General features: G+C 40.0%; 1 protein-coding gene across 1 annotated transcript; it reads right to left on the reverse strand.

Annotated features, from left to right (window-relative positions):
- Nucleotides 1–25,484: 25,484 nt before the first annotated feature.
- ZNF131 (zinc finger protein 131) lies at nucleotides 25,485–37,019 on the reverse strand. The gene is made up of 7 exons (XM_053448085.1): nucleotides 36,842–37,019; nucleotides 34,658–34,796; nucleotides 34,129–34,230; nucleotides 33,509–33,653; nucleotides 31,746–32,461; nucleotides 27,187–27,317; nucleotides 25,485–26,363 (listed from the first exon to the last, which is right to left on the reverse strand). The coding sequence occupies exons 2-7, from the start codon at nucleotides 34,779–34,781 to the stop codon at nucleotides 25,707–25,709; spliced, it is 1,875 nt and encodes a 624-aa protein (XP_053304060.1). The 5' UTR covers nucleotides 34,782–34,796; nucleotides 36,842–37,019; the 3' UTR covers nucleotides 25,485–25,706.
- Between the last annotated feature and the right edge of the window lie 35,070 nt (nucleotides 37,020–72,089).

A 72,089-nucleotide genomic window follows, 5' to 3' on the forward strand; every position in this document is an offset into this window, starting at 1 on the left:
AGTAATTTGCTGTCTTGGTCACATGGCATGACAGGATTAAACAGCAGCAATGTCACTTTAGCCTCCTTAACCAGTCTGCTTTAAGCCTTCTCAAAAGTTATCCAGACGTCTGGCTCTTCCTAAGGAGAGATATGAAGAGGATGTCCTGAACAATTATGCAAGCGCATTTCTATATAAGTGCAGTTAAAAGATGTTTGTATGGTAACACAATATATATATATATACATATACACTACCAGTCAAAGGTTTGGGGTCAGTTAGCTGTTTTCACGGAAAATATTTCTAGCTGTAACATAATTGTAAAAAGGTTTCCTAACGATCAGTTAGCCTTTTAAACATAAACTCGGATGTGGAACACAGGAGTGATGGGAGTGATAAAGGGCCTCTGTGCGCCTATAAAGATATTCTTTTAAAAATCCTCTGTTTCCAGCTACAGTCATTTATAACGCTTTATTTCTGGTCCATTTCATGTTATTTTAATGGAGAAAATGTTCTTTTCTTTCTAAAACAGGGACATTTCTAAGTGACCCCAAACTTTTAAACGGTAGTGCGTGTGTGTGTGTGTGTGTATGTATATATATATGTGTGTACAAACATGCCTAGGTCATCTGCTTAATTGGGATAGGTAAATAACCATTTATCACTTTCTGGACACCGGAAGTAATGGCTGTTTATAGTTTCACTTAATATTTTATATCTATATATATATTTTTTTTTTCATCAACTGAATTAAATGAATGCTTTGCATGAATGTTGCATGAAGCAATATATTCAGCATTATGCAGGAAATTAGAGGTTCCTTGGTGTTCCACGTTTAAAAGAAAGCTGTCACAAAAAAAGGTAAAGCTATGTTTAAGGGACTGTATCCTAAGCAGATCATACAAAGCATGCAATCTAATTACAGCCCGTGATAGAAATGGGTTTTTTAGGATAATTAGAGTGTCTGTAAATATTAACTTTAATAATGTGTAATAAATGCACATTATGTTTTAGAAAATGCTATAAAAAAAAACGCTATTATTTATTTATTTACTTTTAATGATTCTCACACTATGGATATATTCAGAGTATAAACCAAGGGTATCCGCAAGGATGCTTAGGAGAAGCTGTACATAAAAATATACTAATTAAAACATTACACACTGCTTATTGTGTTTTGTACTTGGTACTTTTTCTTTAACCCGAGAGATGCATGGCTCGTTATAACGCTCGATAACATGTACTGTCAATAAAATAGTACGATAATCAGCAATTGTCACTAAATCAAAGAGGGTAAATAATCTAAGTGAAGAGAAGGCCGTAGAAAATCAGTAATGTAGGAAAAGTGTTGAGTAAATGGGGTTAACAGAGAGAGGGGGCCACCAGATGCATTTTAATGAGACCGGCTCCTTGAATTCCTTATGTCTTCATGAAGTTGCCATAGAGAGAATAATAGCTGGACATGAGTTGGTGCCAAAGACGTGTGGGTAGATCGCTCCTTTAATAACACTGGCTTTTAATGGCAGGTCTGATGGAGAGCATTCATGTTCATACTAGAAAAATAAAACCAAGTGATCATAAAAAAAAAAAATCACTTCTTATGACTCAGAGGGTCAACGTGAGCTTTTAGTCTATGATTCAGCATGCTTACGTTCAGTGGTGGACTAACTGGGATAAATGTGGTATTTGCCCCTATTGGCAAGGGCACTCGCTGCTTAACGATTGCAGTGTAATTTATTTATTTGCCTGCATTACACAGCAGGAATAAAGTTCTTGTGCTGGGCTATATGGAAGTCCAGATGGGTGCCTACTTAGCGTATGGGGTCTCTCTTCTGCTCCCATTATGGGAGTATGATTAGTGATGGCAGAATGAGACCAGGACCAGCCAGTAAGGATCTCTTTCTGTAGTCACATGTTGCCATTAGTAAGAGTGGGAGCAGAAGGGCTCTTGGCTCATAAGGAAAATGCAGGGGTGAGAGTTACTGTGGCTTGACCCAAAGCCAGCAGCCTGCAGCTACAGGAAAAGAGATACCCTGCTGGTAGGAGCTTGGAACGGGTTTTATGGGTTATGGGTAATGGCCACACTTACTTGGTACAATCTATCTTTTTTGATAAACAAGAAACTTTGTTTCCTGAATCATGAAGCTATTACCATGTTCATCATCTTCAGAATAACAATGTGATATATTATGTGTCACTGTAAACACTATATATATGCACAAGTTATTCTTTGGAGTATGGCCACACCTGACCTTGATCAACCCCTACTTATGGTGAGCAAAACAAGACAAAAGCCTCCACTATAGAGCGCACATCCATGACATAACACTCCGCTTCCCGGCTCCTCTACAGGACAAGAGCTGCAGAGAACAGGTCTCAAGTAACATCTCGAAAACATAGTATGTGTCAGAAGTGGTCACCCTATTTCAGCTTGGAGGTACCATGAAGCCACAGCGTGCTACGCGCAGTTGTCACCCCTTGCGATCATGTACTCTGCAAGCTTTGAGATGTGTCACTTGCTCTTTCCTTGAATATTGGTATATTTCTAAATACTAATATATAAATTGATATATAAATTAACTATATACTTCTCACATTGCTTGTTACACCTCACAGAAATTATCATACTCATTGGTGGTCAGCAGAAGATGCTCTTTTATGCGTAACACTGGATTAAATTTATGAAGAATTCTAGGGTAACAATCGCTATGGAAACCCGTGGAATAGTCCTGCGATTCCTCTACACTCACTGTTTGACATTTAAATTGCACCTTATGAATATGGTACATTAGGGACTATGTATTAACAGCCAAAGCCAACTGTTTGAGCTTTCCTTTGGTTACTATGGTGATTACACACCATGGCACAAAAACAGCTCTTGGTACATAAGCCCAATAGTTCCTTGCTGCATATTTCACCTCTTTTTTTAATGCAAACAAATTAAAGCTTGCAATAAACCGTATATATATATATATATATATATATATATATATATATATATATATATATATATATTTCTTTATTTAACAGAATTGTAAAAGGTTTGATTGAATTGACAAAACCCTTAAATGCCCAAGAATGAATTATTAAGTATATAATTAGAACATACAGAATCAGGGCCTGGGTCTGCAAGGTGCAACAGCATAAATAGCTTGCATGTTATGGAGCCCTTGTATATGGCCTCGTGCTATTCACTACATCTAGATTGTAAGCTCCTTTGAGCAGGGTCCTCCTCACCTGTTGTTTCTGTATGTCATCTTGTTATGTTATATAGTAATTGTTATGTGCCGATTACCCATTGTACAGCGCTGAGAAATCTGATAAGACTATATAAAACAATAAATAATAAATATTAACCAGGCTCTTATCAGGTTTGTGTGCAGTGGCAGTTTTTAATATCAATGTTTTTTATATAAGATTCTGTAAATGTTATCCTGCATTACGTTGGATGTATGGACAATTACACATATTATTCAAGCACTTATACAGCCCACATACTCAGGGAGATGCTGGGCATGCGCCGGTCAACAATATGTGAAATGTATACTAGACTTGTTGATTTGGATTCATCCAATTGGATAGCAAGGAGAAACAGATGAAGAAAGAAGAACAAGAAGAAGCAGAGCTGCGGGAAAAGGGACAGGCACACAGAATCAGAATCAGAGAAGGTAGGAAGACATTGAGAGAGCGCGTGAATGAGAATGTGAGAGAACATGAATGAGAGTGTGAGAGAGATTGAATGTGTGTGAGAGAGAGTGAATGTGTGTGAGAGAATGTGAATAAGGGTGTAAGAGAGAGTGAATGTGTGTGAGAGAATATGAATGAGGGTGTTAGAGAGAGTGAATGAGAGAGCGTGAAAGACAACAAATTCTGTTTCTAAATGGAAAAAAGCCCACCAAATTTTGTCAGAACTGAAAGGGCAGGAATTTGTGGTTGGAAAATAAATGAACCAAAAAATTAAAACAAAATCTGTATCTGAATCGTTTTTGGTCCATGTGCACAAGTCTAATGTATACAAGTGTTTATATATATATATATATATATATATATATAGTGATAAATGGACAAATGACCAGAAAGACAACAAATCGGTCAAGAGATGTGAAAATCAACAACAGGTCCAAGGAAGTGGCCCCCCTGGTGGGCAACATCCATAATAAATACACCTCTGGAGAGAATGCATGTGACAGGCTCTGCAGTAAAATAAATGTAGTATGAAATGATTGTAAGCTTGTTTGAAAAGAGCCCTCCTTACCTTTTGTCCAAACTGTTACGTGATGCACTACTTCTTACATCCTGCTCACCCACTGTACAATTATTAATAATAAAAAATAAATAATAATAATAATAATAATACCGAAACAACAAACCCCAGCTGCACATGACCAAAAGAAGCTTTAGAGTTAAAGCATGATAATCCTTAACATTTCTGAACAGAGTTATCTTTATCTAAATGGGTAAGTTGACTTAAATCTATGTAGTGTGCATAAGCCAGTGTACTAGAACAAACACTAAGGAGTTATGTAACACATCGGAGATGATTATCTTCACCAACGCATCCCCTGAAGCTGCTGCTCCCCCACAAGTTATACAGCTTGGTTTATATCAAAGCAAGAAACATTACATTTGTAAAACAAATATATATTCCGAACATCCCCCCACTCTTACAAAAGCAATTTAACAATGAGGGAGAGAAAACATGACGGGCAGGAATAATTATACATTATAATCATTGGAAAAAGATGTTGGCTCCATGCTACATTCTAAACGTGTGGCGTGTAGTGGTTATACATACCAAAATGTCGTCCTGCTCATTTATTCAGAGGAATTGCTGTTGGACAGTTTTAAGGGTTAAGAGGAAAGTGCTCAAAGTTTTCAGATTTTCTATGGGAGCCTATGTATTATCAAGGCACCAAGGCTATGAAAGTTCCCACAAATCGTCCCCCCACCACACACAAACACACCATGCCAGCAGTGAGGAGAACTCCTATTCCCCTTGAAGGCCCCATGTTGGAAGTGGGGGGCAACACTGTAGATAGTTGGATAGTACGATTTTTTCATGTTTGAGAAGCATACTTGGGGTCTCCCTGGGTTTGACGTGGAGTCTCTAGGTGAAGCCCTGCTTCCCCGGGACTCTGTCCAGTTTCTTGTTTCTCTGGGAAGGGGAGCAGCATTTGGTCAAAAGCCACTTCCCTCCTACTACAAGTTGCTTTGGGATAGTCTCACCTCTATACAAGACTAGTCCTGCTGTTAACAAAGCTGCCCCCCCCCAGAAGAGGGAGAGATCTCCAGTTAGCCAACCCTCTGAAGTCCCCAGGTATGTTGAAAGGGCTTTGTATACAGATAGAATATTTGGAAACTAAGTAGGTATCTAATTCTTAGCTCATGTGTAAACACTTCATAAACATCAATTGGACCATACTGGTCATGTAACTATTATAAATATTTGTAATTATTCATTTATGAATTAATTAGGAGGGAGGTAATTTAATTAATAATTGTTTATAAAGTGGTTTATTAGTAGGCATTTATAAATTAGTTTTGATGATTTTATATCTTGAATATTTTGTAACTTTTAAACATTTATATAACAATTGGACACTATGATTGATATAAAGGTGCTTATTTAATTGTTTGCAGCTGGTCCAGCTTTCTATAGGCGAGGTTGGAGCCTTGGAGCAATTATGTTGTACATGCATTAGGCCATGTTAGATTCCCATATGGTGCCCACACTATATTCTGATGCCTTCTAAATATATATATATATATATTGCATAACACAATTTTAGATGGGTACATAAAATGTACTAAAATGTAAAACGTAATATTTAGGAAAAGTAACATGGCAGCTTAAAAGGCAATTCGAGAATATAATTTTACCTAAATCTAAGTTTATTGTCTAGTTTACCCATACCCTCTTCAATATATACATTACAAATTATATAACATTAGAATCCCTATTAGGAAGAAATGGACAAAATTGGTAAACTAGAATGTATTACCCATATAATGGTGCAGCACCCACTACCGTATGCACATTTGCGGATACCATATTTTCATAAACATAGAGGTTGTCATGGGTGCAAGAAGGACAATGTGACAAAGCAAACTTGAATTTGTATGTAAACTTGTATTTCATTCTTATTCTGTTTTGGAATACTTGTCCCAGTTGTTCTTTAATCCGTTCGCTTGCTCCCAATACATAACATTACAGTATTCATTTTTATCTTTACACTGTAACAATGGTCATTATCTTAAGAGAATCAGTAGTCCAGGACAGAACATCAGATCTCATGGGCTAGACAGGATTAGGCATAAAACCCTTAATGACCCACAGGTGAGACACCTAAAGGATTATGCAAATCCAGCCGGTGAACTAGTTTAACATTAGAAGGGCTGGCAGGAACATAAGCCGGCACACGTTGTTCCAGACGGTAAGACAAAGCCTAATGCTGACATAGAAACACTGTGTTGCTGTATCAGCCCTGAACAAAAAAGTTGTTACCAACTGCTGGATGGGATTGGGCATTCATCGGTCATGGGGAAAACAGCCTGGAAAAAAGCGTCCTCTCTATGGTGAATGGTCTAGCATGGACCCTTTAGAAAATACCTCTCTCTGGCCTTTTCAGTGCTATGATACCACATGGTGGACACGTTTTGCCAAAATTTAGTCCCAACCTGGTTATATGAGAGGATGCAAATATATGGGACCCTGTAGCAGGTGAGAAAATTACAATATATAATTAGTGACTTCAGTGAGTTCACATGAACCCTAAAGATTACTTAGTCTTAATACCAAACTTGCAAGGAATATTGCAGATATTATCTGCTTTATTCACTTTAAATGTCCTCTAACTTAATCTAAAAATACTTGAGTCCAACAGCCCTATTGCAACTATTATTCATCTTTAATATACCTCACTACATGATGTGAAACAAAAGGTCCATCATCATTATAAAAACAATTACCCCTACGGCTAATTAAGTATGGCATAAGGTAACATCCCAACAGGGTAACCAACTGTAACTAAAACAAATTACCAAGCCGCACAGAACCCTGACTTCAACCTCATCAAACACCTTTGGGATGAACTGGAACGGAGATTGCGAGCCAGGTCTTCTCATCCAACATCAGAGTCTGACCTCAGAAATACTCTACTGGATGAATGGAAACACTCCAAAAATCTTGTGGAAAGCCTTCCCAGAAGAGGGAAAGCTGTTATTGCTGAAAAGGGGGACCAACTACATGTTAATGTCTATGTATTTAGAATGCAATGTCATAAAAGTCCTTGTTGGTGTAATGGACAGGTGTCCCAATACTTTTGTCCATATAGTGTATGAGCAAAATGAAGCAGGGACATCAAAGAAACCTTTCCTTTTCTTCATTATTATGTTATTACAAATCATAAGCATATTCAGGTTTTACCTTTGGTGTCATATCTTTCTATAATTTGTGATCATCGTCACCTTCAGGAGAGCTTTGAACCTGGTTAGTAGACATCAAAAGCGTCAGCTGCAATGGCAGCCAGCCACTGATATATGCGGGATCTGTTAGCAGGCACATGTTTACTCATTGTAATGGTAATGAAGAGGAAACAAGCGCCTGTAATCCAAAATTGTTACAGAATATCTATCATGAAAATACTGTTGATATACAGCAAACCGAATGAGTTGTCCTGTTAACTCTTGAGTTCCCTAGTGAGATAAATGTGTGATATAAAAATGCATTAAAACTAAATGACCAGGGTGTTTGTTTGTTTTTGGAAGCCCCTGCCATAGGTGAGATCTTCGTGGTCCACTACAAGGCAGAAACTTAGAAGCAGAATGTGTTGGCAGATAAAAAAAAACATTCAGCCCATCTAGTCTGCCCGAATTCTGAATACTTTCTTAAAATCGTTATATAGATTTTATAGAATTATGGATTGACACTGAAGCTTGAATGCACATCTCATAACTCTCAGCCATCCATTTAGTTGGCTGAACATCATGACAAATACAATAACCGCACTATGAGTACCAAACGTTACCATGACTGCTTAAAAACTACTAAGTGTCCTATTTTGGTTCCAAGCCTTTATGTCCCTTTTTTACTCCCCTCTAACCACCCTAATTTTATAATACCTCAGATTGCCACACTACAAAACACAGCATTCATTTTCTTGACTCTCATGATGTTGAGCCAGCAATAGTATGACTAGTAGCTGGTAAATGTAGATTGGGCTTTGGGGGCTACCATAAGTCTTCAGGACAAAACACTAACTTTTGTTGACTGCATCTATAAAAATATTCAGCAGCTATATTTCTGTCTGAACCTCATGGGAATTCTAGTTATAGACTGGGGTTGTGGTGGTCGACACACTGACTGCAGATTACACAGCGATGTTACAGAGTCAGTATAATTTCAAATCACAAACAGTAACAAACTGGTACAACAGGAGGAGATGGAGCTTACAATCTAGACTGGGGTAGTTGTGGTTAATCTTTACCACCCCAGCTATTGTAAATAGATGTTGTCATATTGTGCCGGTTCATGATGCTCTAACGCGGACATTTCATTTTTCTTATTAATCTGTAATTAACATTTTACTCTCACCAGTAAACCCCACTCATGAGCCAACAAAAGTAGGCAATGGGGATGAGGTATGAAAATCTACAGAGGATATTTTGCCCACCACCTCAAAGAAATCCTGCAGACTCCCATGGGTATGAGCACTTCTCTCTGTCTACTGCTAATACCTCTCCCTATACAGCCAAGCATTCTGCTAGCATCTCCTGCTGCTCTACTGCATTGCCTGCCTACCTTTAAATCCTCAGAAATAATCACCCCTAAATCCCTTTCCTCGCACGTTGAGGTTAGGACAGTATCAAATATTCTATACTCTTTTGCCCTAGATGCATTACTTTGCATTTATCCACATTAAATGTCAGTTGCCACAGCTCTGACCATTTTTCCAGTTTACCTAAATCATTTGCTATTTGGCTTCTTCCTCCAGGAACTTCAATCCTGTTGCAAATTTCTGTGTCATCAGCAAAAGGACATACCTTTCCATCAAGACCATCTGCAATATCACTAATAAAAATATTAAAGAGAATCGGTCCAATTACAGATCCCTGAGGTACCCGACTGGTAACTGAATATACTCCATTCACTACAACCCTCGGTCGTCTGTCACTCAGCCGCTGCATAATCCATTCAACAACATTGGTATCTAAACTCAGAGATTGCAATTTATTTATAAGTCTTCTATGTGGCACAGCGTCAAAAGCATTACGGAAATCTAGACTTGGACACCCAATCAAAAAATCAATAAGGTAAGACTGGCTGATCTCCCTGTTTCTGATCTTGAAATCCATGTGATTTTAGTTGTTGAGCAATGGTATCTTCACCCATACAATGTGTGCTATCCATTCTGTCCTACACGTAATGTCCAGGAGAGACTACATGCCATAAACAGATCACAGAAAGCTTCCAGTTAGGGGGTTATAATGAGAAAAAAGGAAAAAAAGATTTTATTGCAACCAAGCTAGGCCACCAGGAACAGGTGCCAAAGAAGATGAGAAGAGGCCAGTCACCCTTGTATATGTGATGTTGGTGAAGGCTAATGAGAAAGCGATTGACTCAGCATAAGAAAGATTTATTGTATCCACTTATGTTTCCATAAAACCCCAAAGCACAAGGATAGGAAATGGATGCAAAGACAAAATAACTTTTTTTAGTAACTTAAAGGATTCTCCAGTATGCTGAATAAGTTTAAAAATATGAATTCAACATTTTAGATGGTGTCTTTTAGCTCTCTGTATGATAAAGAGAATTTGCTTTTAAGAGACAGGTCCTCGTAATACTACACAGTAAATCAGATTTCCATGGTCTAATTCATTACGGTTTTGGATGCGCGGACAAGAATAATCCTGATCTTAAGGTTTTCTGCAGCCTGAGAAACATTATTCGAAAAGCACGGACAGTGAAGAATAATGTACTCACCTTATGATGCATCATGTAAATAGTAGACAAGACTTTTAAATTCAGATGCTGATATAAAATGTGAATGTGGCTCTTCTGACGGCCGGCAGAGCAGAGGTCTGGTGCTGATCTGTAGCCTCCTGTCAGATATGATCTATTCTTGGTCATGAGTCCTGGGTTTGCTGGGATTTAAGTATTTCCTAATGAGCCAGCCTGTTAGCACTAAATCTTCCTGTCCTGTCCCTGTGCCTTTTACAGACTACTCTGATGTGCTACATAATTGACACAGAGAATTCAGAGTACGAAAAATCTCTTATAAGTGCATGGAGACAGAACTTAAGAAGAACAGACTGTCTGTAGGAAGTCTCTGCAGCGTCGAAAGCAAATGGAAGGAAGGCATTACTAAAATGTAAGATGACATCCTAAACAGCCATACACTCATGACATCCTAAACAGGGCCATCTTTAATGTGGGGCAAAAGTTGCAGCTGCACCGGGCTCACGCTAACCTTAATGGTCCAACTTAACCATCCTTGGGTCCCCTCAACATCTACCAGAGCACATTAAAGCTGTGCAGTGCGCTGCATGGTACGATGGAGTTGGCCTTTTAAACCTCTTTTTTTGGCTATGACATCATATCCCAGAGCCTGGCATCATTATGTACTGGATACAAACTGCAGTATCATGTAGTTCAACTCCTTCCTCTTTGCTTATGCCCATTATTGTTCATTAGAAATAGTAGGAAAGCCAAATGGAGGAGATGTGGGAGGTTTTATTCCAAGTAGAAATCTCAAACACATGGCCTACTCCCCTAGAATCCATGAGTATTATATGTAAAAAATGATCCTGGTGCAAAGATCAAAAAGTGGGCTTTTCACCATAACAATTTCATCTGAAGAAGAGACCTCTGAGGTTGCGAAAGCTTATGTAACTTTACATCTTCTCTAGGTCATCCCAATTAAGTATCAACTTTAAATAAAGGCTCCATTTTCTCTTGGGGTAATACAGCTATGTTAATTCTTTTCATCATAGCAACAAATACACTGTTTCTCCTGACTTTCCATAGGTTGCTATAGTGACACAATTTTTTCAAACTTTGCACCATAATTATGTTGTTTCTGACAGCCAAAGTTCACCATCATGTCCCGTGGAGCATACGTTCACCAAAAGGAGAACCTTACCTGGAAAACAAATCTCGTTTCACTAGATACCCCAGTGACTGTCAAAAATGTTCAAACCAGATCTGTCTATCAAACTAAAGGTGCGCAAATAGACCAAGTTCTATGAAGACTCTTGTTCTGGCCTAGTAACAATCTGGGGTTTTCCCCCAACATCATTCAACTAACGATTACAATGATGGTGGTTAAAAATTAACCACGACAAATGTTTTTTTTTTAAATCACTAGGGAATACCCATAAGTGAATGAGAAGTCTCTCCAGTGAGGGACACTTCTCAGGATATGATGTTCCTCTAAGATGACAATTGTCCAAGATAAGTGTTTTTGGAGTCATCTCTATGCAGTAATGCACATATCAACTTTCAATCAAGCTGGTGTTTAGCATTGGTGCCAATGCTTGCTTTATGGAATCAATAACATGGTATCTATTGTTTGTGCTCAGAAGGTGTCATCCACGTCTACAGGATGGTAGCTCTGGAATATGTGTGCTTTGAATGCTAATCCCTTCTTGTTTCATCCATTCGTCCCTCCGCAGTCCACTCTCTGTGGTGCATTCATAAATATCCTATGTGCCCATAGGATAAGCCTACCCAGCGAAAGTCTCAGATAGGATTCTGGCTTGTTTGAGAGCCTTGGTTAGGAAGCACCCCAAAGCTTGGGTATCACTGAGTGAAAGTGAATGTCACCTCAGAAATGTTTAATTCTCCTTTTTTCTTTGAAATGGTACAGATTAGCTTGAGTAGACAACCCTAAATAGTTCTGCATTGTCATCTTACAGTCATAGAAACCAGTCCCTGTGTGCGATTAAACGACAAAACAGTCCTGGCACCCGATCTCCTGAGTAATCCAGATAGGATTTCCTCGGTTCTGTTGCTCCTCTTAGTGATCCGCCAACACACATAAACACAGCTGTTCGTCAAAAACCCTAAACTCAAACAGTGCATGGAAATAAAACAAGGCTTCCGGAACAAACAAATGATGATTCAAACAACACAGGGGCCTACAGTGTGGCAAAAAGCTCACCTGCCAACAGAAAAGGGACTTCAAGAAGATACCTTAAGGCCCAGAGCCATACGATAACAGCCTAAGGAAAAACCAATGGGGTGGCTCTTCATAATGAATAAGGCAAGGGGAATCCTAACATAATGTTTTTTGTTGTATTAATACATATGGGTGACCATTTCGGCATCTCCAAAAAAGCTATGCACATGATCGCATTGTTCCTGGACAGTAAGTAGCCCTATTGGGCACATTCAAGGTGAGAATTTGTAGGCAGGCATGAGAAGCCTGAGATACCCCACTAATCCTTTTAAGTAATTCTAGCCCTAAAGGCTTAATTATAGAAGATAACGTGATAAGGCACACACAGGACATTACACAGCTGTGAAAAAGGCCTACAAAATCTCATCATATGAACATCTCCACCTAATCTAAACAGAAGATTCCTAGCACATGTACAAAGCTTGCCTATTGGGAAGGGACTGCGACATTCATGCCGACTGCCCTCCCCGGGGCCGCTAACCATAGGGCTTCTCCTAAACGCCCAGGCTTTTGCACTGTTCCTACGTCCTCGTTAAAAAGCGATGCAGCTCCAGTATCTACTTGGTGCTCTAGCCATACATCGTAGTCACTGTGTGCGTTAAGAAAACACAGGAGTAAACCTATGTTCCTGTCTTTGTTGGCTTTGTGATGCTAACGTCTTAATGAATCGAGGAATGCCATTTTCACAAAGAACTGTTACTTCTTATCCATGAGCTGCAACACTTGGTTTGCGAGATCCAGCACTAGTATGCCCAATAAGCTTTATCTATGGACGATGTTCAAGGGCAGAACAAACAAAACCTGTATAGCACCAACAATGATGAATGGCAGGAGGTAGTAGATACATTGACAGTTGACAAGGTTACTGTGTCATGTATGGCAACATTCATGGTTTTCTACCTTGTCTGTGCCATAAACTACGGCCTCTCGATGCATCTTTGATTCAGTTCACAAGCAACCAAACACATTCTCATGGCGGAGGCGTTTCCACGTAATCCTATAAATGGCAGCAAAAGGCAATATCTTTACCATGGATGTCAGAAATGGTTAAGAAAGGGTTATCGTGATACGTGCCTTTAATAATTCTTAAAACAGGAGGTTTATTCTACAGATAATTATTTTTTCTCTCTCCTGTGCCATGCCTTATGGCCTCTTAGGACATGAATTAGTATGATGCACGTATGTAGTCTGTCCCCAATGCCTTATTAGTAGCATATTAGCCTACGTTCATCTTCTATGGGTGTTAGAGTCCTAGTCACAGTAATCACACATAGGAGGCATACGAACCTCTGAAAAATGAATTGTAATGTTTTACACTATGTATTTCTGAATTATAATAATCCACTAATGTTTATTGAGAAAGATTGATTGTGAATAGACAGACGGTAAATCTGTAAATTTAGAAACACTAACCTTCCTGATTTCTCATGACAGCCCTGCTGTAAAAAAGAAAATAAAACAGTCTATAAAGGGTCATTGTACATGTGTGGATGATTAAAACAGTAAAATTATACAACATAAGAGCTTTGGAGACATCTGACGTGTGCCAGTTTAATGTGTTTGGGCAGCTGCATTTTAATTCTTTAAAAATATCAAAAAATAATTACCTTAAGGAGACGCGGCAGCTCTTAGCAGCTTGAGGCAGAAACGAATGGGGGCACTTTCTGTGCATGCTTTTGGTGGGGGGTTCTTGTTAGACTGTCCTTTTAAGAAGGCATCATAATTCTCCGGGTAGTCACTAGTTCTGTGTATAAAATTTGGTTTACAGCACAACTCTATAGTATTACAAATAACGTCTCATCTGTCAGAATATTAATTATATATATATATATATATATATATATATATATTGGAAAAATAACTTTCCGCTGAAAAATGGCATTGCCGCACTGTGCATTTCGTTGTTATTCCACTTCTCCTGGAATACAGGCAATCCCTAATGTACAATTAATTGCACCGTTGAAGGCAGTGCTGACAATTCCAGCCTAATGAACCAAAAATGTGCCGATTCAGGAGGGAATATAACCACGCTAGATTAAAATGAAAAGTAACAAATAGAATACAATTCTGCATGCACCCAACAAACAGGATTAAAAAAGAAAATATATCTTTATTTGACCATAAAATACAGTTCTGTACACAGTAATAAAATTAGCATTGGTAAAAAAATATGGTTCATTCCATTTTGTTCCAATAAACACCCTTTTTCTGTTGATCTGGAGGCTCCCATTATTGCCAGCCATGTGATATTTGGTATGGCTTTCCATGGCCAAACATTGAGCTGATTCATCAAGGCCATTCATCCATTGAGTTTCATTAGTCATAGCATTAGTCTGGCACTGATTTTTACCCTTTACGAGATGTGGCTTCAATTACCAATAATCTCAGGTTATTGGTGTATTAAGGTTTTGATTACGTAGAGAAATAATTAGCCACAAACCTATTCACCAATCTGCTCTGAATCCATTCCATAAGATCCAATATAAACAGTAGAGAGTAACCTGGGAGAGAAGTCTCAATCAAGACTATCTCTTGATCATAGACACAAATGATCACCACCCTACTAGAGGGAAGCAGGGAAACCTCCAATGACAGAGCTCTATTGTCCTCCATGGCAAGACACCCTGTCACTGTGACATTCTTCTTGTGGGCACTGATGAGATCAGAGATATGTGTTATCGGTAGAGGTGGTTGAGATGGCCTCACTGAAGTTTGATCAGAGAAAGGCCTTGGCCTGACTGCCCTCAAGATATAAAGGACACCCAATGATCCAGTGGAGGAATGTGCCATCCGCGTAGGTCTTCCAGACACCTTGTGGCACTAGAGCATCACAGGGTGGCCAGACCTCCATTGATTTAATGTTCAATTGGCTGGTCAATCTATCTAAGGATCCCCAACTGGCTGATGTTCCCTACTGCCAGTAAAGCCTTATAGCAGGGAGCATCATTGAAGTGCAGTGACTGGAAATTGGGTCTCACTAGGTCTAGTTACTATCATTATGAGTTTCAAATATTATCACAAACAACATTTATTTTGAATTTTCTAGAACAGATTAGAAATTGCTTATTTTCAGACACTTGACTTTGTCTACTATTTGCTGACCCTGTGGAATTCCTGGATCATCATATATTGTTTATTCAGTTGCGTTGTGTTGCTTTGCTTTACTCTCCCTCACACGCTTCTGATCAAAACTGTCTCGGCTGCATTCTGTTTATATTGGCTGCTCAGCTATGATCCGGAATGAACAGATTGCTCAACAAGCTGTTTTTACAAGAAGAGCCTTACAAATGCAACAGGAAAAAATAATGCGTCTGAAGCTACTCCTACTACACTTATAAAAATGAGATCAGTCGTATTAAGAAGAAGTGAAGAAACCCCAAACTGTTTTAAGGGAGTTACGTCACCTGTTTCATAAAAGAACATTGCTAGTTAAAAATATATTCACTTAAGGGACACTCAAGCCATCACATGCGCTTTAACGCATACGATGTCTAAGAGGTCCCTTTAAAAAGGCTCTTTTGGCAAAGAGCCAACAGTTCCCACCATTGCCCGGTACTGGGGTATTTAATAAGGTACACCAAACATGCGCAAGTGCATCTTGGATGAACAAGAACAATAAAAGAGAAGACTGGGCTCAAAATGGCAAAGGCCAATGTGGAGCCATCACCAGATCAATCAGTGGAATGTTATTGCTGATTTTACCCTTTTGCGCCAAAATTTCCCTTAAATCATAACCCCCCCCAGTCAGTGCCGAGACCGCTCAGAAAACATCAACTGTAAGAAGGATTCGTCTTGCTGCAGCTGATGAACTAATCATTTTAGAGCATTGAATTGTACAGATTAACATGGTGCTTGATAGCAGCACAAAGTCACGGCGATCCCGACGACGAAGCAGCAGTTGGTGTAATCCCCTGACAGAAGCAGAATGATCATAAGATCAGACACATGCGCGTGGCAGGCCCTGTTATGTAACTGCACAGTGATGATTTGGGTTTCCTTAGTCCTGCGGATCTAAGACAGATGAGCAGGGAAAGCAGCGGATACTAACAGAGACAAATTATCAGGCTCTAGGAATGAAAAGGTCATAATAATTATTTTGGCAAGTAGATGCAAAAACTATTTTGGTAGCGGCCGTACCAGCTGTCCCTATGGTTACCACATCAGCTTTATTTTCCACGACACAGAATTTTTACACATTTCTAACTAGGACAGATAAAGTGCTGCCCTACAGTGTGTAGCGGAATCCCATTTATGATTTTTTACATCATTCATACTGCAGGGGGCACCGCTAACTATGCTGGTCATCATTATGTGAAAACATGGCCATCGTGGCCCAGCTGTCCCTTGAGTTTCCTTAAGAACTCCCAGGGCTGTGCTAAGGCAGCTTTGGAGGTGGAGGTCTGTGCAGTCACCGACACACGTCTCTCCAAGAGTGCTCCTCCACAGTCTGCGCAACATCTGATGTTGTGGGGCCCCACCATCTGACATAAGAGGTCCCAAGTCTCCCTGAAATGCAGTTGTTTCTCCTGCCTCCCTGACGCATGCAAGAATATCCCTGGTGCACACCCTCTCCCAATATGTCCCTACCTTCTCTGCCGACCGCTTCCGTGTCCCTGTCTCAATTCATAAAGCTCTGCTTCTTCTCTTGCATCTCTTGTTCTCCTGTCTTCTTTCTTCGGCCGCTTTTCCACATTTTCAGCTCCATTAATCAGGTCTCCCAAAGCACTTCCTCAAAAGAGTGGAGCATCTACGCCCTATTACAGAAGTACTCCATGAAGCCAAAAAACTGCACACAGATCTTTGGAGAAGGAGAAGAGTATCTGCACCTCTCTTTCTTCGCAGATTCATCTGCTTTATTCTTTATTACATTTATGAAATCTTTCTCGCTTCAGCTGTTCGCCCCTCCCAAACCCTATTGCAATCTCCTCATATTCCATCGTCCACAGACCACGTGAGAAGAATCACTAGCGGAGTCTGTGTCAATGTCTGCACAGACTTCCACCTCTGATACATTGCAGCAGGTACAACTGGCCACTAAGAGAATCTCACGCAGGGAACAATTCTTAATAAAGACGCCATGTGTCAAATACTGATCTTAACATTACTGCCTATAATATACAGTGAACTTAATTGTCCAGTACATTGTTAAAAACTCTAATAACAAGAAGACAGTATGATGTCATTCCAAATATGTCATGATGTAACTTGAGATTTGGTCTAAAATGTATGTGTGAATAGCTGTTGAGTCCATGTAATATGAGGACTATCTATAAACGGCTTCTTGCTAATGTGTATCCTTTGGGAGCTACATGATTTAGTGAATCAATGGGTATAAAAATTCCATGTTTGGGAATCACAACGTTCCCCTTCAAACACACCGTGTAATTTTCAGAATTACACCTATGCTGTTACTTGGATATCTTGGTGAGTTAGTTCAATATTTACTTTTTTTTTGGTATTTATTGGTGTTATTTTTATACAGCAGCAGATACTGTTTAATTCTGTGAATTTCTTGGCAAAATTATAATTTTGAAAGTCTGTAAACACTCAGTGTAAACTTTCCAAAACTATAAGCTTTGGGCTTTTGGGTCATGGAATTGTGGACTTTAATGCATTTCCTGCATGTATGCACGTGGTTGTAAACTGTTTTTAATATTTGTATTAAGTAATTTTAATAACTTAACAGAGTTTACGCTGCAACCAAAAAACTTCACTCCGCTATATGCATACCTTGGCTACAAGGAGCTCTCCCCTTCTTGTGGGGGAGTGGCTTCACAAAGGAGGCAGGGCTAGCCATGTGATAGGCGTGGTTAGTAAATCAAGGGGCGGGGCTAGCCATGTACAGATGGATTGGGAGTGGGCAGAGAAAAATGAGCGACTCGGAGATTCTGAGAAGGGCTACACCGGAGACTCCGGGTCAATCCTGGAGAGTTTCCAGATATGGTTATGTACAGCCAGCCCCGGTATAGCTAAGTCAGTGAGACAACGTGTTTAAGATCGACTACTACCTCAAAAGTTAACCCCCCGTTGATTTCACTTGAGAAACATAGAAGAATTGCAATTTCATCAGAAATTAGGGTCTATTAATCACAAAATCCAAAAGTTCCAAAATGTGTCCTACTACATTAACAAGAGTAGAGAAATTTGGATGAATGACCGAATCTCATTTAATCAAAATAATAAAAAAGTATCATTGTGAAAAAATATTTAAAAAGAAATACTCTACAATTTGGTGTCTCTTGAACCCAGTGAGATGTTTGAATATAAGTTTAAATGTATTTTACATCAGGAAACAATAAGCAGACTAGATGGTTCTTTCTTCCGCCAAATGTTTCTATAATCCAAATGACCCCAACATACTTTGTCCACCATTAGTCTGGAATTAGTACTTGCTTTTCCAGAAGTACACCATGATTTGCTTCACCATGTTCTAGATTTTTCTTTATCACATTAAGCAAAGTCTTTACATCTCGGGCGCAAAATAATTAGAAAGGGAAACATTCAGAGTTGCCCACTGTGCACAAAACAGACATTTTCAGCAAAATGACTTTGAATCGAACACTGAAACGTTATACAAAGTGTCACATTCTACAAATGGCGACAAATGATCTGCCTTTCCAGCGCGTCATAAGATTATACAAAGTGTCACATTCTACAAATGGCGACAAATGATCTGCCTTTCCAGCGCGTCATAAGATTACCGCAACTCCTGAGACGTCTCTAATGGCATCTAAGTAATAGCGATGCGCTAATTCCGGAAATCTGATCTGGAGCAGATGTGCTAATAATGTATGGATATGCAATAGAGCATCGTTCATAATAACATAAACATGGAGTCGCTTTATGATGAGTATAGGAGGTTTGCGATACAGCAACGAAGAGTAATGTTTTTATGACCATGCCTGCATTCAGTAGGGTGGAATATACCGTGCGATGTCCTGCACTTAGACAAAACATTAAAAGGGGACTCCAGCCACCATATGCACTTTACGCACGCCATAGCCGCATGGCCCCTTTACATTTTCATGGCGTCCCCATTGCAAACGGGGATTCTGCGGGTTGCTTCTATATACATTTGCCCCTTTCCCCACCCCTAGGCATTTTCTGTGCAGGAGATGCGTTTGACCAAACACCCATCCCTGCATGTGATGTACTCGTCGGCTCCAGCGCTGGCTCGGTGAAAGTTGCTGATGGAGTCTACATCAGGCAGCCAATAAGTCAGAGCATGGAGGAGAAGGTCAGCTTCAGCAGCAGGGCTGCAGATTCTACATTAAGTAAATGTCTTTTTCCATTTTTGATGAATGCATATTAAAATATTTCTTCTGTGGGCTGTCAAGATACACTAAACTGTCCCCTTAATTCCTCTTTCTAGTATGCGTTTTAGGAAAAACAAACTTTTTTTTCTAATTTTCTATTGAACAACCTAACAGACAGGATTCTGAGACAGCATCTTAATGAAGCAGTAATCTCCAAAAGAGCCTTTCACAAAATAATTCACTTACACACGACATCATATCTCCAGATATTGGGACAGAACCCGTAACAGAAACTCCATAGGGGACTCCTAATACCCCAACAACCTACTACAGATCAGCAGTCTTCTGTGATCAGCTTAATTGAATATATTTTAACCATTTTTTGTTTGATGCATCAAGCTGCTCGCAATCAAAGGGTTAGTAACATGTAACTATCCCAGAAAATGACAACTCATCAAGAATATGCAAATCTTAAGCTTTTTTAATTCACAGTATCCTTAAATGCATAGGAATTGATTGTAGTGAAGGGTACCGATAGATTCTCCCAAAGTCAGACATAAAATCTAAAACGTAACCTTTTCTCGTGTATCCTCTGGACCCCACAGAGGCTGCCAGCATTATTATTTATAGCGCCCTCGGATTCCGAAGCGCTGTACAAAGGGTAGATGGCACATAACAAATGGAAGATAACATAAGATGACATACAGAAACAACAGGTGAGGAGGGCCCTGCTCAAAGGAGCTTACAATCTAGAGTCTACCTGTGATGGGTAACTGTATGCAGGGAACATCATCTCTCAGGACCCTTACCTGCTGCTGTGGGGGTCTCTGCAGCACCTCTGAGGCAGACATCACATTCAGTCATAACGCTGGGTGATCTGTTTTCATGCGCTGTGGATGTTGCTCCTGATCATTTGGCAGCTGTTTTGCCCATTTGCAAATCCATCCATTCTAGAATGGAAAGGGAGGATCTCTCCGGAATGGGGACTGTGTGTCTGCCAGAAGGAGGGTGGCTGACAGCAGACCCCTTCCCCCTGAGGTTGGGCTTGGAGAGGGAGGGATGTGTAGCTTAGTTACCATGACAACCAGAAGGAATTAGAGGATGCAGTTCACAGTAGCTATTTCAGGTGGAGGGTAAGGTGGATTTCTTAGCTTCCCCTTAATCTTAACTCTTTTTAAAACTTAAGGATTTACGTCATCGAAAATATATCCGATTTATGACTTTCACCAGCAGGCCAGTTACGTAACAAACTGGTTTTGCCAAACTGGTATAGATTATATAGTAACAGTGGGTTTGCGTTGTATCTCTTGATGATCTCATCATTATTGCTTGTTTTATATAGCGCCATGATATTCCATAGAGCTGTACAATGAATTATATATATGTAATGATAGATAGATATAAAAGCTCCCTACCCTTTCCTATAGCAAACTATAGTGTTTCTATCAGATACCCTCAGCATTGCCCCTAAGCCCCAACCCATGCTAGTGTTCTATTGGCACTGAGGTAGTGCGCAAGGGTTACATTTATGATGATCTATAAGTTTGCTTGTAACTATTTTAAAATTGACTTGTCATAGACTACAAGATAACAAAACTGTATGCACTATTAAGCGACACCAATATCCATATGATCACAGGAGTATAGATATGCCAACCATTCTTCTGCAACCATGTTCAGCAGTCTTTATCGTTGATCATAGAAGAACAAAGTAAATACAGTGTATGCAGACAAAAAAAAAAGTTATGCCTCCAAATAATACCAGCATTTGTAAGAAGAACGTTGAAGAGATCATACGGAGAAGATTTTGCATCAGAAACCGTGTTTTCTTTGTAAGACAATATTAATGATATGAGCAAGGATGTGTCTGTTGTAGACTCATTTTGCTTTTTTTAACCAGCAAGATGAACCAGACTCATACAAGCATGAAAAGCGAGGTCTCCTAGCACGAATTTGTGGCCAACGTGAACTTGACCAAAGTAACATGAGACTATAAAGTCTGGCCTTGCTACCAACTTTGTTTGTTTCAGTAAACTTAGCAGAACGTCACAAAGGTCCCAGGGCCATGTGCACATTCACGCTTGAACCCAGTGATGGGCCATCCACGCCAATGGCACTCTAACCTGCTAGACCTTGTGTGGTATATACGATGTTAAGCGGATTCTTGTTTGACATTACAGGGATCACCTGTTATCGCTTCCTTTATTAGCAGCGGTTCTCAACCTGGGGGTCGCCTAAGACCATCGGAAAACACATATTTCACAATATATAATTATATAATTTTATGGTTGGGGGTCACCACAACATGAGGAACTGTATAAAAGGGTCGCGGCATTAGGAAGGTTGAGAACCACTGCTTTATAGCATGTCGAGGTCACTCATCCTGATGACAAACCAGTGCCACCTGGTGGTACAATACGGAATTGATCATTGAGTAATAAAAAGATGAGAGATTAACGATTGAGAATAAAAAACAAACAATCTGAACTGTATATACAGCGATATACCTTTTTAAAAAAATATCTCTATACAAATGCCACATTAGTATTTTTAACCTTTAATAGGATATATAAGATTTAACCTTGAAATTGTTTTTTTTTTTCTTTTTTTTTTTAACATAACTGATTATTCCCATTTTGTCTGCATCACTTGCGCTAATGCTTAATGCACTTACCATTAATCCAATTTGTTCCAGCCATACATAGAAAGCTATAAGTAGGCATTCAAGCCGTATGCTATAGGTACTAAGATCTGATCCCTCTTTGCTCACAACACTTATTTATATCTCAACATGATCCTTACCAAGCTGGATTTACTGATAGCCATGATGGAAAAGGGAAAAAAAGTGTTAATTGTACATATCTGGAAAGTATGACACTAAAATTGCATTATTAACAATAAAATGGAAGATAATTAGCATAATTACCAGTACATAAAAAGCACAGTTAGATACTTTGTGACTTGCTCCTTCGAGCTTACAATCTATTCAGTGGATGAGGGGAGGGGAGACAGTAAGGAAGGACGGCTTGGATGGGGATGAGTTGTTAAGGTTATTGTTTGTCCAGATGGCTTAGACAGGGTGCTGGCTGAGAGTGTTATGAGGAAAGGCTGTACGCTTCTTGAAAGAGGTGGGTTTTTGTTTTGTTTTTTTTTGAAAACTGTGTACGACAGAAAATCTGACAGAACAAGGAAGGGAATCCCAGAGAAGCGGTGCAGCATGGGTGAAATCATGAATGCGGGAGTGGGGAGAGGTAACGATGGTAGGAGGTCATGAGAGGAACGAAGAGGGCGGTTAGGGGTATATTTGGATAGGAGGGGAGAGATAAGGGGGTGCGGAGTTGAGGTCTCGGTAGGCCAGGAGTTGGAATTTGAAACTGGAGGGTATGTTTTTCAGGCGAAGGTGGTGGGATTTGGTTAGGGACTGGATGCGACACATGAAGGAGAGGGCAGAGTCAAGTGCGACACTTGGTCTGTTGGTTGAATAGTGGGAGTTATCAACAGATGTCAGAGTTGTGGACAGAGAAGATGGCAGGATTACCATATACTCTGTCCAAGAGATGTTGAGCTTCAGGTAACGGGAAGCCATGCATGACCCAATTCCAGAAAGACAGTCGGTGAGGTGAGTTAGAGGAGAGGGTGAAAGGTCAGCAGAGGTGATTTAGATTAGGGTGTCATCTGCGTATAGGCGGTATTAGAAACCAAAGGAAGATGTGAATTGTCCAAGTGAAGAGGTGTAGACTGAGATGAGCAGAGGCCCAAGAACTGGGCTCTGAGGAACACCAGCAGATAGCGGTAGAGAAGTATCGTCTATGTACATTTACCAATGTGTTAAAACATGCATCATGGTTTCAACTGTGCATTTTACACAAAGTGTGTGTCGTGTGAAATGGGAGAAAGAATACGGTACTTACCATCAGTAATTGCCAATACCTAATACTTCAGGTAACATACGGTATGAACTGTGACATCATAATTTTAGGAAAAAGCTGTTGGTTATTCATATATAATTTTAGAAATTTGTTCTTTTCTACACAAGCCGCTGGTTACGTTAAAATGCTGCATTCTGTGTTTTTTCGCCTGAATGATTATCTCACTACCCAAGCATGACAAATTTGAATCTAGCGCATGTACTTCCCAAGGCAAATCACAGCTTAAAGGGAATTGTCATAAAAATGACAGGGTTGTATATGGTGATCTGACAAAACATTGTAGATTGTGAGATAAAATAATAAACCAGGAATTATAGGAATATATTTTTGCATCTGTGATCTATTGCTACCATCCTCTACCACGGGGAAGCAATCTGCGAGGCAGCCAGTAATTATGTGACATTTATACTCAATGCCGCAACACATTAAACACAAAATGGGAGCATCAGGGAACATATGAATGCTTGCAAACACGCATGCAAACACACGCATGTACTGGGGACCAGCAATGCAGCCACTCCTAAACTAAACCCTACTGGTTTTCTTGAAAAACATGGATTAATGCAGCACTCCACTGCTTTAATAGGATATTTAGCTGTGTAGACAAAGAAATAGACAATGTGAAACAAGATTGTATCTTTTTTATTATCCAGTTTTATGGATTAAAATATTTACAATTCTATTAAACCCATTTTTTAGCACTGGTATATTATTATGGCTTGAGGTTTTCATACAGCAACAAAAGATACATAAGGGGTAGTAAAAAAGTCTCCATAAAACAGGAGCCTGCTAACTTCTTTTGTACAATTTATCCACAGGAATTCATATTTTGTAAATAAAGATGTTACAAAAAAAAACGAAAAAAAAACCAAACTACAATATGAATACTTTGGATTCTGAAATGAATAGCCGGCATCAAATTAAATACTTTACCAAGGACTACAGATGTATGATCTGTTTATTGTTCCTATGCATTAAAAAAAAAGTTTGCCAATAGTTCTGAGGGCAACAATTGGTAGCGTTAGTATAGAAAAGAAAGGTAGGTATAAACAATAATTCAATCTCAGCCTTATTATGGGTAAAATAAATACAGGTTCTAACTAGTCTCCAGTACATGAGATTGGAGGGACCCCCGCAGCAAACCCATGAATTGTTACCTGTTGTGTTTGTATCCCAGTTGTGTTATTCTAAGCATGCTATACATCTGTTATCAAAGCGCCATAACATGCAGGTCTGTTCAGCTTCAGTGCAATGCGTTGGGCAGCCTAGCCGAGGACGATGGACCAGTGATAACCAGAATATGGAAAATAATTAACATCGGTACGTATTAAAAATGCAGTATACGAGAAGAATATGGCTTCCATATACAAATACAACTAATAATGATATTTTCTTGCTGAATGTCAAATAAACTTGGGGTTTTGTTTGTACTTGGATTTTATATATTAAACAGGCAACAGCGCTAGTGGCCGACGGTTTTGCAAAATGAAATAATCAAATTTGGAATTCGTTTTAAAATACAAACTACAAATACCTGAAATATGGAGACTGCTTAGCAAACAAAGGCTTTTTTTCTGTACACATTGTAATTATGCCCGACAAATAATTCAAACTTGGTCCCCTCACTGTTGGTGGATACCGGAAAGGCTGGATCGCAGCTAAAGCCAAAGGAAACTGATGAAAAACTGAACTAAAACGCATGGAGCCCAGATTCAGAAACAAATATGGTTTTAGAGGTATTTTTGTTCATAAGCTGAAAGTGCGGTTGCTTTTGCACATTGATGTTTAAGGACTACAACTAACTTCCACTTTTGTTTTCAATCGATGCGCATAAAGAGCTTTATCTGAAGTCCATGGGAGAAAGGGGTCTCTGCATGCTACAGAACTGCGTACGAATGGATGATTATTCTGCCGTGTCGCTGAGAAAATAATTCCCCAGGGGCCTAAACAACAGTCAAACCAGCGATCTGATATTCAACTAGATTGTGAACCCGAAGGACAAGCTCAACAAACCAAAAGTGGCGAGCATTCTACTTTATGTAGCTTGGACGCAAGTTTTTTTTTTTCTCATAGGAAGCTTACTGCTTGCAGCCACTGCCGAGTTATATTATTTATAAAAAAACAAAACAAACACACACGTATAGGTTTCCAGAGCAATGTTATTTTGCATTATGTATAGCTTCCTATAAAGTGGGTTCCATAGTCTTTTGTACAGAGTGCTAGGGCATCATATAGCAGACAGGACTGGGCCGCGGTCCAACACGTCCTCTGCCAATGCAGCAAAAAAACTCTACACAATACTTAACATTGTTGAATCATTTTTTGGATTGTTTTATCATTTTAGCATCGGGCAGTTCAAGGTGCTACTCTGTTGACGCAATGTGTGCCATTTCAATTTGTCTAATCTGTACACTGTCTCCTTCCGTGTGCACAATTTGATGAAGTTCTACTTCCTCCGCTTGGCATGAGCCATCCTGTTCAATGGTTTGCTCCATGTGCTGTATACTGGACTCATCAAGGAGTTCTGTCTCCACCTCCTCCATGTGTATCTGATTTACATGCTCAACATGTACTTCCTCGACATGCACCTCGGTTCCTGGATCTATCTGAAGATGCTCCACTGCAATATGGCCCATGTGTACCTGTGCCTGGAGATCCAGTATATGTGTTCCTTTTACTTGGTTGACTTCAAGCAGATCCTGATGTAAATGACCCACTGTTAAATGGGGGGGATCCACCTGCACCTGTATAACTTGATCTACAGGCACCACATGGACTTGTTCCACCTGCTCCACAAATGTCATCGATGCTAAAGATTCCCCCTCTCCTGTTTCAGTTGGAAGCACAACCTCTGTCACAATTCGTTCGGAAATATTATGCGCCTCTTGTAGATGCTTCCTTAGCTCGCTGCCTTGCATAAACCACAAATCACACAGCGTGCAATGGTTCGGCTTATCCCCTGTGTGAAGCACCAGGTGGTCTTTAAACTGGTCCCAGCTATTAAAGACGCTATTGCAAACCTGAAAAAGAGAAACATTGTAGCAATTACAATATTTTATTTTCCCCAAACAAGATACAGGCCGAGTATCTGAAATGCTTGGCTCCATGAGTATTTCAGATAAGGTATAATTGCGGATAACAGATCTGTCTTCTCACCCGCGTCTACTCAGTTGTTCAGACTTTCCACATGCGGAAATGCTCCGGGGAAGCCTGACTAACAGACTAGAAGTGGAAAGAATCCACTGACTTCAGAAGATTCAGACACCTTATCCAAATGTATAATTTCAGATAAGGGATACTCAAGCTGTATAACCGAAGACTTCATTCAATTTGTACAGAGGCCTCCTTTCAGTCATTATTAAAATTCTATTATTCGATCAAAGTACATCTAGTGCCACTAACGTGCACTCGTGCCACCATGTTTATTAATGGCGACCCCCAAACTGAGCTACTTTCTCAATGTGCAAGGCCAACTATCAAAACAACTTGAACATCTTAAATGTAGGGACTGGACTAAAACAAATCACTTCATTCCGTAAAGCATGGTTTTGTATGAGACGTATGGATTCCATTAACAACTAAATCACGGGTCACAAAAGATTCTAAATCATACTGTCTCTCAGAGACAGTATGATTTATAAAGGCTTTATAAAGGCTTTGATGCCCTCATCCATAAGATTGTTGCAGTCTTTTTTTTTGTACAATAAAGAAGGCACTTCTACACTAAAGGGATAATTCTCCCCCGGTTACCATTGTGGAACATCTCCCAAATCGCTAGAACTACGAGAGCCGTAACACCTGCAAGGGAGGAACGTTTAAAGATGTACACAAACATTTTGTTACCTGACATTCATACAACTTCTTCCTTCCCTTCTTGGCACCAACTCCATACTGACAAGCCGACAAGTGACATTTCAGAGTACTGTTCCTGGCAAAGCGCTCGTGGCAGTTAGTACATTCAAATGGCTTTTCACCTGTTGAGAAGACAAATTACATGTAATGTAGAAAACACACAAACAGTATAAATTTCATATTTCAAAACTGAGATTCGTAAAGTTCCACTGAACCTCGAGGCATTTACACCGGAGTTTACAACGGAATTGAACTATAACTGCCCTTGGTTGCATTTTCCAAGCAAAATTATACATCATTCTAAAAGATCATTTCAACCCGAATCATCAAAACAGCGAGCGGATTGGTAAACCAGCTTTCTTCTTTCCTACCCTTCCAACTACGCCAAGCAACATTCAAGATTGAAAAGTGTATTGAAGTACTTAACTAGACCTGCAGACAAGTTTATTAATTCAGGTTATGTCTTATTATACATTTTCCTGTATAAATACAATTTTTTTTTATTTTTGGGACTTATTTTTATGAAATGTTTACCTTTTTATATTCACAATGTTTCTATTATCCTGAAAATGACTCTTTAATTCCCATTTCCAACTATCCAGCCCTCCCGGTAACACCAAGTTCTTCCACAAATCACTATCTTGCCAAGTGCTTTGTGGTATGAGGTCTTCTAAAGCGGCACTTCAGCCATCATAAGCATGTTAATCAACATATCAAGTTAGAGGTCATTTTAAATGTATGTGGCGCAGCCCCTTGGAAACGCACGGAGGAATTCTGCACAATCTCCCAATGCGCATTTACCCCCTCCCAGCATTCAGCAATTTGTTTACGAAGGAAACGTGTTTGGCTAAACAAATCTCCCTGCACTGACTCGCTGCCAATCAAGGGCAAGAATCGTCTCACCACGGAGAGCAGCCTCAGAGGTTCATCTTCTACCACAGGTAAGCACTTATTTCCCCCGTAGGTAAGGATACATAATTGGGGTAGGAAGGATCAGCATCTAATATACAATCAAATTACAAACAATTTTGAAGCTCTTACGCTTGTAATAACCAGTAGTTATTACGATTCATTTCAAAGCGCAGCGAGAGGGAGCCTATGTCGAGGTGTATTATTGACCTGGTAAGGTTATGGGGTAGGATCGAAAGGGAAGAGACAGAGAAAGGAGCAAAGGCATGGCACACAAAAAAGGGGGGAGGAAGAAGGTAAGAAAATTAGATAAGAGGGTTCAGTTGCAACACTTAATTCCGTGCCCCCTTTTGCAGTAACGAGAAGACGGGTGGGCTTTGCTGAACTCTACCCAATAGAATCGGGTATCTCTCCTGCACGCTGCCGGCAGAAGGGGACAACTCCTCCAACACACAACACATCGTATTCCTAGCCACATTAAAAAAAATAAAAAAAGGTTTTAAAAAAAATAACCATAAAACAAAAATCACATACTAAACCCCTTTTTTGACCGGACTGTTTTTCAAAGTAACGTATTGCTATTTTATAAAAACACCCCCTTCCACTCTTTACAATTTTTTTCTTATTTTTGTACTTTGTGTGCAAGAAAGGTTATTTTTTAATGTTTATTTGTACTGGGTGAGGTACAAGGTGTTTGGCCACCTACATATATATATACACATATACATATTTATTACAGGGGTCCACTGCCCTGCATTGCTGATCACAACACCTATGATCAGCCTGCAGGGGAAACTCTCTTCGAACCCTTTTTGAAACCCTCTTCGAACCTTTTTATGTTCATTGGTTCTGGCCAGCAAAAGGGTGACATCATCTTAGCAGCATTGCAATATGGCACATGGAATTGCTCCAGAGAGCGATCTCACGGTTTTTTTGGGTGTTGCTGAATGCCTCGATATTGAAGCATTTCAGCAACAACAGCTGAGCAAAGGAAGTGATCGGTTATCGCTTTCATAGCTCCCTTAACCCCATGTTGTGCCAGTTGTCGTTACGGGGTTAAATATGTTACATAACACAGTAAGCAAATATTAGGAACAACACTAACGGTATATTCACAAATGTTATCAGGATGCAGGGCAGCTTATACAGACATGTGAAAAAGAATACACCCTCTTGCATATCAGGACATAATCATCTGTTTCGTAGCAGGTCTAAAATTAGGTAAATACAACCTCAGATGAACAACAATACATGACAAATTGCACAGTTTCATGATTTATTCAACAAAATAAAGCCAAAATGGAGAAGCCCTGTTTGAAAAACTAAGTACATCTTATGATTCAATAGGTTGTAGAATCACCTTTAGCAGCAATAACTTTAAGTAGTTTTCTGTATGACGTTATCCGACACTCGTATCATTGTAGAAGAATTTTGTCCCACTCTGTTAATTCTTTGCTTCAGTTCATTGAGGTTAGTGGCCATTTGTTTATGCACGGCTCTCTTAAAGTACTGCCACATTTGGTTGAGGTCAGGATTTTGACTGGGGTGTTGCAACAGCTATATTCTTTTTCAGCCATTCTGTTGTAGATTTCCTGGTGTGCTTGGGATCATTGTCAGGTTGCATGACCCAGTTTCGGCCAAGCTTTAGCTGTCAGACAGATGGCCTCACATTTGACTCTAGAATACATTGGTACATGAAGGAGATCATGGTCGACTCAGTGACTGCAAGCTTCCCAGGTCCTGTGGCTGCAGAACAAACTCAAATCATCTCCCGCCCACCACTGTGCTTGACAGTTGGCATGAGGTGTTAGTGCTGATAAGCTGCGTTTGGTTTTCGCCAAACGTGACGCTGTGCATTATGGCCAAACATCTCCACTTCAGTCTCCTCTGTCCAAAGGACATTGTTCCAGAAACCTTGTGTGTTTTCCCACTTTTAAATAATCTGCAGAATGATGTACTTTAAATTGTCTGGAAAGAGCCTTATAACCCTCCCCAGATTGATGGACAGCAACAATTGCTTCTCTCAGATGGTTGTTGATGTCTTTCCTTTTTGTTTTTACATGTTACTTCTCCATTTTGGCTTTATTTTTGTTGAATAAGTCATGACACGGTGCAATGTCATGTGGTGGCGTTCATCTGAGGTTGCGTTTACCTAAGTGTTAGACCTTTTAAGGAACAGCTTGTTATTATGTCCTGATATGTAAAACTCTAGAATTCAAAGAGGGTGTACTTTATTTTTTACATGACTGTATACGTTAACACTCAAAAGGTCAGTTTCCCATACTTGTCTCCCATTGCCTGAACACTGAAAGGGATATAAGTTTTCTTGATGTTATTTTGCACTTGTTTCCACATATGAAGTGCAAAAGTGTCTCTTTAATATAGACCTTTGAAACCATGGCTGAATAAGTACATGTAAAGAAAAAAAAATTGGAACTATTATATTAATCTAAATGAGACCTGAGTAGGAAAGCCAAACACAGAGGTACGTCATTGGTTGTGAAAGAGTTAAAATGGCATTGATGCAAAACCTGAGTGTTTTTTTTTTTTGATACCTCATTCTTAGAACACAAGTGCCACAAAAATATTAAAATGCAATGGACCATTGCAGTGATGAACTGTGTCTAGCTTTACACCATTTATAGCTTTTCGTAAATTGTTGGTGCTATATAAATAAAAGATTTTAATAAAAAAGTGTGGCTTCAACACAGTCCACATATTTAAAGTCTGTATAAGGCCATCTCAGGGTGCATCACCCCACAGGTAAACATCTGAGGACAATACACCTAGGAAACTGCTTGAGAATAGTTAGAGATTATTTGCAGTGCATGGGTACATATCATTTTAACAATGGTTGTTCCAGGGATCAATCTACCTGCTTTTTAAGATGTAATGAAACTCTTCCTATTTATCAAAATGGTTATCTAAATAGCACATTGTTATTGTAATCAATTCTAGGTATTTAGCTTAGGGTGCATTTTTTCAAACACTGATTCTCTGAACACTGGCTGGTCTTGATAAAAACTAATAAAAACTATATGGATTACATGGCTCTTAGAGGGACACTCCAGTCATATGCAATTTAAGTTAGTGGAGTGGTCCCTTTAAATTTCCATGCGGCCCCCCTTGCAAGAGTATGAGACCCCACCATGCACATGTGCAGAAAGCGCTTCCATGGACTTGAACTGGAGCGTTTTTTTCCCCTGTAAGCCAGGGAAGCGAAAATGAGATCACAGAAGAGGCGCTGCAGCTTCCCCTAATGGTAAGTAGTTTAATATGCATACTTCAAAATGTTAAAAGAAATAAAGTACCCACAGACTGAAGCTGGAGCGTCCCTTGAAAACACAGACTGTAGCCAAAGCTACCAAAGTCCAAAAAAACAAACTTAAAAACAGTAGCATTACGTGCAATATTTGAACTCAATATTTTAGCTGTATTTTATCACATATGACAATTATATGTAACTAACTGGTTTAGAATATGTTTTTTTTTAGTGTTTTGTCTGCAATATGTTCTATAATATCTTTGAAATGCTGTGATCACCCAGAAATATTCAAAATATAATCGGTTTAGAGAATTTAGAGTAAAACCTTTGGCCTTTTCCAGGAAGGCATAGTGAGAGTAGTAGGAAGTGTTGTTACCTGTATGTTTGCGCAGGTGCTCTTTAAAGTGTCCAAAGTGATCAAATTGCTTTTCGCAGTACTGACACACGTGTATTTTCTTTGATGGCCTTTGTCTTTTGCCGGCATTGTTCTCATCCAGGTGACAGTAGGTAAGGTGCTGTTTCAAGGCAATCTCGCGCACATATCTTTTATTGCATATTTTGCACCGGTAAGTTTCAGCATTGTGGGATTTTATATGTTCCTTAAAATGGTGAAACAGTTTAAACGAACGACCACACTTATCACAATGGAACAAGTCATTGGCACGTGACAAATGGACCGCCATTAACTCATAGCCTTCAACCTGTTGGGTGGCAGCTTCGCTTTCACTTGTAACCTCTTCTTCCAGTTCCCTTTTCTGTTCCCCTTGGCGGTACTTGCTGGTTATGTCTGCCAAGAGGGCCAGGGCCGAGTCATCTGATGTCTCCGTGGTCTGGACATATTTCACAGATTGCTCAGGGCACACTGCCTCTTCCATGGTCTCAACATGGCCATCTAATTCAATTGCACCTTCTGCTATTTCCACTTCTATTTCAACAGGCTCAGCATCCGAGGGCAGGGTTTCTGTTATAATGTTTGAACTGTCTGTAATCTTCCAAGTTTTTATAGTTTCTTCTTCTTCTTCTTCTTCTTCCTCCTCCTCCTCCTCCTCCACCGGTTCAGTTTTTTCCTGAATGACTATGCTTTCTTTGCTCCTGGTCAGTACAGATGAATATTAAATGCATTAGAAATGAAGATTCAGCACAGAAACATGCAACAATAGCCAGTCATGTCAGACACAGCACTTACTTTCAGAAACTATTTCAATCACAGACCCTGAGCAGATAACATACGAAAAATCAAACTCATACTCCTAAATGAGCTTACATACATCATATTCATAGCACAGAGGCCAAATGGTGTGTGTGGGGGGGGGGTGGCGTTGAAGATAGGGTTTATTTGATATTCTCACCTACAGTCAAATCCAACACCGGCTACATGCTACATGAAGGGCTCTCTGGTAAGAGGTTTTTTTTGTATACACAACCACCGCGGTCTCTTCAGACTTATCAATACAGAATTTCTTTTAGTGAGCATCGTAGCAGTGTTCAAACATTTAAGCGACGTCAGCAATTGCAGTGGATCCCCCTTTGTCCAAAAAAATAAGGAGCAAGGCGCTGACTGAAATACCCGGCGTTTTAATATTGGCAACGGGTTACTACCCTTGACGAAGCAGGGCTCTGTCCCTGCAAAACGTGCATTAGGTTACGTGTTGTTTTCCGTAACTTAGCTTAATAGACTTATGTTGCCGGCAGGGAATAGTTCACCAGCATCATAAATCATTTAGGGGGAGAAATATTATTAAGCGTAATACCAGCCTAGATATACCCATAGGCACAGGGATTATCTCCCCGCTAGAGATACATACGTAGAATCAAGCAGATATCCGACAATATCATTAGGTGAACTGACCAGTCCCGGGCAACTTTTTATCTTAAGATCCAGCAACGAATATTTTTACGTATTAAATCACCAGTATTTTAATATTTAGTTGTTTTTTGTTTAGCCTAAATATTTAATGTGACAGAGAACTTTAAGCAGGGCATGATAGTGTATTGAAGAAACCTGTGCCCCATTGGTACTGTAAAAAAAAAAGCCAGTCCTTCCAACAATACAGCTTGTCACTAACTTATCCACGTAAGGATTCAAATTCTAGCACTTGGTCTGAAGTTTTGCTATTGCGTATAAAATCTGCTCAGTACCTGAACCCAAGTGCTTTGATGGCTTCATGCATCTGAAGATACTCTGCCGCTTTCCATATGTCGCTGGCTTCCTCCTCGCCTTGGATCATCAGTTTTGCGGTGTATGTGAATTCTATGAGATGCTGGAAGGCTGTGTTGCTAACACCTAGGTTGAAAAACATTACCAACCAGGATTTAATAAAAAAAAGAGTGGTTTGGGCAAACTGTATAAAAAAACTAATTTAAACACACAGAAAAACACATTATTTCTTAAGTGAAGTTAATTTATAATGGATTTCCTGATACCTGACCCCAAATAGTATAGATGATATATACAACATAGTTTCAAACTAGATTTTGTCTCTCTTCATTTAGAAAATAATGCAATTATTTCTGTTTAATAGAATTTTCTGGATTTTAAAGGGAGACGGCAAACTCAGTTATCATGTAACTAACATATACTGTCCCAGTTTTGATTATATATATATCTATATATATATATATATATATATATATATATATAAAATTCTGGCTTCTTTAGCACCAGAATACTTTCTCATTAGTCTTTACTGTTCTAATTTGCAAAGTGTAGAAGGGAAAGAAAATGTAAGTCTATAAAATGAAAAAAACAAAACAAATACCTTCTATTTCAACCAACGGCTCCTGAGTGAAATCCTGAAAGAATTTGTTGAAGAAGTGACTGCAGGCAGCTAGGACGGCCTTGTGCGCTTTAAACTGATGCCCTGGACAAAGAAATATAAGAAGAATGAGATTTAGTGGACTACATTCCTGTTTAACCCTTTTAGTGTGAGATAAGCGAGCGGAAAGCAACAAGCAATGAAGAGGCATCTCGTGTCATTGAATTTTCACATAGAAACGGGTTTTTGCCATTGTACTAATTAGTCTAAAATTAACCTTACGTTACAACTATAGATATAAGATTATATGAAGAAGGCAAAAGGCACCTTCTATTATATTAATGGAATGGGGAAAAAAATGTCTTTGGCATAAGTAACCGACATATCAAAAGCTGTGATAATTAAACAAAATCTAGAATGTTACAGGCACATAGATGTATCCGTTTATTTTTTTGGTGCAGGAAAATGAGACTTGGCTGGCTCTCAAAGGGTTAAAGCAAAATGCCGGTTAAGCGTTATACAGATTACATACCGTCCACAATAAGAGTGATGTCGGTAAATTGATCCAGTTCGCGCTGCTCGTTTAGCCTATCCATCATAACTTTATAATGGTCAGGGAATTCCTGGATGCAGCCCATCGTCTCTTCAGCTTCCATACCGAAACGGATTTTCTGGAGGAGAAAAGAAAACAGCAATTTAAACTCTAGCCGTAGAAATGGCAACTCTATTCAAACCCAGGAGACGCTCAGGCCCAAAGAAAGGGAATAAATAAATAAAAACGGCACACAAAATACATGTAACACTCTGAAAAACCATAAAAGGATTATATCCTCCCGTGAAAGCTGCATTGGTATAACCGAAATGTCAGAAATCAAGGAAACAAAAACTGGTGGCACTGCATGCATATTACAACCAAAAGCCAAGTCTATTTAGTATTCAGGGATGGAAAGGCAGCAAGTTAATATAATAATCCACTCCAGTTATTTATCTCTGCTAGAGTAGAATAATTGTGGGACAAAAAAAGTTGCGGTTGTAACTATTGTCAAACTTTTACTCTAAATGGTAAATCTGAGTACCAAACAACAAAGCGAAGCCATTCAATCTGATCTTTAATTTACCATCCGAAAAAGGAGGAGCTCCTGAAAGACATCTCACGTACGCATACTCAGTGCTGGGATGCAACTTGCTGCAAGTGTTAATAACTAAACTCATGGAAAAATACAAACCAACAGATTGTGTGCAGGCATCAACCTACTGGCAGAAATTGCACTCCCGCAAGAGCAGAGACATCTTTTCTATTCCGTCCATCTTAACGCGCGTCAGCATTATGGTCACATTTTGTACGTTTTTAGTTTTCGCCGGTGCTCTATAAATAAATACACGCCACTTGGCTCATGCAATTCTGATGTAATCTATAGTAGCGCAGAACTCTACGCCAACCCCGCTGGATGGAAACATTTCTACTAGATCCCTTCCACGAAAACGAAACTCCTAGCAGCGCACAGCGGTAGTCTTATCCTAGAGCAAATCCTACAACAAAACTAAAACTCCTGTGTGTGTGTTTATATATAAATATATATACCGACTATATATACACACATATATATTATTACCGATACACCGCACATGTATACCATGCTATTTTGTTCTGCAAATGTTATTTAATTTTTTTTTTTTAAGTTCAGATTACTCCTCCGCTATTTGACAGAACCTTGTGCTGACTACTTTTGTAAAAAGAACAGAAAGTTCAGGACAACTACTACTAATAATAATAATATGGGCCTTGAACCCGGATAATTCAGCAATCAGCTTAAAATAAATATACAAGACAAATTAGTTGTTTGAAGTAAATTCATATTTTAAGAGTTGCAGGTAATAGCTGCCCTTTGAAATTATAGACATCAGTGGCCCTTACAATAAAAATACTTCTATTTCATGGAACTAGCCCTGTATAATGTATAATTCAATAGTGAGAACTATATAAAACACAGCTCTTCATAACGTATAGTGAAGCCACAGGCAATGAATGTATACGGATAGATGCACAACGGAATAGACTAAGAGGTGACCTGGAACACGGGCAATTTACAACGATTAACCCGTGAAACGTCCTAAAACAAGAGATCAGGAGTGGGCGTATGATTGTAAGCTCCCAAGAACAGGGCTCTCTTCGCTTTCCGTAGCAGACGCGTTTACGTGTGTTAATGTTATTGCCATTCTTAATAATACTTCACTCTCTTATTGTAACAGCGCTACACAATCTGCTGGCGCTATATAAATGAATGGAATAGACAGCAGTGCTATCGGACACTTAGCCTCCACATTGAGGACTACACACATACCCACAAGCATGGTGCACGAAAACTGTCAGCGCACAATTACACCAGCCAATCACAACACACCAATCCCTAATAGACCCGCCCCCTCACGCCTTATTGGCTGCGTCACACCAATAGCGGCTCGCTATGACGCACCGGAAGGCCTACCTTTTCTGTCGTTCTCAAGCCCCGGGGCTCCAAATCTTAAGGGGAAACGAGGTGCGGCGTGCCTCGGCTTGGAGTCATATAACACCCGCTTTCAGTTTTACCGGGCTAGTGTTTCCCTATCAGCGTGCATTAGAAAGGCCGCCGCTCATCTATAAAGCATAACGAACTGCGGCAGCAGCCGGTCGTTATTACGTCATCAAATCGCGCATTAAAAAATTGCCCACACTTACCGTTATAGCGTTTTTACTTCACCGGTGTGAGGAGAAAAGGACAACACCCGCTGCCGCCGGGGCTTATCTGTCCTCCGCCACCCAGTCACTGACCGAGTTCCGCGAGCTTGGCTGCCCGCGGCCTCCTCTTCCCCTCTCTCGATGGCTGTGGGGAAAGGGCGGGCTGCTAGGACACCCGGCGGCCCCCGCGCGGGAAGTGACGTCACCGAGGTAGCGGCGGCTAGCGGGGAAATCGAAATAGACGAAATAGAGCTGAGGCGTGTGGGGAGGGAGCGGGAGCTGTGCGGGGTTGCAACTGTCTTTCCCCTCATAAACACAATTCACGTTATTACAGAGCGACGCATACAGAAAGATAGGCGCAGACAAGCCCTGAGAACATTCACATTATTTTTGGGGGTAAATGTAACAAATTAGCAGCACTAAAATAATCTTCAGTGTATACACGGGCTGAACATGAATTTATTTTACACATGCGCTGACAGCAGTCAGGTGTCATCATAACTGGGAAAAACTGACCTTCTCCCGGTGGCTGTAGGAGTCATTACTGGTCTTTTTTTTTACTTGATATTTTCCTTATCTAACTCTAAACTCTTTAATTCCTGATTTTGCCCTCAAAATGGAAAAAAAGCCCAAAACGTCATTTTGCCTTCCTCAGCCCTGATGTCTCAATGCACCATTCTGATGTAACTTTCTGCGTAAGCCATCGATTCTACCTTCTATAAAACTAAAAAAATATATATATTTTTTGTAATATATTTAGCTCTACTTAACACTAAACTCTGTTTACCATGAATGTCGCCCGCTAATCTATAAAACCCCAGTTATATAATAATATATAAAAAAAACATTAAGTTGGGATAAAAAACACAAACTGGCTAATATGCTACCTGTAATAAGGCTTAATAATCAAGGGGTTAATCGAACAAATTCATACATTTTGTTGCCCAACCTTTGATGGATCATTAAGAAAATGGGACTTGTGCTCTAATAAGAAATACCCAGGGAAGTTTATTTAACGCTTATGTTAGTAATGTTAATGTGTATTAACTCGTTGAGAACCAGTTTTTTCCTTTCACAAAGCCCTGAGCTTTTTTTTTTGCCGTTCTCACCATATGTTAAACCATGATTCCCCTTTTTTCATGCTTTATTTACACACTCACATTAGACATTGTTTTTTTCCAGGACAGGTAGGGCCTTTTTTTGAAACCATATAAAGCACAATATATATTAGTGCTCAAATGTAAACCAAAATATTTTAAAACACAAAAACAACGCATTTTCAGTGTAGGTGCCACTGCTGAGCAATAACCCTATATATATATATATATATATATATATATACGGTATATATATATATATATATACGGTATATATATATTTCTCAACCTTCCCTGATTACAATAATGCCCTACGTACATAGTGTTTCCAAATTCTAGGCAGCCACATCTAAAGGTTACATAGTAACCTCTATTGAAGATTTAAGGGTTTGGGTGTTCTTTTAAAATAATTTTGTAATAGTAGTGGTAAACGGTGTTGGTGCAGATTTTTTATAGTTTTATTCCCCCTTTATTTTCTTTTTTTAGCCATATTGCCAGTAGAAAGTGGATAGAGATCTCTATTGTAACTTGAGGATACCAGTAATGTCATGGTGGCATAATTGGGCTCCCGAAAATGTTTTTTCTTTATTTTATTTGCATTTTATAGCATTTTGTGTTGGGAGAAAGAGAGGAGCATTTGCAGCCAGATTCCCCTTGTTTTCTGCTAATGCTGAGCTAATGGCCTTGCTGTACATGATGTGTCTTATTTGCTGCACTAAGTTTCCTTGGATGACCACTGCGTCTACGGTCCTCTTCAAAAGAGCTTGGGCAGAACATTTGGAAACCCCTGTCTGCCTGGGAAAGATGTTGCTGATGTAGTGTAACCACCTTGTGTCTTGTTGCTGTGCTCAGTCGTGCCATGGTGTATTTTGTCATTAAAGTGTCTTCAACAACCTCTCTTTGTTAGTAAGTTTGGCTGTTTGGGTAAATTGAACTGGCACATAATCTGCACAAAAATCCTAAACAACTCTCAAAACTCTATGCATGTGGGGTATTTAATCTAGAGATGCAGTTTTGGTGGATTTCTCTATATAACCTGTGCAAAAAATCCTAAGCAACACGGAAGATTTAGTTAAAAAAAAAAAGTGCAGGGAATTATTGCTAACTTTCCAAATGCTCCTAGTGGCATACATTGGATTGTCCTGTTTTTAGAAATATAAACCTTTGTGGGTATTTTTTGGTTTCTTTGCTCCAGTTACAACAGTTTTGAAACAGTGATGCTTTCCTTATTATATGTGCACTGTAATTACTCAAAATGTAGGGAAATTCTGTATAACAGGCATTTCCAAAAAGACCCATCAGAAATGTTAAATGTTTAGGCATTTTTCTGTCAATTTAACTAGTTTAGTGAGGATTTGCATACAAATATCTGAGGTTTTCAACAAATATGTAAAAATTATATTAAAGCTCATTCTCTCCTTGAAAAAATGATACCGATTTATATGCAGTGCCCTCCACTAATATTAGCACCCTTGTTAAATGAAAGGAAGGAACACTGAAAAATTGTCTTTGTTATTTAACCATTTGATCTTTTCTTCAAAAATAGACACAAATAATCCCCCCAAAATTTGAATATTTATTTAGGAAAAAGTCTGAATATAAGACTATCCTATTGGAAAAAAGTTTTACTAGTAAATATTAATTCACATGTAAACTATTTTTCATATTTAATAAAAACTATGATTGAGAAAAATTTACACAGTGCTCCTACAATTTACACAGTGCTTCCTACAGTACTTCCATTCAAAGGGTATGACAAAACTAGAGCGGACAGACAAACCCATACATTAAAGAGGGGCCTGTTTACAAGGATAGACTAAGTGTTTGCCTTTTAAGAATATATCAAGGAAAAAAAGAGAAAACCATTAAAAAAAGCCACAGTACAAGTTGAAAAGCATGAATTCTGTCATATCACCAATAGTCAAATGTCTTTTTGTAGCAGGTTTCTGGATGATCGGCATTGTTGTCTTCACTTTATTCATCTTGTTAGTATTTCAGTATTCATATTGTCCGGGTATCCAGGTATAGTTGTCTTGGTCCATGTGTCTATACTGTTCCATCTGTTTAATCCAATGTACTCCTCTTTTATTCCAGTAAATTGGTTTGATTAGATGGGCTGGCAATATTAGGTGTATCATCGTGCATTTCTTGAGTTAAATTATTGATTGCTTGAAATCAAGTACTGGGTTTAAAAGGGTTAATACCCATTCCATTCTTAATGAGTTTGTGTATCTGCGCCATCATGTGCTTAGTTTGTAAGAGGCTTCTTGGATCTGCTTACTAAGTAAGGAGCGTACCAACCATTGCATTAAGCGTTGAATAAATGTTAGACAATGTTTTTGTGCACACAGTTAAATGTAGTTTTCCTTTTTCTTCAAATCAAGTTTATTAGTAGTTCAGCTGTGCAAAAAAAAATTTCTTGAGATCGGAATCTGAAAGCATCTCCACTAAATCTGGAAGTACGTCCGACACAATGAGATCTGATAATTTGGTAACCTAGCAAAAATGTGTCCAGGCTGGAGGGAAATCTGTCCTGTCTTATTGTGGGAAACGGCAAAGGGTCTGTTTGTGCCTTTTAGAAATGTGTTCCAATTTGCATAGTGTAAAGAGATTTTTATCCATTTCTGCTCTACTTGTCTCCATAGTTTCCAATGATTTTGTATATAGTTGATTGTTGATTGGAGAATAGATATTGTGTGGGGCTGACAAAAGGTAAAGTTTCAAGGTTGTTAAATGTAAAATTCTCCAACAGTCAACGAGTTGCAATCAGTTGAATAGCCTTTTCATTTTTGTTTCATTTTCTTGAATCATATAGGATTTGCCAGCAGAGGAGTCTAGGCATGTATTCAATAATATGTTTAAATATTAACTTATCTTCTGTACGGAATGGAAGCTTTTTTAAAATTAATATTGAAAACTTTTGTTTTAAAGTCTTTGTATTTGGAAAGTCTTTTGAAATGTTGTACCGTTATAACTAGATTTGGGCTTATTTGGCCTTAATTTACGCTGTTCGGAGTGATGGTGTATTTTGAGTGTAGTGTGTTGACGTATTGTGTGCACCTGTCATTTCTGTCTTTAGTCCTTGTAAAATAATTGAAGATTATGCTATCTTTAATGTATTTATAATCTTAATTTTTATAATGACAGGAGGCAAATATTTTGCTTATCTCTCTTTACTAACTCCCAACAGCAGCAGAGTTAACGGAAAGAGCCAATTACAAAACCAGTGACAGTCTATATAGGCTCATATATCCCAAACCACTTCCTATTTCTTTGCAGCGAGCCATAATCACAGGAACCGGAGAACTAAAAGTCTGCACTAATAAAAAAGTCAGAAGAAACGAAAGAAACTGTAATCCTAACGTCGGGAAACGAGTGCGGTCTTCCAATAACAAGGAGAACAGCAACCAGATTCAATTATGCTGAAAGATAAAATAAATCATGAAAGGCATCTAAAGAAAAGTAATGCGTGCAAGCAAGAGCGAACACAAATGATACTGACAAAGATACAACCTCCTTATAATTAATACTGTAACAAGAACAAAAGCATAAAATAAAAAGTATATCACAGGTATAACAATACAATAAATAATAAAAATAATAACTACACAACAACACAAACACCGCAAGCCCTCTTTGTCATTATTAACATTAAGATTATGAATACACTAAAGCTAGCATAATCTTCAATTTTACTACATGACAGGAGGCGAATATTTTGCTGTAACGATAATGAATAAATGTAAAAGACACATTGTACCCTGGACAAAAATAAAATGTCAGAAAGAGATGCAACAGCCAAAAAGGCCCGAGAAGCTGCAGCACCTCTAACCGAATTAGCACCAAACGTATCCTCCACCCAGACCAGAGATAAGATCCATCGGACCCATCTGGCCAGAGTCGTAACAGACACTAGCTTGTAGTGCTTGACATAAGACACCAACAACTGTCCGGACCTGAAAAATCCTAAGGACGATGTCCTGTCCACATAAATGCGTAAGATGGAAGAGTTTAGGAGACTCCCAGAAAAATGGATAAGAGATGGCCGTAGAATTGGAAATTATTCTAGCCACAAATAATTATAATTTTAATAAAGACAGGAGGCGAGTATTTTGCATATCTTCCTTTACTCTCACCAGTAGCAGCAAAGAAAGAGTTAACAACATAAGTGGAAACAACCAATAGAAAACAGTACATAGGAGGTATATAAACCCCTAAGCCATCCTCCTCTTCCTCTTTCGTCGCTGTGAACCGGACTGAAGAAATGTCCTCCGAACCGGCTGATAGGGTAGAACTGACGAGAACACCAAACAGAACTGGAAACCAGAAACCAGAATCCTCCGGGAACAGGTGGCGTTGCACCGAATGCAGCCAACAGAGCTCAAAAACGGGTAGCCGAGTCGCTAACACGCAGCGATGACATCACGCAAAACTGGAACGTCCTCTGGGCAATCCCTGAGCGCCTCTGCCTCTGTATCCTCCACGTGAGTTGATGGACCTCTGGTGGTAAGATGGTCTGTACGAGGACTGCGTCTGAGGGAATTTCCAGGGGCCGTGGGATGAAGAACGGCTGGCGGCCCGGCCCCGCGGTCGTCCAGCCCTCCTAGAAAAACGGGGGTTCGGTTGAAAAACCCTTTTAATGGAAAGCTTGGCTTTGTTCCAGGACGTCATCAACGACACGTGGCGATTAAGCTCCTTAACAAACGCGTCCCCGAAAAGCAAACCGTTAGCGACCGCCCCTAAATCTTTGGTGCCTAATTCGGCCAGGCGGGGGTCCATGCGGAGTAAAGCCGCCTTGCGTCGCTCCGTAGCGATGGAGACGTTTGTGTTTCCCAGAAGGCAAAATACACGAAGGGCCCAATCACTGATAATTTTGGGGTCCAGAGGGGTGTTTTGTAAAAATGCCCTGTCCGCCAGGGATAATATTTGGGTGACTGGCCCTACCAGATCCAGGAGTTTATCCTGTGCAGACTTAAGGCCTTGCTCTAACCCTCTTCTTGGATCTTTCTTATTCACCGACAATAGAGTGACCACATTGGGATCGAACTCTGGAGTAAGGGCCACTTTATCAGGGATGCACGGCCGGGGGCATTCGGCCCTAAGTTTATTATGGACCTCCTTGGGAAGAGGTTTTCTTAGCCATTTATGAAGATATAGAGTGATATGCTCAGGGGGAGCTCACTCGGTGGCCCTAGGGTGGCGCATGGTGGTGGGGTCAAACATAGAAGACCCTGTAGGGTCGAGGACCGGGAGGTCAGTGGACGTGGAAGCTGTATGAGATTGTTGGGGATCGGCAAGGTGGGGCTCATCCACCAAATACTCGCGGACGAACCCGGAGTCATAATCTCTGGACGAGGCCAGATTAGCTGATATTTCAGATTCGTTGGAGGAATTTGCCCGCCATTCGTCCACTATGGATAGTGGGTCATTAGTAGGCGTGCCGGAGGTTTTTGGGCGTTTTGCGGGTGCCTTGCCCTTGCCAGCAGAGATGCTGTTGCCCTTCCAGGGGCGCTTAGAGCCGGAAGCCTCCCCTTCCGATTTATCTGATTCTGATGGAACATTAGTAGGGCCGGCCGGGACAGGAGGTTGCCCTTGGTTTGGCAGATTAGCTGACATTTTAGAAAAGAAGGACTCCACCGAAGTAGAGAACTTTGCTTCCAACCAGTCCATAAAGGCATCCTGGGAGGGCATGTTTTCCTGAGACATATTGTCTGTAGAGAGAGAGAGAGAGGGTAGTGTAAAGGGCAGGTATATGGAAGCAATAAGGCACTCTTTTATTTATATATATATATATATATATATATATATATTTGTTTATCCACAGGGGCTCAGCCTGGGATATGTAGGATATGTATAGCCGATAAATCCCCAAAGAGCAGTGAGAAATACAAAGTAGGGGCTCAGCCTGCTAATTATATAGCAACCGGGGTTATAAGGTATAAAAAAACGGGGAAATAAACAAATAATATTAGCTCACCCGATGTGGAGAGCAAGCTACACCGAAATTCCGTTCGTGAAGACAATATACCGCGTTAATAATGGTAAAATGTGTGAATCCGAACAAAGATGGCGACCGGAACTCGCAAGAAACGTCACGAGACCCGGCCGCTAAACACAAAACGGTCGTAAGCTAAGCCGCACTATGAGAGCAGCAACATGGCCGCCGCAAGCGTGTGTAGGGAGAATTAAGATGGCGGCGATGCGAGATCTCGCCGCTAAACCAAAATGGCGGCTGAACCGCACCGAGATCACTACGAGCCCGCGAATCGCGGGCGATAAGAGGAAAAGACCAGGAAGGGGACCGAAGGAGAAACCGGAGATAGAAAGGGAACCGGAGATGTGAGATCCTGGTGAACAGAAAAAGGAGAAAGGCGGGAATGCCGAAAAACCGGAGAAGGAGAGGATTTTTAGAGAGGGGGGGAGAAGAGAGGGTGGGATACTGGGGCAACCCGGAGAACGGGGAGAGAGGAAAAGAAACCTCCCCAAAACGGACTGGAGAGTCCGGGGAACCTAAAGAAAAAACGAATCAACGAGACACAGCAATATTCATAGAAAATATCCGCAATACACAGTATGATAAAGGTATAAATAATATATATACGTAAAAGATTGTAATAATTCCTGAAAAAGGGAAGAGGACTGACCTGCAGCTACGGTGAGCAGCAAAGGAAGAGGAAGATGGCTTAGGGGTTTATATACCTCCTATGTACTGTTTTCTATTGGTTGTTTCTAATTCAGCGCGCAGAAAGACTTACCTATTGTAAACCAAAATGAAAGGAAATTAACTATGACTGATACAGGAGCCATAAAGGGATCGATGTTCCATTCCAAACACCAGCCACTCCGATAACTCCAGGTGGGGACATAGCAACCTGGAGCCCACGAATCCCAAGGGAGGTTTTTAGCCTCCTTCGATAAGCCGTGGACATCCCAGGATCCCCTGAAACCGCCCAAGCGGCGGAAGTACCAGGGGATCCCGAACCAGGTCCACAAGAAACCAAACCCGGCTCTGCCAGAACTGTGTGATCAAGAGGATCGACGCCCCTTTACGTTGGACCTGATGAAGAACCCGCAGCAACATTGCAAATGGAGGGAAGGCATAAGCTCCCTGAGGCGGCCACTGCTGTTGAAACGTGTCCACCGCCAACGCCTCTGGATCCGAAAGCCAGCTATTCCTGGAGCATGAGGAATACTGATTCGTCCAACTATAGGGACCGACAGGTAAGCATCTTTCAAGTCAAGTCTTGTGAACCAATCACCTCTTTGCAGACAATCTCGCAGTAGATGGATAGCCGCCATCTTGAAGTGTCTGTATACCACGAACGCTTTGAGCTGTCATAGATTGATGACCGGTCGGAACTCCCCGGACTTTTTTGAAGCAGAAATATGTTGCTGAAGAAGCCATTGTCCTGCGGGGTCCACTGGATTGCGCCATTGTCGAAAAAGGCTTTGAATTTCTGCTTCTATAAGACGTTGGTGATCTGTAGATACTTCTCGTCCTCTGTACTGACTCTGTAGTAAAATCTATCGTATAACCCTGGCCTGTCTGCATGACTGAGGTAAGGTTGGCCCAAGCCCGAAGAAAAAGAGCAAGAGGAAAAGGGCCTATCTGTATTATATCGTGACCTTCCTCATCCACAGGCTTCTCTTCCTCTAGACGCACCGCGGTGACCTTGGGATGCTGATCCTCGGCTCGGGACTCCCGAAAGAAATTTTGGGACCGTGTGTATCTGGGGCTGAGGGCCAGAACCAACTGGCGACACAACCCCTCTGTTGTCCAGCCTTGCCAAAAACCCTCTTGGCGACGTGTTGTCGCAATACCTTACGAAGGGAGAGTTGTGCTTTATAGAGCGTCGTACAGAGTTTGACGTTCTTTCAGGAACGGCTCTCCGAATAAGGCCACGTCCATCCAGGGGTCTCAGATCCTTTGAGGCTAGGAGCGGCCCTGCCCTGCTCCTCTCCATAGATAGTGTTGTGTTAGCATTCCCCATTAAACAGACAGATCGGAGGGCCCATTCCCGCACGGCAGTCGGATCTAGAGTTAGGGCCTCGTCCGCCAACATCAAAATACGGGTCAATGGACCAAACACATCCAGAAGTCTGTCTTGGGCCGTCTTCAGCCCCTTTTCAATTCCCTTATGGGGAGCTCTTTCCGAGCGGGCCATAAACACACCCACAGTATTGTCAAAAGCCGGAGTAGACAGCACCTAAAACGGGCATCACGGGTCTGGGGCACTCTGCCCTTATCCGACTCCTCTCCTCATTGTCTAAGGCCTTGTACCCCCAGCGGTGGAGGTACTGTCTGAGATACTCCGGTTGTGCCCATTCAGCCAACCTCCCTGCCTAATATTGCTGGCCATTAGCATCGAACAACGTTTCCAAATCTAGAGGGCCGTCTTCACCCTCCTGGAAGCTAGTCTCCCCCTATGGGGATCCCTGCCCAGATTCCGCATAATCGTCAAATTCACAAAGGGGGTAGTGGTTGTGCTTCAACAATATAAAATAGAAAAAAGAAAAGCCACACAATGGTGTAGTATGTTTATACTCCAGGTATATATAAAAAGAGATAAAACTGTGGTACTCAAAATTTTTTGGCGCTATCCTAGCTCCAAAATGCACGTATAGGCGATACAATCCTCGCCTAAGGATGAAATAGCAGCAATGGTGTGGTACTCAGGTGTTGGTTAAAATCATGGTTAAGAGCAATTTGAAGGTTGCTCTTTCGTACAGGCGTAGGTGGTATGATCCCCACCAAGGATATTGGAACAGCAGGTGTCCTTCTTGATAAAAAAAGGAAAATGGTCCCAGGAGCAATGTAAAAAGGTTATTTTTATCCGCAAAATCGTCAGCCTGCCAGGCGTCAATGACTGACAGAGCCTCAGAGCAATCCACCTCCTTTTCTGAGTCACCTGACTCCGCTGTCAGCAACCCCTAGTGCCTGACTTGCCTGAGCCCCCGAGCCCTGCTACTTACCTGTGGGAGGGTCTTCTGTACTGCACAGAGAAAGCGGAACCCAGCAGAGTTCACGTGACATCACATCACATCCTGCTTCCTCTGTGCAGTACCAGAGAACACAGAGGGAGGCCGCGCCCCCTGCTGAAGTCTGTGAGCGGCATCGAGGAGCTGCAGTGCAGGTAAGGGGGTGGGGAGGGTGTTTGAATCAGTATGCTTGATTGAGGGAATTAATCTGTGAATGAATATATGAATGAACGAGTGTGTGTGTGTGATAGCATGGATGTGTAAGTGCTGGAACCTAGGCATGATGGGACTGTGATTGCTGTTAGCAATCACACTCCTATCATGCCAAGTTGGCCAGTACATGCTGAAACCTAGCTAGCTGCCCCCCTTGTGTTTTGATGCTGCCAGCAGTATGGGGTCTGCACATCACTTACAGCCACCCTGTACCAGCATGTACTGGCTGCCTGGATATGATAGGAGCGTGATTGCAATCACACTCCTATCATGCCAAGTCATATTGCTAATTATTTTTGTCCAATTGTGGTGTGTTACCTACTTTTCTTAAAAATGTGAGTTTTGGTTAAGTGAACCGTGAATGTTTTGGTGCAGAATTTTCATTTTGGTGCATCCCTAGAATAAATAGAACTATTTCATTTTTTATTATCCTGAGTCCTGAATTTGTAGTCACAAAACTTTCTAGGCCCAGAAATCAGTGAGAGGAAAAGTAAAGGTTTTGTGTCATTTACTTTATTTTAATCTGCATATTTTATTAAAGGCCATATTTTCTCACAGTGAAAAATGAGTGCGGCCCGCGCACGTATACAATTCTGATGAAGTAGCCCACTGCAGAAAAAACTTGGACACCCCTGGGGTAGACAGTGAGAAGGGGGGGTAGGGAAGAGGGTAGCTAGTGAGAAAGGGGGTAGGGAGAGGGTAACTAGTGAGAAGGGGGTAGGGAGAGGGTAGCTGGTGAGAAGGGGGGTAGGGAGAATGTAGCTAGTGTGAAGGGGCGGTAGGGAGAGGGTAGCTAGTGAGAAGGGGGCGATAGGGAGAGGGTAGCTAGTGAGAAGGGAGGGTAGGGAGAGGGTAGCTAGTGAGAAGGGGGGTAGGGAGAGGGTAGATAGTAAGAAAGTGTGAGAGGGGGTAGATAATGTGAGAGATGTGGAGAAAGTGGGGATCTGATGGGGGGAAAATGCTGTCGCCCCCAGATTTGTAGGGGTTCCTACGCCCATGCCTGTAGCTATCAGGAGCAGCAAAGAAATAGGAAGTGGTTTGGTATGCAGGAGATTATATAGACTGTCACTGGTTTTGTGATTGGTTCTTTCTGTTAACTCTTTGTTTGCTGCTATTGGGAGTTAGTAAAGAGAGATAAGCAAAATATGAAGCCTCCTGTCATGTAGTAAAATTATATCAAAATCAGATCTAAAATATAACTTTTATTAGTATACCATTACAGGCGGTACATAAAAAACAATCACAAATTAGGCAGTAAGCACTGGTAGGGCTACCATCCAGAATGCTGGCAGGAAGCACACGAACTAGGACTACCTAGCAGCTTTTAGGCAGGGAAAATTTGGTCAATAGTAATTTTGATATTATTCCAATAGGTTTACCTATCCACCTAATATTCAATTACAATTTTTGTACCCTCTAGTACTTCAGATTTCAATTTTGTCCTGTTTTTAAGATATCACTAAAGGTTATATTTTAGATCTGATGTTGATATGGCGTTTATAAGTAGGATTCAATTCCCGTTATTAACAACTAGATGTCGCTATTGTCAGTGTACTTGTAAAATAATTGCTACAAGAATAAAACTAAGGTTAAGGAACAAACAATACCTTCTGCTTCTCTGGGTTTTGGTGAATCGGGTGAAGTTGTCTCTTCCTCACTGCCTACCTCATATGTGAGCCACATTCAACCTCGAGAGTTTTTATTCGTCCTTCTACCTCACCTACTGAAGCTGGTATCTTCTCTTATGGGAGAATGGGAGTCCCAGGACCCGTATCGATTATCTTGAATTCAATGAAATAACGGTGAAGAACACAAATCAGTTACCCCTCATTTCTGAACTTCTTGACCTTGTCCACTTAGCTATGATCTTCTCTAAATTAGATCTGTGTGGCGCTTACAATTTGGTTCATGTCAGAGAAGTGGATGAGTGGAAAACTGCTTTTGGTATCAGATATGGGCATTTTGACTATACCATAATGCCTTCCAGCTTTCTAATTCACCACTATTTTCCATTATTTCCTTAACGACCTCTTCAGAGACAATCTAGTTATTTTTATAGTTTTCTACCTGGATTATGTTCAGGTGTTTTCCTCCTCTCCTGAGAAAAGTTCACATATGCAGGGCCATCATTAATAATATTGGGGCCCAGTACAGACTTAAAGATTGCAAGTTGTTCCAACCATCACTTCACCTTATGATCCTCACATAAACACACCTTATGAGAGCAAGGGCAAGCTTTGGGTTAGTAGCGCCTGGGTACAGTATTTCTTCGATGCCCCCCACATTAGTTCTAGTACTAGTACTATTACTAGTGCATTCAGATTCATCCAAATTAAAATTTTAACGAACCAATTTTGTCAATTTGTGTGAATCTCTGAAAGTGAGGAGGGAACCCGAACAAAACAAATGAATATGAAGCAAAGAGCTGTTTTTTTTTCACTCACCTTTATTCACTCTCTCATGCTGAATATAGAAAGGGTTTGGCATCATAGCACTGGCACATAATATGAGCAATGTGAAACATAATATCACAGCAACTTCCCAGAGACTACATTACAGTCACATTGTCTCCCAAGGGTGCCGGGGATATGCTTGGTTACTGTAATTCCACATAAATCCACAGGAGGGATCGAAAATAAACTAGGCAAGTAGGTCATAGTTCAGTAAGAGCAGTACATATGGATTGCACCACTTAGGGTTTATTGAGCTTGTGGGGGTAATTTTAGCCTTTATTTGATATCTATAATGGTTAGGCCCTCACACTGAAACATGTTCTCTGCTGCTCTTATTCAGTGCGTTAGTTCATTCTACAGGGATTCACTTTACCTGGTAAGAGAACCCTGGGCTGGGGAAATAAAAAAATGCAATATGTATAAAGGCCAGGGGAAATAAGGATTAACAGTTTACATAGATATAAAACTGAAGCTTTAAAAATGGAAGCTGATGGAATACAGTTTCCATTTTTAAATCTGCATGTGCGTATTGACAGTTCAGTATTAAATGTGCTGTCACTCACATTGAAATGTGTTTTTTTTAAATTGCTTTAAAACAAACACCTGCTTTGTTAACAACATGCAATTATTAGTACATTTGGTGTTAAGATCCTAATGAGGATGCTTGTATTGTGAAGTGTTAAAAGGCTCGGACACCACTAGGTGGCAGTAAAGAGCGTTGCTAGCTTTGTACATCGCAGTTTCCTCTGTGGCTGGTAATTGCGAAGGCATAGAATCAGCTCACAAGCTTGTGTATATTCAAAATGTACAGACTGCCTTAATTGATGGTAGGATGTTAATCGTAAAGCCCTGCATTTTGATAAAATATATAATTACTCGCTCTAAAGGAAGTAAGACTGAATTTGTTTCTCTGTCTCAGTAAATAGTAAAAATGGAAACTTAAATGATTAGTCTAGGGCTGGGGCAATAGGACACACTAATACCGAATATTGGCATTTAACCTTCATGACTTTCTATGCCCAAAAATCTACACTGACAGTTTAGGATGTCATTCATTAAGTAATGATGCATGCTCCTGTGCACATCACTAGCCTCGGTGCATAGGACTGCCTCATAACAAAAATAGTCTTTAAGAACTAATTAGCACCCACCTATGTCAGGCTGTCACATGGCACAGAAGCTGTCGCTCTGGCAGAGAGATGCATTGTGTATCAAAGATGAGAACAGAGAGATTGCCACGATCACAGCCTGATCACAGGTCTTATACAGTAGATTGTATGCAGTGCCCTAAAGTCTGAAGATATTGCCAGACTCTGTGGCATACATTTCCAAATGAGGATTCCACCAACTGCTCACAAAAATAAACCACGCAAATGTTGCAGGGTCTGATGGGAAAAAAATAATTTTCTGTGAAAGTACCTTAAATCCAAACTCCACAAGTCTTGCTCTGGTCCGAGTGCTGGTGCCCCAACCCGACCGCTTAACGGTAATCAAAATAAACAACATTTAGTTGTAGAGTATATCCATCATTGTATCACAGAACGAGAGAATGTGCAGTATCAATCCGTAAAACATAGCTTTTATTTAATGCGTAAAATCTACAAGATGCCCCAAAACACGTGATCAATCATATAATCACGTTTCGTCCGTTTCACACATACTTAATCGTAGGTCTGGCTTCAGTCAAAACAAGCACAGCAAAATACTCTGGTCAGAGCCAGCCGCACATGTAGCATTACTAATTATTGCATTATTAATTTGATTTGTTAAATATAAAAAAGAATAAAAAAAAAAAAACAATGCATATACGTAAATTGATCATGTGTAGCAATGTATTATGCAAAGTAAAATGCATCACAGTAGAAGCAGTCAACATGTTTAATATCAGAGCTAGAAACATGCTGCAAGTTGAACAATACAACCATGTTATACTGTTGTATGTTGTATATTTTTAATATCAAAGGATATTAACATTTCTACAATGTATCATATCACTCAAAGAGTACTTCCCTATAGAAAATATTGTTTATTTAAAGGTTGGTGCAGCGAGTGTGTTAAAAAGGACGTTAACCCATGCATGGCATGGAACTAGACATTACCGAATAATATCAGTAACGCGTTTGTTGTTAACGTCCTTATTTAGAGCAACTCAATTTAGGATACACAAGGAAATATATGATCCAAACAATCTCATTAATAATCAGATAATACTAATTAACTTATATACAAGTGTGTATTTCTGACGAGATTAATGGAGGTATGTATATGTATATAAATAAATACTAAGTAAAGAAAAACGACTCACACCTCACTTTAAAGCTACATCAGGGAATTCCGATGATAACCTTCATAAAAAATACACTAAGAGATTAATAAAGGGAAAAAAAGGGAGGAGAAAGCTTTAAATAGATTAATGCTGCTGATCAGTGTGAAAAAACACAACTATTAACAAAATATTTATTAAAGCATCAACATTTTCAATAAGATTAAATGTATTTTAGAGAAAATGTTGTAGATACCATTCTGAAATGAGCCCCCAGTATTTGTCCTTGGAAAGGCAGAATATAATTTGTGTGGTAAAGAGGGGGTTAAGTTCCCCTTAGTTGTCTGCAGACACTGCTTCTTGTATATTTAAATGTTAGATAAGTAATTATTGAATACTAAGAAAGATTGTAAGATACTAGTAGAGTTTTGTTTCCCGTGTAAATGTACAGCATACCCAACTGCCCAAGGATGACAGAACTTTGTCTTTGGACACTTTCACAAAAGGCAATAATGGTAAATAAAACAGAAAAAGTTTAAACATGAAATGAATATATGTGCATGTATTTGCATGTACCATAAATGACCCAGTATTACTGTTACGTCGGGACCTAGACAACACCAGTAGTGGACCCACTATGCAGAGACGTGCAAGTTGCGGAGCGTGTAAGTCCAAGGCGGAAGAACCAAATAGGGCCAGAGGCAGAGAATCGAGGTCAGGAGATAACGAGGTCAGGTCAGGCAGCACAGAAGCAAAATCCAAAGACAATCCTAGGTCGGGGCAGGCAGCACGGGAACAAAATCCAAATATCAATCCAAGGTCGAGGCAGGCAGCACGGGAGCGAAGTCAGGAAACAGTCCGAGGTCAGGTACACGATAAGGCAAGGTAGCAAGTATAAACACCCAGAGTACACACAGTAGCTCATTGAACGGGCACTGATAGAAGCCAGGAGTGAGTTTAAATAGGAACAAGGGCGGGAAAAAACGGACAGGGGACCAATGGGAGATGTAGTGACGTCACTGCGTCCGGCGCCAAATAATGGCGTTGGAAAAACATAAACAAAACAAAAAACGAGTGCTAAACCCGCAACAATTACCAGTTAGCTCACCTGTGAATATACTCAAGATATCCGGAGCCCATTTGGACCCATTGTTCCTGTAAAGGACAGGTATCTGGGATGTTTATAGATTATTTTACCGATACTATTACAAATGTTTTGTTGAGTGGCCGTGGGACTTTGATGATCTTCTAAGACGCACACAGGTAGCGCTTAGACTAGGAATGCAGTAGACAGGGAAGCCAAGATCAGGAAGCCGGAGTTCAGAATAGTCATGTCGCAAGCTGAGGTCAGGGAGCCAGAGTTTAGGGCAATCAAGATCAAGCTGAGTCAAACACAAGAAATAAATCAGAAGAATACTCTAGGATACCTGAGAGGAGCTGCTGGACAGAGCGAGGAGATCTCTCTCATCCATGTGGCAGACAGACCAGGTGCATGGAATCGGTAAGAAGTCAATGGGCAGGTAACAACCATGGAGAGAATAGCTGAAGTGGAGCCCTCACGTAAAATCCACCTGAAATTTGGATAAAAAAAATAATTTGGCGTATAAATATGTAGATCTCTTCTTCTTACATTTATGTGGTTTTAGTTGACTGGCGAAGATCAAGATCAGTTAATAGTTGCTTTTGACTGTGTGCCTTCCTAATATTTTTTTTTAGTTTTGTTTAGAGATAAATTGTGCGGTCAAATAAAGATCACACTACATAAAGAGTGATGTGAAATGTCTGCATTGCAATCAGGAGTAATAAGTGTGTGATGGCTGTATTGTGTGTATATTATCTAAACTATGTGAATGAACCGCGCAAAGGGGAGATGTGGTGAGCGTCAGGGAAGGGAGACAGGATAATAGACCCAGAGCTGAGTGCACATGATACTAATATCAGTTGTTCTTTCACCTGTATCCCTTTAACCTTATTTCCCCTGCTGTTTAATGGAGACTTTTTTTCCCAAAAGTCTTGTGACCAGCAGTATTCAGTAGGTATCTAGTCTAATATTTTTCATAGTATGCTTGATGTAGGTTAGGTAGATGTGGTGTAGGAGCTGAGAAGTATCGTGGCTGGATGCTGCCTGGCCCTTTTCAGCACCCCAGCCGCCCCCACCATTTAACTTTGTGGCTGCCATCCTGACATCATGTATGACATCAAATGCTGACGAGCTGCATGTAGGGTGTGGAGTAAATTTACCGTAGAGCTTGTGCCTGCTTGGGAGAGTGCACCATAACGTACATAGGTAGGTTAGAAGGAGATCTCTTCTCTCCCCAAGTAGGCCTGGGCAGACCATGTGGCACACAGGGCAAATGCCAGCGGTTTACAATGCCACAGAGTCCCCCAATCTGTCGCTCCAACTGGATATGCCCAGCCCCATGATATGGGAATTAAAAAATGTAGTTTGCAGCCACACCTACATCATCAGGAGGCCACTGGACTTAACGTGCCAGAGCTGCCTCAGCATCGCCATTCAGCCCTGTCCCCAACTGGTGATCTGCCCGCAGTTAAGCAGGAGACTTGTTGGCCTAGGCTAGAACATACAACAGTGTAGGAGAAGAATGTACGTTTCAACACTTGCAAGTTTAATTTGGCTTCTGAAAATTCATATGCAAGATAAACACATTAGTACTTAAAACACAACAGTCCTGCAAACACGGATAGTTCAAGTAATAATTCCAGGTGGGAGGCCAATAATCATCTGGAAAAGCCCATGGAATGGTATATTTCCAAAACGTCTATAATAATATAAGTTATTATAAATTATGATAAAACTTCTACCAGGCAATTTTTGGCTATACTGATGCTGTGAAAAATACATATTATCATAATAAAGAAATGCATAAATCTGTAAAATTGCTATATAAAGCTGGACTGACACATAATGTTACACAGCACTCCATTATCCTAATGACTTGACATCAGGATTACAATGTATCAGAAAGCATCTATTCATTCCAGACAAGCTTTTGAGAATGAGAGAGCTTTCCTTATTTTCTGTGTCGATCACACAAAAGCTGTTCCCATTTCATAGAGGTTGTATCATTGTTGGTAGTAAAAAGGTGGCTCGGAAAAAACTGAACTAGATGAGTAGAACTGATTACTGTCATTTCAAACTGTGTCAAGTGCACTACTTGTGTCAATGTAAAGTACTAGTTACTAAATAAAGTATGTTAAGTAACTAGACTTTTTTTTAATGAATCCCGAATGTGGTGTTCAGGATGAAAATACTAAGAATATGCGACTCTACAATGTATTGTGAACTGTAGCTGACCCTGCAAGAATAGGAAGGGATCTTCTTGAAAGCAAAAAGATTGGGAGGTCCACGACATTTCAACGGGGCCTCCCAATTTCAACAGCTAATCTGTGCCATCATTGCCCCCACACAACTGGTCTGTGCTTTCTTTGCCCCTTGTCCCCCCTTCCAACATACAAGATATGTAAACACACAAATCACACACACTTACTCATACTCACTAACACACACTCCATCCCGCTTACACACGTTCACACATACAATTACACATCCATGCTCACACACATACACACAAGTGCACATCCATGCTCACATACATACATACATAAATATATACATATATCCCATCTCCCGCCCGCTTACCTCTCACCGCTCCTGCAGCTTTCGCTCTGGCTACTAGCGCACAGTGTGAGAGCAGCCTCTGTTTCACCACAGGGTCATGTGATGTCACGTGACCCCGATAAGCTTCTGTCTCCCATGCTGGTTCAAAGTAGTTTAGAAAGGGCCTTTCCAACCTGGACAGCACCTATACTGGTTTGAAGGGCCCTTTATAAACAATTTTGAACCGGTACGAGGAGACAGGAAGAATGGGTCACACCGGGCCCCATCGAGTGAAAACCAGTGCTTGTGTCAAAGTGAAAAGATAAAAGTGATATGTAAAAATAAAAGGAATACTCTCCTTCTTTTATCGGGTATACAGCGGCAACCCTACACAACACTCTCCAAAATGTTGAAGTCTCAAAATCTACCTAGGGGCACTCTTATGGACCGATTGTGATTCTAAAAGGAAAAAGCAAAAACAAAAAGCACAATAGTGTAGACGAAATAAAATCAAACAGCCACCTAGTAAATTCCAATTGTTGCACTCAGATTATATGTGGTATTCAAGCCTTCTAAAAACCTCCTTGGGTTTGCATCCAATCCGCATAAGGAGAAAATACCGAAAAACAAAAATGGGTTCCTCCATCTTGCGAGAGGCAAAATCTCTTGTGACCAGAGACCAAGGGGATCCGTTCCGAGTCCCTATTGGTTCGTGTGGTATGTAAAAGGTCCTGTCTGTCCAGTGTATCGATCCTACTCCATTGTTCTTTTAATAAGGATTCTGGGGAACCCCTAGTCCAGAACCTGTCATCTTATCTAAATTAACTGAAATATTAAGGAGATCAAAGACAATACGTTTAACCTTCGTAAATTAAGAATATGGAAGGCCAGCCCATGCATGTGGAGGGTGGAAACTATTAAAATTGAGACAATTATTTCTGTCTGTCGATTTGACATATAGATCTGTGTGAATCATTTTCCCGGTCTTTTTAACCAAAACATCTAGGCATGGAATTTCAGTGCCTCTGTAATTCATGGTGTACTTGATATTGGGCTCAAGGAGCTTAAGGGTATCAACAAATCACTAGAGTAACTCATCATCTATGTATCTCTGCCTCATAAGGCAATGTCTATACAGGGGTAGAGGATAAATCCTCCTCCTTCATATATATGTTGGCGTATGTAGGGGCTGTAGCCTTAACCTGGAAATAGAACTTGTTCTGAAATAAAGGGTAATTTTGTCTCAACACAAAACCAAGCAGGTCCAAAATGTAATCTTTCAATTGTTTTTTTATCATATAGGGTGAGATCCCGACTAAGAGTCCACTCAACAGCACTAATTCCTGTTTTATGTGTGATGAAGGTATACAGGGACTGCACGTCTAAGGTGGCCAAAAGGCGGTTCTTAGGCAGATTCACAGTCAATGTTTCAACTAGTAACAGAAAATGTAAATGATTTCTGCAAAGGGACATATTTCTGTAATATTGTGTTGAACAATAGAATTAGTAACAACAATATGGTGGCCTGGAGGATATTAGGGATTCTTATTGGATCTTAGGAAGTGTATAAAAGACAGGCGTGATGGGAAGTTTTGTGTACAGTACAAATAATCCAATTCCCTTTGGCTTATAATGCCAGTAAAAGGGCTTCTTTATTGATGTCTAAAAGCAACTGTTGTAAATGTGAAAGCAGATTATGTGGAAAAGATACATGGTTATCAGTATTGTTTAGCTGGGATAACATCGCTTGTATATAGTAATGTTAATCCATAATGACAAGTGAATTACCCTTGTCAGTAGGTTTAATTGCTAGATCGGGGTCTATACTAAGATTATTAATGATATTGCGTTCCTGTTATAAACCCATTGTAAAGCCTTTGTCCGTTCTATTAGTCTGACTCAGGTGTTTTTTTTATCTCCTTCCTTACAAGATTTACAAATGCTTCCACCATATAGTTGTTACAGGGGGGATAAAATGGCTCTTGGGTTTTAACCCTTAGTTAAGTTTAAATGTATCAGAGGCAGTCTCACCAAGGTCAGTGGCCTGTGTATCGTGACATACCGGCATTAATTGAGGATCTGTGGATCTTGCAGCAGCCTCTGTCTGTACCCCAGTGTCAGGTACCGTGAGGTACCTGGAGTGTAAGTGAGGGAGGAGTCCAATATGCAGGGGCATATTGAGAAGAGTCCCAAAAATAGAGAGAGAACGTCCGTAGACAAACCAAGGTCTAGGCAAACGGCAATCAATAAGCAGGGTCAGAGAGCAATCCGAGGTCAGGTTCAGGCAGCAATCAATAGGCAGGGTCAGAGAACAATCTGTGGTCAGGTTCAGGCAGCAATCTATAGGCAGTATCAGACAATCTGTGGTCAGGTAGGCAAATCAGCAAAAGGGTAACAGAAGCGCAGAACTAGCAACGCACTGCAACAGACAGAGCGTCTCAGAATATCTGAGCGTCTCAGAGTGCTCAGAGGTTTTATAGGGATCTGGGACGTGACAGCCTCTTGGAGAAGAAGGTGACTGGGTGTAAAATGTCCAGGGCACCAAGTCTTTGGGACAGTATGGCTCAGATGGCGGATTCAGAAGCGTCCACCTTCAGGAGGTAAGGTTTGGAAGGGTCCGGAAAAGAGAGTATGGGCGTTTGAGGTGATCAAATATGACCATACGGGATAGATGCACCCGGTAGTAAATCAATGGTGCAGTCGTAACTGCGGTGAGGAGGCAGGTTGTCAGGGCCTCTCCTCTCAAAAACGTCTGTAAAAGCAAGGTATATACCCAAGCCGGGTATAGAATAAATGTAACTTCTGCATAATTAACTTTGTGACGGAATTCCCAGATTTGAGTAGTGTACGTGTGAAGTGAGCAATATCTGTGTTATGTTACGGTCGAGGTTACTGTTTGTTTGAGTTTGCTTCTTACAGCCCATTATTCAAGTACCAGCATATATTTATAGTGAGTGCCCGCCTTTATATTGACAGCTCTTTACATGTTAGTCTGGGTTCTTTTGTGATCTCCTTTTGTCAATGCACTCTTGGAGGAACTTTGGTAGTTTTCTCCATTTGTAGATAATGGCTCTCACCATGGTTCACTAGAGTCCCATAGCTTTGTAACCATTTTTAGACTGATAGATGACTTTGTTTCTCATTTGTTCTTGCGTGTCTTTATATTGTGGCATCATGTGCTTTTCTGAGGCCCTTTAGCCTACTTCACTTTGCAAGACATGTTCTTTTTTGACCTTTCAATTCAACAGGGCCGATGCCTGTGTGTTTCTTGTGATTTAGTAACTAAAAGGGTAGTTAATTAATTTTTAAAATGAAATAGTATACATATGTAATAGTGTTTGGGTATGTTAGTTAGGGCTGCAACAACTAATCGATAAAATCGATAATAATCGATAATGAAATTCGTTGGCAACGAATTTCATTATCGATTAGTTGAATCGATTATTATCGATTATAAAATGAGGGTTTTTTCAGAGCAAACGCTCTGAAAAATCCCCCTCATTATATAATCCGTTTAGTCTGACTCACCGTCTCACAGCAGCAGCTCCTACTTACTCCCCCTCCCTGTAATCACTGTGACAACTGGCCCCGCCCCTTCCTTCTCCAGGCCAGAACCACATGGCTGTGACACTCATCTAACTGTAAGTATATGTACATATATATATATATATATATAATGTGTATGTGTGTGTATATATATATATGTCTGGGGAGGATGGAGTGGGGTATCAGGGGATATAAGGCGTATCAGGCACAGTGGCAGATGTGGGAGGCAGCGTGGAGTGGCAGATGTGGGAGGCAGCGTGGCATATGTGGGAGGCATTGTGGAGTGGCAGATGTGGGAGGCAGCATGGCGTGGCATATGTGGGGAGGATGGAGTGGTGTTTCAGGGGGTATAAGGCGTATCAGGCACAGTGGCAGATGTGGGGGGTAGAGTGGAGTGGCAGATGTGGGAGGCAGCGTGGAGTGGCATATGTGGGAGGCAGCGTGGAGTGGCATATGTGGGAGGCAGCGTGGAGTGGCATATGTGGGAGGCAGCGTGGAGTGGCAGATGTGGGAGGCAGCGTGGAGTGGCATATGTGGGAGGCAGCGTTTGAGTGGCAGATGTGGGAGGCAGCGTGAGTGCTGTGGTAGGCAGCGTGGCATATGTGGGGGGGCAGCATGGCATGTCTGGGAGGCAGCGTAGCAAGCCTGGGCTCAAATGTGCATATATTGGGGGGCTGGTTGGGAAATAAAGACAAGAAATTTATTATCAAAGTTTTTTTATTCTGCTGTTTGTATTTAACATCATTTGTTTAGTAAATTATTTTAAATAAATGAAAAATTTACATTCATTTTTTTTATCCGATTAATCGATTAATCGAAAAAATAATCGGCCAACTAATCGATTATTAAAATAATCGTTAGTTGCAGCCCTAATGTTAGTGTGTGAACATGTGTCTTTGGGTATGTTAACATGTGTGAAGACAAGTCAGAGTGTGAATATATATGTCTTTGTCTGGGTATGTTTGTGTGTGTCGGTGGGTATGTTAGCACATTTCTTAAGAAGTGGCCCTCTGCAGGAAAAGCCTGGACAGCCCTGATCTTGAGAAATATTTATAGAAAGCTTAGATATCAATGAATTTCCTTCTTTGTTGCTGAAATGTATACATTCATCTTTTCTGGCTTTGCATAGTGTATTTATATTGTTTTTCATACTGTATCAGAAATAAAGCTGCTTCACAAAATAATTACATTAATTACACTGTAAACCATTTATTTTTACCAATAAAAATCCATCAACGTGATTTTTTTGGTGTATTTTTACTTTAATGCATATGATAGCTGAATGTGACCTTTCAACTTAAAAGCATAAAGGGGATCATCAAAATCTTTCCCCTTGCAGGAGATGCATTTTACTAAACCTAATTAGTTTAACCTAAAAAAAAACAAATAAAATCTTGGACTCCTTGAATTAGAGCATTTGGATGCCGCCTTAACTGCCAACAGATTCTATGTTACTATGAGGGCATTTAATTAAATAAAAATTTGAGCTTCATGGCATATTTACTATATAACTGTATCCAAGTTGGCCCAAGAAAGGCTCTGATATTACCATACCAGTCCTCCTTATGGGAGAATCTATCTGTGTTTCTTTTGCTTGTTGAGACCCCATTAAAACACTCAGCGATTGTATGGCTTGCAGGTCTGGAAAATGATATTAGTAGACCTCATTCATGTCATGCACATGTTAATTCTGTTTTGAAAAGGGTGGATACTTAGCGTTTTGTAGATACAACGCAGCATAGCGGTCTTGACCAACTTATAGTCAGATGTCTTCTATTGCTAAAAGTTTGCTTACATCAGGAACTTTCTCGAAGTAAGATTCTTTAGGCTTATTGACTATTTGCAGTCATCGCAATAATTGTGGCAGTTAAATAGCATTGATATCATACCACCAGAAGCCCATAACAACTTTGTTTTAATATGTAGGCACTGAACTCTTTAAAATACATTTCCAGGAAGCCACCAGGAATAAGGATTATCCTGGGACCAGCAAATTCTGTTTACCCAACAAACACATAGAGTGGTTTAAAGAGCAAGATTAATGATGATTATTATGATGTCAAATAGATGGCTTGACAAAAGTACATTGAGAAAAAGTTTTATAGACTCGAGAAGCCAGGCAAATATATGGTGCTTCCATCAAAAGGTTGTATCCATAGAAACCAGTTAAAATATTTTGACTGTTCTGCTCCCATGCTTTCCTCAGCTTGGTTCCATTGAATACTATGAGTATGTACCTGCCAGATGTCAATATGGAATCGATATCAGCAAGATTATGACTTTCTATTGCCTTGGTATTTTTATGTGCTGCTCATATCCATAACGTGAGAGCACAAAGGGCAGGTCGGTTCCTTGTGCTATAAAAAATATTAAAGACTGAGTTTCATAGACTAGTCTGTTTTACTAACTCACTTGCATGTCAGAATGTTCTGACCTCTCCTTCTGATAAGCTCAGGCTTTATTGCCCTTGGAAAGAAAAAAACATTCCCATTCCCACACGTTGTTCCGTTTCGTAGCAGGCATGGGAGACTAAACATGTAATCTAACAAGCATGGCACAGGGTAACCTGGGAGATAAAGAAAACATTTTACATCAATAGCATGATTTTTATTCTGTGAAATACAAAATGAAAGATCTCACACAAAAATGCCAGGCTTATCTCCTAGATGGTCAGTCCGGGCCTGGAATTACCTATTGATTTTATTGTTAAATGATGATACCACAAGACAAAGGTTGGCTTATGAACTACAATATTTGTATCTTTAGTTATTCTTTAGACATTATATATGTTTAACCCCTTAATGACAAAGTCCGTATATGTACGGGCTCAAAATGCATTGTTGGGACCGCCCATTGTCTTTAAGGGGTTAAAACTGTTCTCTTTCTGGTAGAAAATCAAATAAAAACTGTAAATTCATTTTTTACCCAGGTGCCACTCATCAAGGGGGGGTTGCCACAGTGGCACAAAGAAGTCCCAGGTCTTCAGAAAATTCCCTCTCTCTCACGAGTGTGAGAATGCAAGTGAGTGTGAGAGGGTGCCACCTACTCTAGGTACGCCATGATTGTATATGAGTGCCTGATGGGTTCAGTTGCCATGGTTACCATAGAGCAGAAGCAATGAATCCAGCTTAGTTTGGGCTCAAATCTAATAATCAGGACCACATGAGTGACATGAACCTCTTGACACAATGAGCTGTGATTATAACGCTCTCACCTAACATTAAGGACTCCCATATATGAAATGCCTTGGGTAGTTTGTGGGTTTTTTTTTCAGAATGTGGAGAAGTGAACACATCTGTAAAATGAAATGTATAGAGAAAATGTGCATCTTTAAGTGTGCTTTGAATTATGCCATGTTAGACAAACGACATAGCAACAAACAAATTAACCACAGATAACCACCAACTGAGCCCATTTAGTCTGCCCATTTTTCCTGATGTAAAGACTCAGACCTTAATCGGCCCTCGATCTCGTCTTAGATTCAGGGTAGCCATACATCTATCCCATGAACATGTAAATTACTCCAGTGTATTCACCAATACCACTTCTCGTGGGAGGCTGTTCTGCTTTTCTACCACCCTTTAATAAAATAGACCCAAATGGAATCAAGCCTTCCACGACGTGTCATAAGTGCATCACCCATTACAATGTTTTCCAAATTTTATGTTGCTGTTAAAGTGTAATTATTAATTTAAGCAATTAAAAATAAAAACCTGTTTTCCTTGTATTGGATGATTGCTCTAACACACTTTGGGATCATGATTTATGTAGGGTTAATCTGATATGATTAGCGACTATATAAGTGAAGATATTGATTGGGAAACAAAGCTATAGGAAGAGTCTAGAAAAGATAAGAGGGGTTCATGACATGTCTTACACAGTTTATACTGTGTCACGGAAATCAAATAGTGATTATGGAGCAAAAGTAAACAAGCCAATTCAGATATGGCACTAATCCAATATGACCTCAAATAACAGACAATGAGGATTAATGCTCTGTCCTTCGCGGAGGATGCAGGTTGGCAGTAAAGTGGTTTATTCTTTATATTTAGTTGTTTTTAGTTGGTTTAGTTAGTGGGGAATTCACATATAGGGTGGTTTCCAAATATACATTTTTGGTATTTTATATTCTCTTTTGCTCTACATGTGTATAATTTATATACAGAAAACTGTGTATTTTTTTCATATATATTACTATGGTTTTAAAAGAAAGCCCTACTTATCCCCGCAAAATTAGTGTTGAAGAAAGACATAGCAAACATGTGAAAAAGGTTCTGGTAAAATCACAGGGGACCACCAAGTTTTCCTGGGGCCAAAGTCAATCTAGTACAATGTGTCCAATCACCTAAAGGTTGGGATAGCTCTAGTATATGTATATATATATATATATATATATATATATATATATATATATATATATATAGATGGCACACAGTTTGTGGTCCAAAAGCAGGGTGGGAATTTCCACTTTCCCAGAAATAACAACAATGCAGTTTTGTTGGGGGCTGCGGTGGGAGATAAGTAGCCCGACTTCTCCATTCACCTTCTGAATATCCCATACTTATCAAAACATTGTTTTGGACAAATCGGCAGTGTTTATGTGCATTTAACACAATGAGTTGCATCCGCTAACCTAAAAGTTTGTATGGAAAACTTTGCAGGAAAACGTAACACTTTGACTTCCTGCGAGATCTGGCCCATTATAATTTTTATTTTACATGAGAAAAATTACATTAAAATCAGCTTACTGATGTATCTATGAATTATACAGGACCAGCTCAGCCATTCCTACAAGGGAAGCTCTCTGGGGATTGTTCCGGATGATTCATAGTCATGTCAGGGAGTTAAAATGATTTACTCGCCCAGGTTAGCAAATAGACCCCAAACGAGGGCATAGGACCCGCTTTTCAAATTACATTATTGTATAACACCTAGGGGATATGTACAAAAAAACAATACTTATTCAAATAGGTAGAAGCGGAACAAATTTGTAAGAGAATTGCTTTAAACACCCAGTCCTCTTACTCTCCTATAAATCTTGTTTCCATGGTTTTTCTGCTTTAAATATTTTTCATTATAGCTAGTGGACTTAATCAATCATAAAACTCTGCTCGCTGTCATTGCTTTATTGGGGAATGTCACAACGCACTTCTACAATCAGATAAACTTTTTACTGTCCTTAGTGATAAGTTACAAATTATTGATGCTGGTAAGAACATACGATTACAGGAGATGTACGTGTTTTTTTTTACAGGCAGTAATGTAGGAAAGTAAAAAAAAAAAAAAAAGTTAAATATTGACTGACGATAAAACAGCTTACGTGCACATTTTAATGTCACTTTGAAATGTTGAACTTTAGGATATAAGCATTGTATATGCGAATATCCTTTTTGAAACAGGGGAGCCAATAGCTCTAGTCGGAATATAACCCCTAAGGCTACGAGAAAGGGTCCTCTAAAGCAGTGGTTCTCAACTCATGGGTCGCGACCCAAAAGTGGGTCGCGGAGGGTCAGGGCCTGACTGGAGGCATACTTGGGGCTGTCTTACACATTCTAGCGGCAATTCGCGAGCAGCAGGCTGTCAGGACCGCGGCCGCAACAATCAGGGCCATCAGGCAGCCTCCGGTCCGGCATGTACTTTAGTATTACTCCCCGACCGCAAAACAAGTTGCTTGATTGGTTTGCGGTCGCTGTCTGCTCCTAGTGGGAGGTGAATAAAGTTTTTCTCTGATTGCTCCTCCCCTCTTCCTGCTGCAGCCCGCGGACAGCCTTTCCACTCCCTCATCTTTTCTGAGGCTATTTTTGGGTCGCGACTTAATGACCAAAGACAAATGTGGGTCCTGAGGATACACGGGTTGAGAACCACTGCTCTAAAGAGACCTAGTTGTGCCTAAAGCAGTGTGACAGATGTTGGAGGTGTTTGTGTCGCTGCCGACAGATCCCTTCACCAATTATTCCTTTTCCGCAGTCCCTCTTTGGTCATTTCAATTACTGGAAATAAAAAAGCTGCAGACTGTTGGTGTATTTACTAAACTAAGAGTGTAGTGGAAGAGTTTATGAGATTTCACCTCCCTCCTTTCACTTTGTATTATGAAGGACCAACTCTAGTGAGTTTCTCCTGCCAAAGGGTTGAGCTGACCCTGTACAATGCATAGCTAAATCACTGAGATGACTTTCACGCCAACTCCCCCTGCGTAAAGTTATCTCACCTAAGGGCCGAATTTCTTGCAGGAGAAGATCAGTGGGGTTGGCCCTTGTAATCTTTAAATTTACACCTAAACATCCCACTTTAGCAAATAATTCTCACTGCTTACTGTTTGAAATGGTTCCCACAGCCAAGATAACTTGGTTGATTTGAATGATTGCATATGTGATAAAACATTTATGATAAAATAACAATAATACTAAAAAAAGGACAGAACATGCCAGTGTAAAGAAAAAAGGAGGTGTTCATTTAGCTATAAATAGAAGTCTTTGATTAGTGTTCCAGATTTTTGTTTCCAATATGTCATTTCTATAGAGATTGCCTTGAGCAAAAAGAACAATCATTACAATTATTACTGCAATTTTTTATGTTTTGATTTTTTTTTTAAATATAATAAATGTAGCCCTCAAAAAGAATCGGAGTTTTAAAGTAACAGTAAATAAAAATAAATAAATAGTGGGTATATGTGTAAGCATAAAATGAGGAGGATAAAGACCATTAAAAGGTTGGGAATTTGTGGGGGTTCACTACCTTCACTTTTGAAGATTGTGGAGCAATGGGCAAGGTTTGAAGAAAAAGCAAGAAGAACATGTGGATTGATGTGATGACAGAAGAGAATGTGAGATGCAAAGTATGGAGGGGCAGTTAAGAGAAAAGTGAAAAGAAATGTGTTTTAGAAGAAGGGGAGACAAAAAGAAAAGTGGGAGGAAATGGCAAGGATTGAGTCTAGTGGAACACAAAGATTCAGTGGAATACCCGTTAAATGCAAACGTTCTCTTCAATTCCCCTCCATATTAACTCCAGCGTAACCCTTATCTGTCCACATATGAGTTCACTTGGGATTAGGCCACCGCAGCTACATTTCTGATCAATCTTGTTCCCATGTGTCCCCGGAGTCCCTCATTTAGGTGGGCACTGGTTCTTTATCTGGGTTCAAGCCAGCAAGTCCTCCGGTAACCTCCAGCATTAGTGAAGAATTTTCTTAGAGCTTTTTTGAAGGTCCTGTCCTCTTAGAGCTCAATTGTTTTTCTGGCTACCTTAGCCACAATTTGGTGTTCTATTTGCCCATACCATTGCTATCCATACCAGCTCATTGTATATTCCTGCCTGCTACCTGTTTATACCAGCCTACCCATTCCTACCCAACCTGTACCTACTCTGATCTGCTTAGTTTGTCCTTGGCTATGTCTCAGACACAGGTACCTGTTTTGGCCTTCACCTCTACTTGGATAACTGCTACGTTGGCTCCTGACTTTTCATGTACTGAGCTCTACTCTCTACTAGTGTTTCTGCCAGGTTGGTAATGAAGGACAATGGCTCCGAAATATACCTAGAACAAAACTATGAAAACTGGTCTGGTCTCTTAGGGGGTCAAGTGCATCATGTACCCCACACTCAAAGGCAAATGCACCTTTATTCCTTTTTTTCCTAGCAATATAATAAATAGACAGGGTTAAGCCAAACTGTAAGTGTTTACTGCATTTTTCTTTAATGTGGTCAAAGTTTAGCTGTCCCTTTAAAGTAACATGTATTTATATTAATTTGTATTTATAAACAGATTTAGGAAATGCTTTCATTCTCTTCATCACAAAATTGATTGAAAACAGCCGTGTTAAGGTAATATTTAAGAGTATTATTCCGCAGATTATACGATTTGTTGCTTATCTTTTGTCATCACAAAGAAAATCCTACATAAGCAGAGTTGTATTCAGGAAGCATGTGCATGGATCAAAAGAAAATATTCTAGGATAAGATGCCAACCAATGTAGAATGTTTTTGTTTTTTTTAAAAGCATGAAATACCTTACTAAAACACTTTTCTAAAGTTTCTTTATTAGTATTTTTGGCATTTTAGGTTTAAAGAGGCTCCACACAGAGTTCAGAAATGTGGCCAGTTAACCATATGCATTAATTCATAATATATATACAACAGAGTAATCAAAGCTCCTGAGAACACAGCCTTCTTACCCTCTTGGAAATCTCAGTCCATATTACCCTATTTCTAATTCATAGCTAAAGTGATAAACCGACTTTTCAAACTTTGCACCACCTACAATAATAAACTGTGCTTCTGAAGCAAATGAACCACGTTGTGACCCTTAACACATACTATTACATCCTATAAAACATGGTCTAGATGACCAAGGACATAATAGTTTGCCCTATGGTTTTTGTACAGGTTCCATGGGAGATCAGGCTGTTAGACTCCCCAGAATCTCTGGAGAACTCATCTGGTGTAACCCCAGTGTGCTCGGCGCAAGTGCTGGTTACGCTGGAATAATGGAGAACGCCTAACACCGCTGCAAACAACATTGCAAGTGAAAAGGTTCCCAGAGGGTCTATCTAGACCCTCCTGAGACCTCTGATAAATGAGACCAAAGTATAAAGAGGGAATTTCTCTTCCTTAAAAAATATTCAAAACAAAAATATTTTTAAAACAGTTAGATATATAAGAAAAATAAAAATGAAATACTTTAAAATAACTCAATCTTTGCCTCACTCCGCAGTTCAATATTAAGAAAAAATAGTGTAATGGAGTATGTAAAAGTTTAAAAAATCCTAACTTTTTTTAATATTTAATTCATACTAAATGAAGGCCTATACAAAAAAAAGTTACAAAGAGTTGGCCTTGACAAAAAATATAAGGAATAAATTGACCTTTTGAATAAACTCCCTAAACCCCAATGTGAAAATTTTGGTGAATTACATTTGAATTACAGTATTGCACAGACAAACTAAATCTGTGATTCCCGGACTTGACATATGTCCCACCATATTGGTGACCTATATGGCTGCCAAGAGCAGATGAGCCACCAGCAGGATCTCTCTTACTTCGGAAAACAAATATGTGCCGGAAGGGATGCTATTTTTGAAAACCCTAGAACCAGCCCTTCCTGAGCTCTTATTGAGCCTAAACCAAATAATAAACACCAAATAATAAACACCGTCTGAGCTGGGTTTGTATGTATTGAGGGGAAGGGTGGATTGATAGAAAATACTAGATGAGCAACATAGCTTTTCACTCTGAAAATTGGAGCTTGAATCCTATTCTTCAAGCTCCAATCGCCTTTGATTTAAAATTCACAAATATCATGTTATACATCTATATCTCCTATACATGTGTTATTCAAGATCCACTTTCAAATATCACATATGGTTCATTGCTTTTCTGGGCTCTAGAACCGTAAACAATAGCATTATACACAGCTCAACATTACCCACTTCACCTCATTTCAAGAATTCATGACATCAGCTGCAGAATGGATCAGTAATCAGTAAGATTTCAAAGTAACTAAAAGTAGTCAAAAGGCAGTCAATTAAGTTCAACTTTCTCGATTAAACCTTTTCTGTTGGCAAAAGCTTCCATTGTATGCTTATTGTAGAGACTACCTGCAGTAAGTGTAGTAAAGAAAACATTATAAACACAGAAAAACACTCAGATGTTCTTCAGTAATTGAACAAAATGTAATTGTAACAAAAAAATAAATTTCTCTTATACATGAAAATGTACTTCATGTGTGATTTCGCAACAGCAGCTCCACACTCCGTTTTAGTACTAATTTGCCAGTGCTGGATGGCTTTGGAGGCATAAATCACATTCTAGATGCCGTGGTTATATGAGAGATCGCTGAGGAGGATCCTAGTAGATTAGTAGCCTGAATTAAAAAAATGGCCACATAATTGGAATAAATGACATATGTAGCAGCTACCAACAGCAAGAGATTTTCTGGTTTTCTTCAACTCTGCCATCCACCACAACTATGCTTGATACGGTATCAATGCCTAAGTACTTTTGTGCACTGAAGTTGTTGGTGTAGCCTCTTAAGTACCGGGTCCTGTCTCTTGTGGTGAAATCTTACCCTTAAGGGTAAAGTATTCAGATGGGCTCTGCCCAAGGTCTCACTCATGGCAACATCCCCAGCCACCACATTCTAGACTGCTATTCTCATTATGGACGGCGCTTACTCTCTTAAAGGTGTGTGACGCTCAGTTAAGTGTTATGGAGGTCATGCTGACACTCCTCCATAGTGTATATGGGCTTTGTAACTGATGTATTAAGCAACGGCCGAGGGGCTTCCACCCCCTGCCTCCTTAGGCCTAGTTGGCCTAGGCCAGAATATGGAAATTGGGGTAGACATTGTCCAGTTTTCCAGAATCTCTGTTGTTGTTATAATATATTCATTGTTTGCTGGTGTTGAGAGTGAAGCTGGTTTTGCTATGACATTTCCAGCCTTGTATCAGGTCAGGTGTAACTCTATAACTGGAATATTATTCAGCCTCCTCGCAGTTAAAGCTCTATCCAGGGGGCATTGGTTTCATTTCCCTTTTTTATATTTGCTATAAATATTTAATAATACTTCCTGAATTTTGTAGCCTACGGCTTACGTTTTTTGCATGTCCCATATTGTCTTTATGAACAGTATTGTAAGTAATGTTTGAAACGCCGTGTTGTTTCTAAATCCCCTGAGGCCAATTTGCTTCTGCACCTGTATGGTCCAAATAACGTTCTCTCAGTTTTTAATCTCAACAACGTGACTTTTCAATCTCACACTACAACGTTAGGACACAGGGCAGATCATGTCTGCCTACATACCTCTAAAACAACAATGCCCTTTCGGCTATCGTTATTTTTATTATAGGGATGTATATATGGTCTTCTAACACTTTGTGCTAGAACACAGACAACACCAAGATATAACATGAAATCCCGACATTTACACAAGACAGCAATGTGCATGATCAATCCATGTTCCATTAACTCTTTCTAGCATGTCTCCCTTTGTATACATGTTTATAAAAAAATAAGAAATAATAAAATAATATCCTTTCAACCTTTTTTAAAAAAAAATTTTTAACACAAACTTGTTTACACTTGTCTACATTGATGTAAAGCAAAGTTTTGCCTTCCTGGCATGCAGTCTTTCTGTATGGGAAAATAACTCCAGCTTTTCTTGACAAACCTGATATGTGACTTGGGTTTCACTTCTAATGATTTACTCTGGCACTCCATGCCAACAGGGGAACATACACAGTAAATCTTTATCCAGAATGTAGACTTGTAGGACAGAGATACAAAGTACAGACTGGAATAGAGGTAATCAGCAGCTGATGGTGATTAAGATTAGTTTCTGAACTAAAGGCTTCAGTGAACCAAACAACGTTTGAATCAATGAGGTCATGGCTGCCCCTTTAAATAGTAAAATGGTAGTGGTAGAATTGGAAACTAAGTAGATATATACATTTTTCTATTATTAACTTGTTAGCAAAAAATGTCTCAGTTTCCCATATAATAACAGTTTCTTTGCTTTGGCCACCCCATCCTTTGAGATAAAACTGTATCTGCCTCTATGTCGGAAGCATTGACTTCTAAAATGCCAAAGTTTAATCCTGTATTAATGACAGCACATAGAAATCGGCAACTATGAGTTGGATAAAACCAGTAATAACTATAGACCAACTAGTAGGGATTCATTGTTTTATGCAAAGTAAATGTTATACTAGTTTGTACAAGGGGGATTAGCAAACTCAGGTCTCGAGTCACAGTACACTCTCATGACACAGATAAGTAGTCAGTTGAGTTAAAGGGACTCTCCAGCCATCAGATGCACTTTAATGCATATGATAGCCGAGAGGTCCTTTAAATTTCCATCATGTCCTCCTTGGGGAGAATTCTGCTTACCGCCAGCCAACTTCAGCACTAGCTTCGGAAACATGTGAGGGGTCCAATGAGACACCCCTGCACATCCACAGAAAGTGCCCCAGTTGAATTTAAAAGCGGCACTTTTCTGCAGTTGGCTGTTTTTTGAAGGTTGGAGCTTACAAATTACTCATTCATTGTTCAGGAAGCTCCATGGGACCCTGGAGTGCCCTTTTGAGGGTTAACTTGATTGATGTGACTCATCTTCTGTTGATGTTGCATATTCACTAATATACGTGTTGCTTGTGAGTGCATACAACTTTAAAACTTGTTACAATAACCAACAAAATGAACAATACATTTAACTAAAATCCAGTGGTCCCCTAGACATTCTGTGAATCAATGTAGGGACATGGGGTAGACTATCTGGAGCTCTCCCTTTTCTGGTGGAGTGCCTTCATGAATGGACAAGGCTAACCCTGAAAGCCCTTAGTGGGTGGGGAGTAGGTCAAACACTGCTCCCCTGGCCAAAGAAAGAAGAAACCGGCCCAGGAATTCCAGATCAAACCCAGGGGCTTCCCAGATATGGCGAATACACATCAAAATACTGTACACGCTCCACTTTATTATCATTGCATTGAAATAGAGACATGCATTTGATGGTGATTTTAAGTAAACTGTAGTAATGACAATAAGCAGTAATACAAAAACTATTGCGAATACCATTGAGTTGCCAAATAATTGAAGCCTAAAGTTATATGGACATTATTCAACAGGATCCTAAATATCACCCACTGAGTAAACAGCTAATCTAAGAGAGCAAAGTCCATAGTGGCCACATGTGTGTAAGCTGTGGGAAGTTTAGCAAAGTGTTAACATATTATCTCTATAAGAAACCAATGTTTTTATACAGAGCTTGTTGCATCATGTGGGTTAGTTTTTCCATTGGCGCTGAATAATTAATGTTCAGGAACAACACAGCAGGAAAGTAAACAGATATTTTTAGTATTTAGCAATGGGCAATTTAGTTGCTGATATTATCCATTTTATGTTACATTTATTTATAGAGCCAAAGCAGATTGCGTAGTACAATACCAATTGGTGAACAGTGAAAATGAACATTAACACTAACATTTACTGTACAGAATTGACCGTATTATAGAGACCTACTGGTACAGATGGAGAAGAGGCTCCTGCTCATACAGTCAACCTCATCCATCTCCTTTCTGGTCATTTT

The sequence above is a fragment of the Spea bombifrons genome, chromosome 1 (assembly GCF_027358695.1).
Source record: "Spea bombifrons isolate aSpeBom1 chromosome 1, aSpeBom1.2.pri, whole genome shotgun sequence".
Classification (NCBI taxonomy): domain Eukaryota; kingdom Metazoa; phylum Chordata; class Amphibia; order Anura; family Pelobatidae; genus Spea; species Spea bombifrons.

Excerpts from the sequence above, each read along its gene's own strand:
- ZNF131 (XM_053448085.1), bottom strand. The coding sequence starts at position 34,781 with ATGGAAGCTGAAGAGACGATGGGCTGCATCCAGGAATTCCCTGACCAT. Across the intron at positions 34,231-34,657 it reads CATCACTCTTATTGTGGACG|GGCATCAGTTTAAAGCGCAC; the intron begins GTATGTAATCTG and ends TTCTTTGTCCAG. Across the intron at positions 26,364-27,186 it reads AGAAGTTGTATGAATGTCAG|GTTTGCAATAGCGTCTTTAA; the intron begins GTAACAAAATGT and ends TCTCTTTTTCAG.